The sequence below is a fragment of the Thrips palmi genome, unplaced genomic scaffold (assembly GCF_012932325.1).
Source record: "Thrips palmi isolate BJ-2018 unplaced genomic scaffold, TpBJ-2018v1 HiC_scaffold_18, whole genome shotgun sequence".
NCBI classification, from domain to species: domain Eukaryota; kingdom Metazoa; phylum Arthropoda; class Insecta; order Thysanoptera; family Thripidae; genus Thrips; species Thrips palmi.
This window is the reverse complement of record NW_023144627.1, coordinates 9067201-9133422: the sequence shown is the minus strand read 5'-3', so window position 1 is coordinate 9133422 and position 66222 is coordinate 9067201. Positions and strand designations below refer to the sequence as shown.

Below are 66222 nucleotides of genomic sequence, written 5' to 3'. Positions count from 1 at the left end.
CCACCCGTTGACGATCTTTGGCGCGGTGGGGTGGCATGTCCTCCTTGCAAACTTTGTGAGTTTTAACGGTGTGCTCGTTCTGTGTCCCTGCAGTACAGCATGGCGCCGTTGGCGAATGCTCTGCCTGCTCTGCCGGTGCAGAGCGGGCCAGTGGTGCACGCCGGCCGCCCCTACCCCGGCCCCTACGTCCAGAGCGCCGTGCACAACGAGCAGTACAACACCCAGCTGCGGCTGCTGAACCTCATCATCGACTCGGGCTACGACATGATCCAGTGCAACGGGCAGCGCCGCACCGGGCCGCCCAAGAACTGGAAGGGGCCGCCGCCCGGCAAGGGCTGCGAAATCTTCATTGGCAAGATCCCCAGGGACCTGTACGAGGACGAGCTGTTCCCTCTGCTGACCCAGTTCGGTGAGTGCGCTGCACGCGGTCGTAAGCACAGTGGACCAGAAGACTGGTGGAGGCGGCCGAAATCCTGAACGCGTTTTGAGCTCCAGAGTCGCTGAAGGGGACTCGAACCGAACGTGTGACCCCACCAATGGATTCCTCGTTCGGAGAGCAATCCATTGGTGGGGTCACACGCTCGGTTCGAGTCCCATTTAGCGACTCTGGAGCTCAACGCGCCTAGAATTTCTGCCTGCGCGTTTTCGACTCCTGGAACGCCCCGCCGTGACCTCGCTGTGACCTTTGCAGGCAAGCTGTACGAACTCCGCCTCATGATGGACTTCTCGGGGACCAATCGGGGCTTCGGCTTCGCCCAGTTCTCCACCCGGGAGGAGGCCAGGAACGCCGCCAAGAAGCTGGACGGGCACCCCATCCGGCCCGGCAAGTACCTGGGCGTCATGAAATCCCTGGACAACAGGCGGCTCTTCGTCGGGGGCCTCCCCAAGGAGAAGAACCGGGACGAGATCATGGAGGAGCTCTCCAAACTGGTGAGGGCGGGCGCCTGCAGTCGGCGGCATAGGCCACCCATCGTGCGGCCGTGTCGGCGTCTGGCTTGCCGCGCGGACTCCGGGCGCGAAGGTGGATGACAGTGTCTCCTTGTTCCAGGTGTCCGGGATCGTCAACGTGATCCTGTACTCTTCCGTGGTGGACAAGACGAAGAACAGGGGCTTCGCGTTCGTGGAGTTCGAGAGCCACCGCGTGGCGGCTATCGCCCGCAGGAAGATGATTCCCGGAGGCGTTGTCCTGTGGGACCACGAGCTGGCCGTGGACTGGGCCGAGCCGGAGCCCGAAGTGGCGGAGGACATCATGTCTAAGTCAGTGCTCCAGTCTGCGGTTTTCTTGCATCTCTCGTTGTCTTTGAACTGTTCAAAATCGCAACTTTCTTGCTTCCAGGTGAAAGTGCTGTACATGAGGAACCTCATGCTGCATACCTCTGAGTCAATGATTAAGGAGGTGATTGAGACTGTAGGACAAATTCCTAAGGCTGCCATTGAGAAAGTTAAGAAGCTGAAGGACTTTGCGTTCTTGCACTTCACTGATCGCCATTATGCAGAGCAAGCACTGCCGCGTCTCAACAGTTAGTCACTTTTAATTTATTTTGCCATATCCAAAGCTCACAGGTAGTTGAAACGGTCTTAATAACTTTCTCCCCCTTTGCATAGACATAGTCATCGAAGGTGCCACAGTTACAGTGGTGTGGGCGAAACCACCGAGGGACCGTGTGCAGGTGAAAGGGCGATCCCTGAGCCACGATAGCCTGACACACTCTGACGATGATGCCTCCCTCAACCATCATCGAGGAAGACCCATTTTGCCATGCGATCAAAGTGTCTCTCCTATGCATGTATTCCCTTCTCCTCACCCTTATTATGATGTGAGTCAACGTTCGACATCTTACAAAGCATCTGTTCTTTAAATCCCTTCTGACTTTACTGATTTTTTGTGCTTTGTTTACAGACTCTAGTTTTGCTCTCTGGCCAGGCTGAACCTAAGGTTGACATTACGTCTTGGACTTCCCCTACTAATGGGGATAGTCTTATGTTCTTGGCTAGGGTGAGCGCTTAGTTAGATTGTTATTTTAGTTGCAATTGTTTATTTTCTTCTACAAGTATATTTGATTAGTTTTTCAGAACTATTTATAATTTTTTCAAGTCTAACTTTTTTTAAGTTTTTAATTTGCTTTTTTATTAATCATGTGCCACATTTATTGTATTTGATTGTACAATCAGTTTTGATTTTTTGACCATAGAGATTTTTCCCTGTTAAGATTTATTTTTCTCCCTTCACATTGTCTCATGTTTACTACCTTAGTATATACTGAAGAGCATGGCCAGAAGAGGAGTTCCTTCAAGAATAAAAGAGTCATCATCTACAGCTTCGAGATTTATTTTTGTTTCATTTTAAGTTTTATCTGTTCAAAGAATTTTCTCAATAGACTTATTAAACAATCAGTTTGTAACTTCAATCATAAATACATTTGATTAGCTATTCAGAGTCTAAGCTGTGCAACAATCAGTTAGTAACTTATCAATTAAAGTAGCTTCAAAGTTAAAGCTGTGCTACGAAGACACCATCTACTGGACAGAAGACAAATTTCATCAGCTTGGTGAGTGCCTTTCTAAAAGAGGTAACATCAGTTTTTATCATTCAGGGAGATTCCTTTTTTATCGTCAATTATGATCAACAGTCAAATCTAACTTCACTGCAACATCAAGATTGTAGTATTTCCTTTATCTTGAGCTTTGCCTTGTACTCAATGTAATATTGGTTTTACATATTTGAAATCGAATCAGTTTCACTTATTTTGAAGTTTCAATAGTAGTCTTCTGCACTCACCATCAAGATGCACCTTCAGCCAATTCAAGAGGACCTACACTGGAGTGGCCATCCTGTCAAATTTTATCGCTTTTGGCGTTGCTGAATTTATTTTAGCTGCCACATTCATACCAAATTCAAAACTAAATGCATTTGAAGTACTCATTCTTTCATTCAACAATAAAGATGAAAATTCAAAGATAGTTTTAAGTTCTTAGCAGCTTTATTTTTCAGTATATTGTCTTGTTTGAGTTATGCACCATTATTGAGGTATCACTGTTGTACAATTTATGTTCTGTTTTCATACAGCTCACAGTCCCCTTTGTGCAGCCGCCATACAACATGTTCACGGGGAATTATGCTCCTACTCCCCAAGGTGCCCTGAATTCTGCTGCGGAGTGTGTCATTGCTTGGCTGTCTAGGAATGGTAGGAACGTCTCGATGTCAAATTCCACTGACAGATTGTCCATATACAGAGAGTTAAATTTTTTTGTTGGTTGCAGGTGTACCTAGCACTCCTTGTGTGACTCAGGCTGTCAATTACTACTGCCCCCAGACACCAAGCCCCCTCCACTTCCAGGGGAATCACTAGACAACAGCTATGGCCGTAGTGTGAAGAGTTTTGACTGATGCTCACTCACTTGTTCCTTATTTTTCCAATTTGATAATTTTGTATTGAAACTATTGTATTTTATTATTTATTTCAGGCATGTGTTTCTCAGCACATGTCAGTGCCTTATTTGTAGGCTTTTGCATTTTATCTTGGTCAACAAGATGTTGGCAAAATAACTTAAGTTATTACATCTCAATTTACCTGTATTTTAGTACTTATTGTATTTTATGCTCCCTTTAATATTTGTATTCACAAATTTTTTACATTTTAAAGTTCTTCATGCATTTGTGGCTTTGACAATTCGCACATCACTATTTGTCAGGTTTCTCCTCGAAATTGTATGTCATTTTAATTTGTTGGGCATGTTAGGATTTTATAGCTTCAAAATTACAGCTCTTAATGTTTTCAAATGTGTTTTGGATCCAATAAGAACCAAGGATTTCCATTTGTTTGCTTTACTTTACCCATCCTTACTCAATCAATAGTCTTATAAGTTAAATTTATTAATTTGGTTGAAGCATTTACACTAATAGACACACAGTGAACAATAAAACCTCTTCTCAAACAGTCACAATCTACAGCTAAGTCAATACTTAAAACAAAATGACAATGATGAGAAATAATGTACAGGGTTTGTATAGGCGATGAAGTCGATCAGATGATGCTATGTACAACGCACGGTCTGGTTCACACTGCCGCCGGCGACGGGAACACGATGTGGGTGTAGCTCTTGTTGAGGGTGGCGCGGAGCTCGTTGGCGTGCTCCTTGTCCCTCGTCTCGCAGGTGACCGTCACGGACACGCTGAAACGTCGGACGCGATCCACGCCCGCTCGTGCTCGATGTCCTTGATGGAGACGCCCAGCCTGGCCAGCTGCGCGCACAGCTCGGCGATGCCGCCCGGCCGGTCGCTCACCGTCACGGAGAACTTGATGAGGCGCCCGTCGACGGCCAGCCCGCGCTCCAGACACCGGCCCAGCACTGTCGTGTCGATGTTGCCGCCGCACAGCAGCAGCACCAGCCTGGAGGCGAAGAACACCACTTAAGAGCCATCGTTCAAGAGGCGCACAGTGGGTGTCAGAAAACCGGTGGGGGCGGACAAAATTCAAGACGAGTTTTGAGCTCCAGGGTCTCTGAGCAGGACTCGAACCGAACGTGTGACCCCACCAATGAATTCCTCGTTCGGAGAGCAATCCATTGGTGGGGTCACACGTTCGGTCCGAGCCCCATAAGGCGACTCTGGAGCTCAAAACTCGTCTGGAGTTTTGGCCGCCTCCGGCAGGGGCGGGGCCAGGCGACTTACTTCTTCCCCTTGTAGTCGTCGAGCTGCCCCTCGAGGATGGCGGCCAGCCCGCACGCCGCGGCGCCCTCCACCACGCACTTCTCGAGCTCCACCAGGCGCAGAATGGACACGGCCACCACCTCCTCCTTCACCACGACCTGCGCAACCAACAGTCTGTGGATAAGTTTTGTCCTGGAAACTGATTCCGAGAGCCGTTGCTCTGTCTGTCTCGCACTCACGAGGAGGCCAGCATAGGTGCGAGAGAGACTGAGGCCCGGACTCACCATCCTGTCGACGAGGGGCGCCGCGGTGACGAAGGCGTTGTAGCCCACCGTGGGCACGGCCAGGCCGTCCGCGATGGTGGGGCCGTTGGCCACGGGCACCGGCTTGCCCGCCTTCAAGGCGGCCGAGAAGCTGGCGCAGCGCTCCGACTCGACGCCCTGGTGGCAGAGAGACCGTCAACGCCGAGCCCGCGCACAGTGGGCCAGACGACCGGCGGAGGCGGCCAAAACTCTAGACACGTTTTGAGCTCCAGAGTCGCTAAATGGGACTCGAACCGTGCGTGTGACCCCACCAATGGACTCCTCATGCGGAGAGCAATCCATTGGTGGGGTCACACGTTCGATTCGAGTCGCGGCTCAAAACGCGTCCGGGATTTTGACCGCCTCGCACGTCCGCCACTTGATGCTTACGATAATCTCCACGTTGGGCCGCATGGACTTGACGGCGGTGGCGATGCCCGCGATGAGGCCGCCGCCGCCCACGGGCACCACGATGGCGTCCACGTCGGGGACCTGCTCCAGGATCTCGAGGCCCAGCGTGCCCTGGCCCGCCATGATGTGCGGGTGGTCGTAGCCGTTGATGTAGGCGAGCTGCTCCTCGCGCGCCATGCGCATGGCGATGGCCTTGGCCTCGGCCATGTCCTGGCCCTGCACCACCACGGTGGCGCCGTGCTGGCGGCAGCACTGGATCTTCATCATGGGCGCCACCAGCGGCATCACCACGGTCACGGAGATGCCCAGCAGCTTGCCGTGGTACGACAGCGCCAGCGCGTGGTTGCCCAGCGACGCCGAGATGACGCCGCGCGCCTTCTGCGACGCCGGCAGTTCCATCAGCGCGTACCGCGCGCCCCGCTCCTTAAAGCTGCGGCAGAGCAACGGGCAAGGGTTCAACTACCACCGCCCCCACACACTTCTCCGGCCTTTCACGCTTGCCAGACCGCTGCACAGTGACGCTGCGAGCGACGGTGTACCTACCTCCCGGTGAACTGCAGGAAGTCTTGCTTGAGGTAGATGTCCATCCCCGTGAGGCCGGACAGGTGCGACAACTGCAGAGGAACATGACAGTTGTCAGACAATCAGGAGGCGCGGCGCCGTACCCAAGACCGCGCCGCGGAACCACGCGAGGTCCCATCGGCCCAGAAGGGGGGTGTCAACGCAAAGCTGCCGGTCAGCCCACGCCCCACTGTCCGTGCACCGCATCTCGGTATATCACCGGCGTGCAGCGCGTTTTACATGATGTAACATCACGCCCCGTTCGCGCAGTGCACACGCGGCGCAGGGAGGGAAGTCCGAGCCGCCAACTGCCGCGGCGTGCCGCCCACCGTTTGGCCATTCGGCAGCCAAAGGCAGCCAGAGCGACGCGACATTATCAAAGCATCGCGCCAGCCGCGCGATCCCGATCCGTCGCTCTGCCTCTCTCGCACGCTCTCGCACCGCACGGTCCGCACGGGGCTCTCCACGAGTGCGAGAGAGACAGCGCAGACAGCCTGGGGCTTATCGTGGTCACCGCTCCCTTAATGAGTGTCGTCTCGGACCGTCCGCCCCGCCGGCCAGTGAGAGCGAGAGAGACAGAGGACCAGACGAATTAATTGGGTCATGGCACGCTGCCTCTTTCTCGTGTGCTCTATTTCGGTGTCTTTCTTTTCGGCACGGCCGTCAGGAAAAAAGGCACAGGCTCCAAATTCGCAAAAAGAAAAACTCTGCAACTCACCATGCAGGGCGTGCTGAGGACGCCGCCCTTGATCTTGAAGGCCGCCGACGTCACGTCCTCGAACTGGAGGCGCGTGGGGTTGTCCGCGTCGCACATGGGGTCCTTGCCGTCCATCGTGATCTCTCCTTTGTAGGCTTCTGGAAAGAGAGAGACAGGACAGAGTGAGCATCGACGCCCGAGTCAATTTCCGCGCTGTTGTGGCTTTCTTTCTTGGTCGTTGTTAGGGTTACCGTTTTTCAGTCCGTTGGTGCCGTTTTTCAACGTTTTGATGGGAGCTGGGGCGCGGCCGTTTGTGCTGCCGTTGGCGTGTCTGTTAGTGTTTCCGTTAGTGCTGCCGTTAGTGATGCCGTTGGCCTGGCCGTTAGTGCTGCCGTTGGCCTGTCCGCTAGTGCTGCCGTTAGTGATGCCGTTGGCCTGGCCGTTAGTGCTGCCGTTGGCCTGTGCACTAGTGCTGCCGTTAGTGATACCGTTGGCCTGGCCGTTAGTACTGCCGTTAGCCTGTGCACTAGTGCTGCCGTTGGCCTGTCCACTAGTGCTGCCGTTAGTGATGCCGTTGGCCTGTCCACTAGTGCTGCCGTTAGTGATGCCGTTGGCCTGTCCACTAGTGCTGCCGTTAGTGATGCCGTTGGCCTGTCCACTAGTGCTGCCGTTAGTGATGCCGTTGGCCTGTCCACTAGTGCTGCCGTTAGTGATGCCGTTGGCCTTGGCGACTCCGTTAGTGTTGGCGTGTCCGTTAGTGGCGCCCGCTTCCGCGACGGTCGCTCCCTTGTCCTTCATGGCTCTCTTTAGAACGGCGGCGCTCTCGGCTGAGCGCGCGAGGGCGGGTTTCTAGAGACAGAAGAAAACAGACAAGGAGACGTAAGAATTGGGAAGATTCTTAGTCAGACGGACTGCCCTAAAACGTGTGAAATGACCGTGTTGATAAGACGCGGCTAGACTTGGCGCTTATCACAAAAGGGCTTTATCAGCGTCACACGATCGAGTGGTGGACACAAGGGGTGCAAATATTGGAGCAGCGCCACTGTTTTTTCCCTGATGCGTGAGGGGAGGGGGTAAATACGGGATTGCTCAGTGTCTGCGGCCTGCTAGTACTCGTTGAGGTCACTGACTCGTTCAACGAGATAAATTTCCCCTTTCAGACTTACTTGCAACAAAATAACGAATTTTTTTCCACAACACTTTGCAAATGAGCCACTTTAAACCAACTTGCTAGTTGTTTCCTACAGCCTCTCCAACCATTTCTATCACAGGATATTTTCGTGGTTTCCCCAACTCACGTCGCAACGGTCAAACTCGTTCAAAATAATCGTCCTGTTTTTGCCTGAACACGCCGATGTCATTGTTTAGGCCAAGATGCGCGCATCTTGCGGTGTGCACTCCGACGACGCCACCCTCGCAGGAAAACCCGCAGTGTTTACAAGCTCGCACAGAGGGCCAGAAGACCGGTGGAGGCGGCCAAAACTGTAAGCAAGCTTTGAGCTCCAGAGTCGCCAAGCAGGCCTTGAACTGCGTGCATGACCCCACCAATGGATTCCTCGTTCGGAGAGCAATCCATTGGTGGGGTCACACGTTCGGTCCGAGTCCCATTCAGCGACTCTGGAGCTCAAAACGCGTCTGGAGTTGTGGCCGCCTCCACCGGCCTTCTGGCCCACTGTGCGACGCCCGTCGTAGCTCACCTGTGTGTCGGGGACGTTCTCGGGGACGTTGGCGTCGGTGGCTGCTCCGGCGTAGACCATTCGCGTCGCTCGAGTCCGTCGGGGTCCGTCTCTGGCGGTCACTGGTCCGTCTCCGTCACTGACCGGTGGGCTGCTGTCGCTTGCTGCCGCTCGCTGTCGCTGCAGTGGACTGGCCTGGGGTGCTGTCGGTGCCGCCGTGCCGCCGCCTGGACCCGGCGTGCTGTGCGGACGGCACGGTCGGCACACGCTGCAGCCCTTGCCACGCCGTCTCTCTCGCACTCACGGGCCGGCCCGCAGAGGAGCGAGAGAGACTGAGCGAGTCTGCAGTGGTTGGCAGTGGTCTCGCTGCGCGGGCTGCGCGCTGAACTCCGACCCGCCCGCCGCTATCGCCGCCACGGCGTGGTCGTCTGTCCTGCGGACCCGCTGGGGACCCTGGGGACCCGCCCTAAACCACCGCCAACCACCGCCAACCGGCCAGCCGACGAGCGTGGCGTGACGAACGTGTGACGAACGTGACGAGCATGGCGTGACGAGCGTGACAACCGCACCATGACTTCGCGTGACGTGTTCAGGGCGCCCCGCCCCTAGGTGCTGTCGGCAAGCACGTGGTGCGCGGCCTCGCCTGTCTACGCCTATCTCCCTCCCTCACCGGATTGGCCAGCCAGTGCTGCCACACTGCCACACCCCCGGAGCAGATAACGACTCGCTGGCCGCCTGATCAGTGCTGATCAGGGCGCCGGCCAGATCCGAGACATCCGACAGCAGCCGAGCCGGCCTGAGTCATCCCTGGCGACGCTGGCGACCACGAGTGGCAAGTCACCAAGTCACATGTGGTGCAGTCCAGCCCCTCAAGGGCTGCCCGTCACTACACTGGTGCATCGAGGGGAAATTTTGCCCACTTGTTTTGCAGCTCTGCCCCTCCTAGCGGTCGGACATACACCAAGGGAGGATCCAGACAAGGGTTCAGAAAGGGGGAGGGGGGAAATCCTCAGCTGACGTAAGTGGTTAGTTTTGTACCAGTTATTTTCGTCGAAAGAGAGGTACGAACTATTCAGTTTTAAACATTTTTCGACAAGAAAGAAAAGTGAAATGGCAAGGAGATCGCTGCTCTAATCGCCAGCTGCGCTAATCAGTAGCAGACACGCCGTTTAGCTATCTATCCATCTGCTTCAATGTCGCGCCTCTACATTATGACATCGGAAATGGGAAAAAAAGAGTCGCAGAAGAAAAGCAGCCTGGCCGAGTTGCTTCTTCTTCTTATTATTATTCATTTGGACTACTGCACTGTCATGGATTGCCAGTATGGTTAAATCATCGGAAAATGCAGGCGGCCTCTCTCTCCTCTCTTTTGTAGGGCAAAAATAGCATCGAAATTGACCCACCTACATGCCGCACGCGCCATGCCGAAGCGGCGCCGCTGTGACGTGACGACGTGACGGAATGGCCCGAGTCTGCTTCCGATCGTTCCGATCCGTGACCGCGGTGCGCGATCTCTGCTCCGTCAATGTTTACCACTTAACGCGACGCGTCGCGATAGTCTGTGTAATAATAATAATGTACATTGTGCCGATCGCGCATGGCGGCAAGGCGCGGCATGGCGGCCGTGAACCACAGTTGTTTGCCGCACCCTTTGGACCGCGGTCCACGGGGCGGCACGACGGGGACGGGAGGTACAGCTAGGGCGCACCCCCGCGACTTGCCGCCCACGCAGCGGGAAAAACCAGACGACGACAAAAACAAAAAAAACAACCAGAGCAACAACGACGACGAAAAGGTCGGCTGGGCGCGTTTTGAGCTGCAGAGTCGCTAAATGGGACTCGAACCGAACGTGTGACCCCACCAATGGATTGCTCTCCGAACGAGGAATCCATTGGTGGGGTCACACGATCGCTTCGAGTCTCATTTAGCGACTCTGGAGCTCAAAACGCGTCTAGAGTTTTGGCCGCCTCCACCGGTCTTCTGGCCCACTGTGCGGGGCGTGTAGCTTCGCGGTAGCTTCCCCAGCCGCCCCTTGCTCGCCCAGCTGCAGTGCATGCAGTGCACTGTGCAGCCTCACAAACACGGGTCGCTTCCTCCAGCCCCGCCGTGCCGTGCCGCGCCGTGCCGCGCTGCCCCCGGGGAAGTCCCGTTGTCGCCATGAGGAAGCCGAGCGGCAGAATTAGGGCGTCTCTCATTTTATTTATTTGTCCGCTTCGCCTCGCCTGTTTGTCTGGAAGTCTTCGGGGCGCGACTGGTGAAGCGGCACGGGACTCGGCACGGCTCGACTCCGAGTCGGCGCGCGAAATAGCAGTGGCCAGTGGAAGTGGAAGATTTGCCACCCGATTGCCGGTCCACTGGAAAATCAGTTGGGCTCGGCCAGGCTCGGCGCGCGCCGGCCAACAAGATAAGGAGACGGGGCGGCCGCCCGGCTCGCCGCCCAGCCGGACGGGTGCACCTTGCAGGTAAACACGGTCGGGAGCGCGGCAGCCAAACAACGACAGGGGGAGGTCTTTCGGCCCGGCTGCACACTGATTCCGAGAGTCGCTCTGTCTCTCTCGCACCCATGAGACGACTCTCTGCTGGCCGGCTTGCCTTTCGGGCCGCGTGCCGCATCAGTATTCGCGCGCATCACGCGTCAAGGCCACGGCACGGGCGTGCCGCGTGCCGCCACGCGTGCTCACACTGTAGCTAATGCTATCGGCCACCGTCGGAGGGAGATCTTTGATCGCTCTGTCTGTCTTTCATTCATCTTCAGGGTGGCCGGGGGCGGGCCCGAAAGCCAGACGATCATTTGTGGTCCAGGCATTAATTAATTAATTAATCGCAATCGCAATCGCCTGCGGCTTAGGCAAGCCCGTCGCGCCGCCGTGCGCCTCACTGCAGCTGGTTGCCTACCTCACCATTGCCATTACCATTACGGGCTAGGCCGCAACAGAGGGGGAGACGAGTCCTGGCTAGCGTCTTGGCTGGCGTCTGTCTTCTCGTGGGTTTGAGCCGACAAAATTCGGCCCGTTTAAATTTGGAAAGCAGGCGAGCCGTTCAAAATGCTGCGTTCAATTGACGATTTTTTGTTTTTGTTTTCCAACGTTGGCCCTAATTGTGGAAGGCCTTGCCGACAGGTTGGCGGGTCGCTGCGTTATCTGGAGGCGATAGCGCAGCGACGCCGTCGCCTTTCCGGGCCTCGCAGTCCAGAGAGGCACCTAAAGACGGGGACCGTAGCGACCGCCAGCCGCCACGCGGTGACACTGCAGGACGAGCGCCGCCACCTGCGAGGCCCCGAGGCCCCAGAGGCCCGCGACGCACGTGCGCGTCGCCCAGTCGCCCGACGCCACCAGGACGTCAATGGCAGGCGGCTGGGCACGCGATAAGGACAACTCTTCCATTAATTTTACTGTTGGCTCTTCGATGGAACTCTTTTGAAAATTTTTAATCAGTTTATTTTTTGAAAGTTTTGGCTTTTAAATGCTCTTTGCAACGGCGCGCTCCGGCTATCGCCCGTGATCTGGAGCTGGTCACGGACGGACAGAGCGCACAGTGGGTCAGAAGACCGGCGCAGGCGGCCAAAACTCCAGACGCGCTTTGAGCTCCAGAGTCGCTAAATGGGAGTCGAACCGAACGTGTGACCCCACCAATGGACTCCTCGTTCAGAGAGCAATCCATGGGTGGGGTCACACGTTCGGTTCGAGTCCGCTTTAGCGACTCTGAGCTCAAAACGCGTCTAGAGTTTTGTCCGCCTCCACCGGTCGTCTGGCCCACTGTGCGCGGCGCGGCGGTGGACGTCGTGGGGGGCGTCGCGTGGCGGCGCGGCGGCAAGGTTCCGCGCTCCGCGGTGGATGGCGGGCGGCGGGTTCAGTCGCGGCCAGTGCCGCCAGCGTGTTGCCGTGCTGGTTGCTTTGCGCCGCTTTGCGCGCTTCCAAAACAATCCGTACCAGTGGCGTGGCGTCGGACCGGTCCCGCTCCAACCAACCCAGCGCGGGCCCCTCGGGTGAGTAGCACAGCAATCCATCTCTCTGGCCTGGCAACGGATCAAAACTTGTGGGCATTTAATTTATGAGTGTTCGATTTGGTGTCGGAGTAACGCCCGCCGCTTCGGCGGTTAGGGTCGTGGAGTCTAGTGACCCAGATTTACCAGTGGCGTGCCTTTAACTCACTTGAGAGCACTAGGGGGAAGTCCAGAGCCCACTTGCACGCGCCCCGCCCGGCCCCGTCGCACAGTGCATTAGCATTAAACAGCTCCATTTTTTCTGAGCATCGCTCTGAGCGTGAGTGGTCTTCTGGATGACGGCAGCGGACGTCACTGCGACCACCAAATGAACGGCAGCCACTGTCAAAATACGAAATCAACGGTGAAAGGCTGTTATAGCGTGCGTGCTCTCTTCGCTGTCTCTGTCGCACCGGCACGGGCCGCCCCGCGAGTGCGAGAGAGACAGCGCGGTGCGGTCCAGCCAGGATGTCGCGTGCACCCCGGCCGCTATCTGCAGGCCGGCTCCGAGCATGCTCGTCGCTCTGTCTCTCTCGCACCCTGACGTACCGCCCCGCGAGCGCGAGAGAGAGCAACGAAAGCACACTCGGGATCGGGCTGCTGGCCTGCTCTCTCTGCCCTCGCGTTCGGAAAGGACGCTTGAATGCCGTTGAATGCAAGGATCGGCGAAAACGAAAAGTAGAGCGGCTGCCTTTGTCGCGTTGGCGTTGGTGCTTTCCTTTGTTTTCCCACTGCACAGTGTGCCAGAAGGCCGGTGGAGGCGGCCAAAGCTCCAGGCGCGTTTTGAGCTCCGGAGTCGCTAAACAGGACTCGAACCGAACGTGTGACCCCACCAATGGTTTGCTCTCCGTACGAGGAATCAATCGGTGGGGTCACACGTTCGGTTCGTCGAGTCCCATTCAGCGACTCTGGAGCTCAAAACGCGTCTAGAGTTTTGGCCGCCTCCACCGGTCGTCTGGCCCACAGTGCACTGTTTCGCACTCCGCCGCGATTTTCCTGTGCTTTTCCGACGGACCGGACACGCGTGTTCGCCGCGGTGAAGGCGTCCCTTGTCTTCCCTCATCGCCTTGCCTTGTCTTTCCTTGTCTTTCGACGACAATGGTGCCCGTTCTCGTCACGTGCACGTGTATGGCCGCGAAGTGGTGGGCACACGAGACTGCGACAACGGTCGATCGTCTGAAAATACTGCAGGTGTGCAGGTGACCCTTGAAACTGAATCGCGCATCTCAGAACGCTTATCGGTGAAACAGCACCATCCGTCGTGTGCACGCTCGAGCGCCTGCAAGGTAGGCCACAGGCCCGGCCCGTCAGACACCGGTGAAGAGACGGTGGCCTACCTTGCCCCTGATGCCTCCACGGCGCAAGGTAGGCCACCGTCTCTTCACCGGTGTCCTCCAGAACGGGCCCGTGGCCTACCCCACAGGCGCTAAAAGTCAAAATTTCTCTTTATTTTCTTTCTCTCAGTAGATTTGTTGTCATCCAAGGACAGTCGCTTGGAGTCCGTCGAAACTCAGCCGGCACTCAGTGAGGCCGTCGAAACCAAACCGGGGCAAAGAAACAAAACTGCAGAAAACAAGAACCCGGGCCACGGCCGCCACGGCCACGACGCGGAAATGATACGAAATAAAATCTAAAACAAACGGGAGGAGGGGAGGGGAGGGGGCGAACAGCTGTGAAAGGGGCGGGGCGGTGAGGGGAGGGGATAGGCCAGCAGTCTGGTGGTGGAGGGGGTAGCACGCAGCAGCAGAAGCACCAAAACAGCTGTGTTGCGATGTAAATAGAGTAAAAGAGTCACTCTGGCGCACTTCTCAAGCCGAACGAGCTGATATCATGAAAGACAAAGTGTCTTACTGGATGGAAGGGACTACCAGGAGACTCAAGGGGTTTCTCTAAAGGTGAGAATCGGTTTGCTATCGCGCTGACTGCTCAGTGAGGCCCCCTCTAACCTCGGGGCTGCCACTGTCAGAACAAAGGAAGCAACTCGTCTGGGGTGAATCACCCACCAGCACGAGTCCAGTACCGTTTGTCAGCTGGGCGATGCGGTCCAGGTGTTTTCAAGAGCGGTATTATGAGACAGTACTTTAGAACTTAGTTCACTCTGTTAGGGGCTTTCTCGTCCTGTGACAAGTTTAAGCTGTTGTGTAGAAACCTTTATCTCAGGATTCTATATTCTATTTGTTCTCTTTGTTTCCAAATTTATTCAGTGGTATGTGTGTGTAGTCCTGACAATTTCATTTTACCGTTACAGGGAGGTGACGCATAAAGTCTGCTGAGTGTCGTGGCAAAAAATTGACTGACAATGTGGAAACATTTGGAGGCAGGCAGCTCGCCTGTGGATTGGTGTGAGGGAAATTACCTCATATCACCCCTCATTGCTGAATTTGTGAACACGGTAAGTACACGTTATTACATTTCCACGCATTTCCATGAGCATCTTATGCTCAATTTGCTAATTTTTTGAAAAACCATTTACAGTTCAGCAATGTGTTATTCTTCCTGATGCCACCGGTGCTGATGCACTTGTTCCGAGATTATGGCCGCTTTGTGAACCCAGCAATTCATGGGATCTGGGCCATGCTGATGGTTGTCGGAGCCAGTTCTGCATACTTCCATGCCACACTGTCCCTCATTGGTCAACTGCTCGATGAGTGTGCCATTCTGTGGGTCATCCTTGCAGGGTTTACATTGTTTCTACCCAGGCGCCATTTTCCTCTGGTGGTGCAAAATGACAGGTATTGATACGTTTTTGTGTGTTCATTACGGTTTCTATGCTCATCATAAAATTATTCACTAATTCTTTATTGTCTGTGGATTTAGGAAGAAACTCAGTTTAGTTTTCCTGATTTTTGGTGTCTTTGCCACTGGCTTGGCCCTGGTGCATCCAGCCATTAATGCTTTTGTGCTGATGGTTCTGGGTATACCAGCTCTTTTCTTCATGGTTTTGGAGCTACGAAGGTGGGTGTGAATTTTTTCGAAAGTGCAGCTTGTGTGTTGTGTCTGTCAGTTTAGCTTATAGTATCGTTTTATTTCAGGGTGAAAGATGGGCGAGTCTATCGTCTTGGAGTTCGCTGCTGTGCTGTATGGTTGCTGTCAGTTAGCTGCTGGATAAATGACCGTCTGTTTTGTGAAGCTTGGTCCTCCATCAACTTCCCATATTTACACGGACTGTGGCATATTCTGATATTTATTGCTTCATACACTGTATGTGTATTATTTGCATACTTTTCTGTCAGTGATGAGAAACCATTGCGGAAACCTCTCTTGAGGTACTGGCCAAGCAACAATTTTGAACTTGGTATCCCTTACGTTGCCATTCAAGATAGGGATAGTGGCAATGAGTACTGGAAAGAGAAAGATGTCTATGCTTGATTTTCTGTCAGAAAGTTAATGCATATGCCTCAAAGAAACAAGCAAAAATTCAGTTAACATATGCTTGAGTTGTAAGCGGCCATGTTACCAGTGCCTTTCCATCAATGGAGTATTATATGAAGTATTACAAGATGCTATACCAAATCTTGAGTTAAACGCACACTTGCTAAAAATTGTGATAAGTTGTAAAAACAAGTATTGCAGGTGCATATCTTCTGCTATCTGTTTTCCATCCCCTATATTACTTTTTCCAGTTTCCACTCTAGAATACCAAATCTTAAGTTAGATCTGATTAGTTCCACCACCACTTCCTTTAGATGGAACAAGGTATTGTACTGTGTTATTTTATCCAAATGTTTAGTGATATAGTATAGTCTCTACATTCTTTCAGTGATAAAAATGTTTGTTAAAAAAAAAACATAGGCCATTTTAATTTTAGAATGAACATACCTATTCTATATTATTCATGACATTGTAACTGTCTATATTTTTTATGTTACTATATTGTTAATTTGTTTGCTTGTGATTTTTATACAATTGTGAAATTAGAAGAGTCATTAGTTGCTGTGTATTTATGTTTGTGCATTTTGTGTTATTATCTACCTATTATTTTTTTATCTCATTGATTTGTAATTTTGTTTCCCTTTTTATCTGTATGAACAATTTTTTTCAGTTTGAAGAATCCCACCACTGACTTGAATTTTAACGGTATCTGTCACTTTTGTGTACAGGAGATCATGTTGGTTTATGCACAGTGGAGCAGGTTTCATAAGTTCTGGTCCTTTTCTTTGTTTGCTGCACTAAGGAGTTTCTGCCACATCCATAGATGTGTACTGGCTTCTGCAATGGTTCTGGCAAAGGAGACATTTTAATGAAAAAATGAGGTGGAAGTAATTTGTGAAATGTTTAAAGCGGGCTCCACTCTAATTTTATTTACATAACTGTGTGTGCCAATCAATGATGAAACTGGTGCAGGGACAAATAAAAATTGAAAATATTTTTGTCTCTCTGGAATTTTTTTATTCATCCTTAGCCTTTTAATTAACACAAGCAGGGTATACTTTTTAAAATGATGAACTTTACATTCCTTTAATCGTAGTTCTTTAGTTCGTGAACTCTCCACGGAAGCGAACTATGTTCCTCTCAGTTTCAAGGACCTTGACTTCATATAAAATTTCAGGTTGAGCGAGTTGAGCCTTTATTCCATCCCAAATAAACACTGCTACATTCTCTGCAGTGCTGACAACATCCCTAGGGAAAAAATATGTGGGAAATGTCAGAGATCTTCTGTAAACTTGTACGATGGTTTAAATGTTTACACTGCTACTTACTTAAAGTATGGCACATCCTTATCTATATTCTTGTGGTCAATCGTGTCCATTATAGCCTTCTTCATGTAAATTTTCAGATCATTGATGTTCATTACCATTCCTGTGGCTCTGTCAATGGGTCCTCGGAGAGTCACCTCAACTGGGACACAGCAGGAGGAGGGAAAAGACTTTTACGCTTCAGATTTCACTAGAGGCAGACTCCTCACACTTCATCATCAGATAACTTACTAACGTAGTTGTGCCCTTGGCCATGAAAATTGTTGCCTGCCCCATACGTTTTCTTGTTCTGCTCATCACTAAGCAGAGGACTAGAATGTGAGGAAACATAACGGTTAAACTGGCCAGTTAAAATCTGCAAAAATGAAGTATTGATAAGGGCAATGTTTTGGTTTACCTGTGTAAGCGATGACAAGCACTGATAATTTCTTTTCTAGTCAAGTAACCAATAGGCAAGGAAGACATTTTCCATAGGCCTGTGTTGGAAGCTGTGCTGAGACAAACTGGAGTGGCTGGAGTCAGTGAGGCACCTTATATAACTTGTCCTTCACCACAGAAAAAAAAAGAATAGAAAAAAAAAGACATGAAGAAGTATCCCACAAGAGGGCAGACAACTTCCTTGGCTCTTTTTAAAATTTATTCTATTGTCTCTTGCTTGCTTGAGACACTTCAAATTATACAATTTGAACAGGCATTAGTTACTGTGTGAATGTTTGTTCATTTTTTGTCATTACCTACCCATATAATTGTTATCTCTTTGATTCTTAATTTGGTTCACTTTTTCTCCCACTGAATAATTTTTCTGTTTGTTTGAAGAGTCCTGCCAATGACATGAATTTTATTCATATCTGCTACTTTTGTGTACAGGAAACTATTTTGGTTTATGTAATTTTAATGACATAACAGTGCGTGCCAGTGATGGAACTGGTGAAGGGAAAAATTGAAATTGAGTATATTTTTGCCTCTCTGTAATTTATATTTATTCTTAGCCTTAATGAACACAAGCAGAGTATATTTTGTAAATGGTATATATTATATATCTTTTGTCATATTTCTCTAGTTTGTGTACTCTCCACGGAAGCGAATAATGTTCTTCTCAGTTTCAAAGATCTTGACTTCATACAAAATTTCTGGTTGAGGAAGTTGAGCCTTCAGTCCATCCCACACAAACACAGCAACGTGCTCTGTGGTGCTGACAACATCCCTAGAAAAAACGGGTACAGGAAATGTTAGAGGTCATCCGAGACTTGTATGGTGGTATAAATGTTTACACTGCTACTCACTTAAAGTATGGCACATCCTTATCAATATTCTTGTGGTCCATTGTGTCCATTATAGCTTTCTTCATGTAAATTTTCAGATCATTGATGTTCATTACCATTCCTGTAGCCCTGTCAATGGGGCCTCGGAGAGTCACCTCAACTAGAACGCAGCGGAAAGAGAGAGGAGAATTTTACACTTCAGATAATTTTGAGCTATACTCCTCAAATTTTATTGTAAGATTACTTACTAACGTAGTTGTGCCCATGGCCATGAAAATTGTTGCACTTCCCATAAGTTTCCTTGTTCTGCTCATCACTAAGCTGAGGACTAAAACATAGCAAGAGGAAAAATAATAATGTAAATGTAAATTAAATAAAGTATTGATAAGCGCATGGCATCTTTCGTCTTACCTGTGTAAGCGATGACAAGCACTGATAATTTCTTTTCTAGTCAAATAACCAATAGGCAAGGAAGACATTTTCGATTGAACTGTGTTGGAAGCTGTGCTGAGGCAAACTGGAGAGCCTGGAGTAGGTGAGGCACCTTATATAACTTGTCCTTCACCACAGAAAAAAAAAAGAAACATGAAGAAGAATTCCAATGAGGTATAGATCCTGTTACTGAGCAGGTTATATAAGAGGGCGGACAACTTCCTCACTGAAACTTACCACAAATCACAGAGAAAATGAATTTCGAGAGTTTTCCAAGCGACGCTCGATAATTCTACCACTTTCTTTTAATCTAAAACTGCACCAAACATTGTGAAAACCACCTAGCAGAAGACACGGAGCAGAAACAAGTGGTTTGGCTGCTGTCCCTGACTGCATGGTGTATCGCCAGGGAAGCGCCGGGGTGCGAGAGAGATAGCATTCGGCAGATGCGAGGGAAAGAGAGAGATGGAGACAACTAAAACGTCGATAAAGCAGAGGGCGCGCTAGTCGCTATCTGTTTGTAAACTTTCTCATACTTATAAACGAATGGCCAACCGAAGAATGTAACAGGTTGCCCTGCCGCCTTTCTTCGCTTTTCACCGGGCTTTTCTCGCTGCGATTTGTGAAAGAGGCCTCACAAACGTTTGACCGGACCGAGCTTGTCTGTGAGGCCATCCTAGAACTGCATCACCACATCAATCTCCACTGCTCCACAAGTTCGTCCCCGTGCCTGACCTACTACACGGTGGGTGGTGGGGGTCAACGTCCTTCGTGTGCCGTCAAGTACTGTCAGTTCTGGGCCTGTTTGTTGTCTGCATCTCGCAAGCCGGTCAACGCTTCGCGCTTCGCTTCGCCACTTCTCTGATTAGGCCGGCCCGTTTTTGGGTCACACCGCCGCAACGGCAGCGACGGCAGCAAGCGACGCGCCGGCAGGCACTCCAAGCGCCCCCGCCGAGAAGGTAGGTCTGCCTGGTCTGCCCTGCCCACTGCGTCGTCTGCACTGTGAGCCTATTTCCAAGACTCGCACTAAAAGCAAGTCCGTGTTGACTTAGATCCCCGCTTTCGTCTTGGTCGTACTGCTCATTGAAACCTTAGGCAGTTTTCACATCTGCTGGCCCGTTGAAACCATGCCATAATTTTGTTTCATGTTTGAGGAATGTAACGAGCAAAAAAACCCAATGTTCTAGCTTCCCTGTCCCGTGTTGCCTCTGCCCTTCCCCCCCAGTCACCATGAGGCTGGTTATTTTGGACTCCGCTGACTTTGTGGCGGATTGGTCTGCTAAGTATGTTCTCAAGAAGATAAAGCAATTCAAGCCTGGTCCCGATAAGTACTTTGTCTTGGGACTGCCTACTGGTACGTATATCAGGTTCCTCGATGCTCAGTAGATAGTTAAATAATTTTATGATGTTACAAGATGTAGTCACCTTGGTAGTTGGTAATGTGCACTATAAGCTTCCTTGCCTTGCTCAGGTGGTACTCCTCTTGGGATGTACAAGAAGCTTATAGAGTTCCATAAGGCGGGTCGATTATCCTTTAAGTATGTGAAAACTTTCAACATGGACGAGTATGTTGGTAAGTGCCCCAGTCCCTTATGTGAGTTGCTGTTTGAAAACCTTTTCCATTTAATTGGAGCTGTTGTGAATTTCCTAGTTGACATTCAGTACTTCAGTTTTGTGCACAGAAAATTGGACTGCTTGATTCAGAAGTGAAACCTTGACATTTCCTTTTTGTTTCAAGGCTTGCCGAGAGACCACCATGAAAGTTATCACTACTACATGTGGAACAACTTCTTCAAGCACATCGACATCGATCCAGCAAATGCCCATTTGTTGGATGGCAATGCTGCTGACTTGGAAGCAGAGTGTAACAAGTTTGAAAGATTAATCAAAGAAGCTGGTGGAATTCACTTATTTATTGGAGGTGTGTAGGTTGTGTCATTTGGAATTCTACTTATCAGTGTATTTTTTGTCAGTAATTTTTTTTTTTTACTATTTCAGGCATTGGACCTGATGGTCACATTGCATTCAATGAACCTGGATCATCCCTGGCTTCTCGCACACGTGTCAAAACTCTTGCCCAAGACACACTGGAGGCCAATGCCCGTTTCTTTGACAACGATATAAACAAAGTGCCTAAACAGGCACTTACAGTGGGGGTTGCCACTGTTATGGATGCTGATGAGGTTTGCTATTAGTGCAAAATTTATTAATTTTATTTTTAGTTAAAAAAATGAATAATAAATTTTTTGTTATGAATGTTGCAGGTCATGATTTTGATCACAGGAGCACACAAGTCATTTGCTCTATACAAGGCAGTTGAAGAGGGAGTTAACCATATGTGGACTGTGTCTGCATTCCAACAACATCCCCACACCTTGATAATTTGCGATGAAGATGCCACTTTGGAACTGAGGGTTAAAACAGTGAAATATTTCAAGGTAATGCCGTAATGCCTAGCACTCTTAACTTAATATTTTTATTAATATGAAATTGCTTTTTAATAACTGTGGTCGTTTTCAGTTTTGCTTTTGCTTCACATGGGTTGCAGGTTCTGTTGTGTCATTCTCAATTGGTTGGTTTTTGTTTCAGAATTTGTCTCTGGTCCACAGTCGACTCATCGACGAAGATGCCCCTTGATGCACCCACCACAGACCAAGAGACTTTCTTCTTTTCTGTCGATCTTTGTCAATCTTACCTGTCATTTGCAATTTTTTAAAAAAGGGAAAAAAACTGGATTGGTGAGGGTATTTTAAATTTTAAGAATGTTATGTTCTTATCATTTTCTGAGAACATTTGTGATACAATTTTCATGCAGTTGCACTGATTGACTGTGCTCATATTTTATACATACCAATTTTGTTATTTGCCAAGCAAGAACTGAATTTTATGTCACTTATTCAGAAGTAACTGGTGCCATTGTTTTTCATTGTTACCTTCTGATAAAACAACTGAACCTTTCACATTTATACTACTGTTTATCTTGTGATAAAAAAAATAGCATTTAAAAAATAGAACCATATTTTTGCCCAATAAATTTGTGTTTTGCCTATTGTTTTGAACACCTTTACAAGTCCTACATTTTACATCAGTATCCCATAATCTAAAAAACACTTTAAGCAAAGCCCCTCAAAAAGTGCAACTAAACTTGGGGTTGCCCTGCAAGGGTGGGAAGGCGTTTTTGTGTTTTTAGTTTGAATAGCTCTGAAGGAATTGACTTCTGGGAAGCTTTCGGAAAAATTCGAGGGCAATGAAGAGTCAGGTGGTTAACAAGGTCGCGAAATTAGTGTGGTGATAATTTATTGAAGACCCCTCCCCGCCAGCTTCCTCTGGTGCTGCGTGGTCCGGGTGGTCCGGTTGGGGTGGCGGTGGGACCGCGCGCCGCCGCTCCGCGCTCTTCCATCATAATGGATTTTAATTCCTTTTCTTAACAGCCTCTCCTTTTAATAAAGCTTATATCGCTGCGCACATTTTTAATTTAATCTGGCAGCCGTCTCTTGTTTTCTTGCTGCCTCCCCTGTGGCTACTCGGCTCCAGACCCGCCACCGCCACCGCCCTCAGCGCGCTCAGCGGTCATGTTCTAAATCCCGCCCCGCCGCGCCCCGCCCTGGCCACGGTCCGCGCGGGGAGATTACTGGCCGGGTCAAGAGGCCGTTCATTCATTAAAAAAAAAAGAGATGAGCATTCCGGCCATTCAGATGGATAGAGATAATTTTTGCCGGCGAGGGGAGGAATTTGGGGCCTCCAAAACTCGCCTTGGACTTTTATCAGCGCGGAAAATAAACTCTTGGCCGCTTTTCCGGGCAGCCAGCGTGCCAGGGCGTTGTGCAGCATGCTCCAGTCGTGTTTCCCATTTCACGGAGCTGGTTGTCGGTTCATGACGAGACACGGTGCACCTGGCTGTCGCCAACTGCTGAAAGTTTCAGAGGTACTAAGAATCGCAGCAGGGCCTGCTCTGCTGGCGCCTCGGCCCGGCCCCCGGCCCCACAGTCTGTGAACATCGACAGTTAGCGACCCCTCGTGTGGAGGAGAGACAGAGGGGCTGAAGAGCAGGGCAGCCAAGGTAGTTGGCCTGGCATAGGCTGGGCGGGGGCGGTGGCGGCGTGGGGGCGTTGTGGGGGCGGTGTGGGGAGCATGTGGAACAGGGGTGTCGAGCAGCAGCTCACCATTTCCCAATTCACCCTCCATTGTCACCAAACGTAACACAATTTGTACTTCCCGACCCCTCGCCGCCTCGCCCTCGCCGCTACAACCGCGCAGCTAGCGCGCTGCAGACTGATTCCGAGGGTCGTTTTCGTCGCTCTGTCTCTCTCGCACTCATGGGGCGTTCCGTGTTGACGCGAGAGAGACAGAGCGACGAAAACGACCCTCGGAATCGGTCTGCAGCGTCGTCTCACCCTATCCTCCCGGCCTTTGCCGGGCCAGGCGGGGCCGGGCGGGGCCAGGCCTACCACCCTTTTCGCCCTAACTTTTCGCGCCAACTTTTCCTTGGCACTTGCTTAATTACGGCCGATCGGCCCACGCATTACACATTACACTCTATTCCTGGCAGGGGGGACGCGCTCAGGACTGCATACCGACTCACAGTGGGCCAGAAGACCGGTGGAGGCGGTCAAAACCCTAGACGCGTTTTGAGCTCCAGAGTCGCTAAACAGGACTCGAACCGATCGTGTGACCCCACCAATGGATTGCTCTGGTTCGAGTCCTGTTTAGCGACTTTGGAGCACAAAATGCGTGTAGAGAGTTTTGTCCGCCTCCACCGGTCTTCTCTCTGGCCCACTGTGCGGCCAGAACGGAACCCCTTGACACGCAGGCAACCCACCGCATGGCTGCGACGCGGGCTGCCTGCCGTCTGCACGTTGAGTTGCCTACCTTCCCGGCGCCCGCCTCGACGCGGGCTCGCCACTTTTCCTGTTATTCAATCTCGCGCCTGTGGACGTCCTGTCTCAAATCACTCCGCCCCGCGCCCCTGTGCGTGCATGTGTGTGTGTGTGTGTGAGGGGGAGGGGGAGGGTCAACTCGATCGCCACGCAGGTCACATCAGAGGTTTATATTCGCCGGCCGTTCTCCTCGTGCCCGGCTTGCCCGGCCTGACGGCCTCCGTGTCGTCCCGTCCGCGCGTTACGACACTTTTTTCGTTTTTCCCTTCTTCTCTTTCTTTTCGTTTTTCTGCGCGTCCCTTCCCTTTTTTCCCTCCTTTGATTGGGTGGCGGGCCGGCCGGTCGCTGCAGTCATAGCTGGACCGGCTGGACACACACGGGGACGCGCACCGGGGACTGCGGGGACACTGGAAGGAGGGCGGTGGTACAAAGGGCCCGGCCACCTGCAGACTGATTCCAAGAGTCGTTTTCGTCGCTGTCTCTCTCGCGCCCATGGGGCGTCCCGGATCGGTGCGAGAGAGACAGAGCGACGAAAACGACTCTCGGAATCAGTCTGCTGGGCGCTACCGGCCGACCCTCCACCGCACAGTGGGCCAGAAGGCCGGTGGAGGCGGCCAAAACTCTACACGCGTTTCGAGCTCCAGAGTCGCTAAGCAGGACTCGAACCGAACGTGTGACCCCACCAATGGATTCCTCGTTCGGAGAGCAATCCATTGGTGGGGTCACACGTTCGGTTCGAGTCCCATTTAGCGACTCTGGAGCTCAAAACGCGTCTGGAGTTTTGGCCGCCCCCACCGGTCTTCTGGCCCACTGTGCACCGCGCTGCCCTCGCCAGGGCACGGCCGAGGCGGCCGAGGCCCTCACCGATTAGGACCGATGCATTCCGGGGCGGGCCGCGTCACCGCGTCCCACAGGACGTCCTGCAGGACCCCGTCGTGTCCTCTCATCGTTATTAGCCCCATAAAAATCGCCGTTCGGCCGGCGGGTAAAGAACGGCCGACGCGGTCCTCGGAGTCCTTGGCCTTGTTTATGGTCTGCGACGGTCTGCGACGAGGGGCGGCCTCGGCTAGTCGCCCTGTCTCTCTCGCACCCCCGGGTCCGCCCCGTGAGTGCGACGGAGACGGGCTGCTGAGTGGGGCCGTGTCATTCCGAGGAAGTGGTGCTCCGCGACGCGACGCTTGGGGCTTGGTTAGGTCACTTGTCCGGCGGCCACCCCGCGTCCGGACCGCCGCGCGCCGCCCTCCCCCGGGAGTCTCTCTCGCACCCCTACGGCGTGCCCCGTGGCACAGTGGGCTAGAAGACCGGTGGAGGCGGCCAAAGTCCCGGACGCGTTTTGAGCTCCAGAGTCGCTAAATGGGACTCGAACCGAACGTGTGACCCCACCAATGGATTCCTCGTTCGGAGAGCAATCCATTGGTGGGGTCACACGTTCGGTGCGAGTCCTGTTTAGCGACTCTGGAGCTCAAAACGCGTCTAGAGTTTTGTCCGCCTCCACCGGCCTTCTGGCCCACTGTGTGCGACTGCGACAGACAGACGCCCCGGCGGCCATCGGCAAGGCCGCCAAGGCCATCGGCCATCACGATGTGTGCAGCCCAATTGAATAGTCGCGGGTCCGGCCTTGCCGGCTGCATGGGGACCAGGAAGGCCAATTTATAGGAGGGGTGGCCGAGGCCCTCACCGAGAGACTCACCCGGAAGGAGGCGCTCTGTCTCTCTCGCACTCACGGGGCGTCGCGCTGGGGTGCGAGAGAGACAGAGCGACCAAACGACCCTTCGGAATCAGTCCGCCGGCCGTCCATGGCGCTCAAGGGGCGGAAGTAACGACTTATTTGGGGACCCCGATCACCTCGGGTCGGGTCATTCGCGATCAGTGTTTTTTTTCTTTTTTTTTTCGCGGCCTCGCGGAAGCTTCCGCTCGGACGAAACCGAAAGCCTTGAGGTTGGCTATGCAGTGTGTCGGCTCGTCACCTCGGATGCATGGCGGCTGGTGTCTGGCGGGGAGGGGCGGGGCGGGGCACACCGCGTCGGACTGTCTACACTGCACCCTCCGCCCTCGGCCCCGCCCGCCCAGGCACTGGAAGCTTTATTAATATTTCAGCACCATTACATGTCTGTCGTTTGTTGGGAGCTGTGCCCAACACATGCACGGCCCGGCGGGGCGTGCGGGGCGTGCCGGGGCGTGCCGGGGCGTGCTGTTTAAACATGCATCTGGGCTTCTCGGCCCGCCTTGGCCACCCCGGCGGCGCGGCGGCGCCCTCACCGAGGCCTCTAGTTAGACGGTCGGCGGTAAGGCGGCGGGCCGCCCCGCTCCGCCCCGCCCCGCCACGCCCCGCCACGCCCTCATTACGAGGCGCGGCGCACTTGGCGCACAAAGAAGGTCCGCTTATTTGTTTTGGAGGACCAGAGAGCACCATCGATAGATACAGAACCACCGCGGGAACGCCGCGCCACCGCGCCCCGGCCCACCCCCTGCTCGCCCCCACCCCCACCCCCATCGCCCATTATCAGCAACGCCACCAGCTTGCTGCCGATGACCCGCCCCGCCGCGCCCGGCCCCGCTCTTTTCGCGGCAAATTGCGTGCAAAAGTTGGCTTTGTTTCCCTTGCCGCGCTGCCGTGCTGCCGCGCTGCCGCCAGGGCACTGCTGCTGTTGCCGGCGGCTTGCCGCTCTCTCTGGATGCGGTTTTCGAATGCCGCGGCCGAACTCGTCGTCCCCCGGCGGCCCACAGTGGGCCGGAAGACCGGCGGCCAAAACTCAGGACGCGTTTTGAGCTCCAGAGTCGCTAAATGGGACTCGAACCGAACGTGTGACCCCACCAATGGATTGCTCTCCGAACGAGGAATCCATTGGTTTGGTCACACGTTCGGTTCGAGTCCTGTTTGGCGACTCTGGAGCTCAAAACGCGTCTGGAGTTTTTGCCGCCTGCGCCGGTCTTCTGGCCCACTGTGCGGTGGCGGCCCCCGCCCGCTCGGCCCGAGGGCAGGCCAAGGCGAAGCCAGTGCCGTTCATCAGGCCTGTTTAATATACCCCGCGTCCCTCGGCCCTGCAGTGTCTGCAGTCCCTGCAGTCCTTGCAAGGTGCTTGGCGTGCCGCGCGCCGCCAGAGGAGAGGCGAGGCCGAATTCCTGCGCCGAGCCACCCTGCCACAGTGTGCCAGAAGACCGGTGGAGGCGGCCCAAGTCCCGGACGCGTTTTGAGCTCCAGAGTCGCTAAACGGGGCTCGAACCGAACGTGTGACCCCACCAATGGATTGCTCTCCGAGCGAGGAACGCCTTAAGTGTACATCACACCCACAGACCATACCTAGCCGGACTACACTCTAAATACTGAATGCAAGCCAGGACCCACACCTCAGAGGGTACACTGCAATTGCCTACACTGTTGCGCCCACCTCAACCACCTACACTGTAATAACGACACTAGTGTGTCCAACCCCCCGTGCTGGTTGCGCCTCTGTCGTGGTGGCGGCACTCGTTACACGGTAACACCGCTGATGCACTGGCAGCGCTTTCGTCGCTATGTCTCTCTCGCACTCGCGGGGCGCCCCGTGGAGGTGCGAGAGAGACAGAGCGAGGACACGTCCCGCTGCCGGGCGGCGCGCGTGTCCGGGCGTGATACGCCGTGCTGGGGTGCGGGAAGAGCGGGCCGCCCCGACGACAAAGCCAAAGCACGGCCTTGCAGTGTGGCGGGGCGGGGCGGGGCGGGGCGGCTCCACGCACACGTCCATTTGTATAAACTGGCGCGGCGGAAAGGAGCAGAAAGGATCCGGCCAACAACATGATCATCACGCAGCAGCAACAACAAGTCCCGGTTAACCTCGTCGACGGCCCTGCCGTGGCCCTGCCGACCCGGCCGCCCCGCATTGCTCCAATAATGGTGCTGCTCTAAATTCAAATGAACGCGCGTCGCCGACAAGACCCTCACGGCTTCACGGCCTCACGACGGCGGCGTCCTGGGCACGGCCCTGGGCATGGCCCTGGCGACCCTCCCCTCTCTTCTTTCACCTTTTCATTACTGCTCTACACCTATAACACGGTCTCGAATGACTCCGCGCGCGAGGCGGCGCGCCAGCCGGCTGCGTCCGAGTGCGCGCCCTCTCTCTCGCACTCGCGGGGCGTCCCGTGTGGGTGCGAGAGAGACAGAGCGACTACTCTCGGAGTCGGCCTGCAGCCCGGGCTGGTAAGGCTCCCCTCCTTGCCGCTTCACTGCCCTGCAGGCAGCCGGGGCTCATTGCGAGGCGCGCACCCGCACAGTGGGCCAGAAGACCGGTGGAGGCGGCCAAAACTCTAGACGCGTTTTGAGCTCCAGAGTCGCTGAACAGGCCTCGAACCGAGCGTGTGACCCCACCAATGGATTGCTCTTCCAACAAGGAATCCATTGGTGGGGTCACACGTTCGGTTCGAGTCCTGTTCAGCGACTCTGGAGCTCAAAGCGCGTCCAGAGTTTTGGCCGCCTCCACCGGTCTTCTGGCCCACTGTGACCCGTCGCTGTCTCTCTCGCACCCTGCGGAACGCCCCGCGAGTGCGAGAGAGAGGGAGAGCCCCGGAAGCAGCCTGCAGCCCACGGCCGCCGCCACCTTGCCCGCCGCTCGGCTCACCGCCTTGCTGCCGCGCCCTCTGCTCCCCGCTCGGCTTGCCACCGCCTTCTAATAAGCGCCGTGTCGGCGAGGCTGCTTCATCGCCGTGCCGTCTCTCTCGCACCGCTCCGGGACTCCGGGACGCCCTGCGGGTGCGAGCGAGACGGAGCGACGGCGGCACTGTCGGCGAGGGCCTTGTTGTCGAGCAGGGCGAGGCGGGGCGAGGCGGGCGGCACGGCCTCCTCCCGATACACACGTCAAGGCGCTGTCAGTCGGCGCCCTGCGTTGTCCGCGCGCTGCTACACTGCAGACTCATTCCGAGAGTCGTTTTCGTCGCAAAGAGACTCCTGCGACCGGGCGCGTTGGAAGCGCCCGCGGCGCCAGTGTAGGCAACCCACGCCACTCGCCTGCTCGACGGGACTGCATCGCCCGGTCATCGGGCGCCTGCGTCTGGCGTCCAGTTGTTGCAGTTTCGAAAGCAGTGGCGTGCCAGTCAGCCCCCGTGCGGTCTCTCTGGCGTGGAGTATCTCCACGGCCGGGCCTTGGGGTGGGCGCGCAGTGGGCCAGAAGACCGGTGGAGGCGGCTGAAGTACCGAACGCGTTTTGAGCTCCAGAGTCGCTAAATGGGACTCGAACCGAACGTGTGACCCCAGCAATGGATTGCTCTCCGAACGAGGAATCCATTGGTGGGGTCACACGCTCTGTTCGAGTCCCATTTAGCGACTCGGAGCTCAAAGCGCGTCCGGAGTTTTGGCCGCCTCCACCGGTCTTCGGCCCACTGTGGGGCGGCTGGACGACCCACATCCTCAGTCCATTCCACTCATCGTCTCTCTCTCTCTCTCTCTCTCTCTCTCTCTCTCTCTCTCTCTCTCTCTCACTGTCGAGGCGGCAGGCCGTCTCGGTCGGCGCGCTCGGCCGCGAAACCTTCCGCTCTCCGGGCTCCGCATCGAACAATCCTTTCCGGAGTCGGCATCTGTTGCAGATTCCTTTTGTCGAGCCTTTTGCCCCGGCCTCCCCTCCGGCCTCCGGGCGCTTTATTCGTTTTGCAGCCTAGCCCGGGCAGGGGGAGGGGGACTTTTTAATTTGGGGAAAGCGCAGACCCTGAAAATGATCCGGCGCGCCATCTTTGAATCGGCCTAACCAAGAGGCAGGCCATCCAGGCCTCGCCGAGGCATTGATTGGATTGGGAAGGGGTGCTTGAAGGCCTTCGCCGCCGCCACCGCGGCCATGTTCTTGGCGGTTCCTCGCGCATTCCTTGCCCCTGCCTCCGCACAGTGGGCCAGAAGACCGGCGCAGGCGGCCGAAACAGTAGACGCGTTTTGAGCTCAGCGTCGCTTAACAGGACTCGAACCGAACGTGTGACCCCACCAATGGATTCCTCGTTCGGAGAGCAGTCCATTGATGGGGTCACACGTTCGGTTCGAGTCCCATTTAGCGACTCTGGAGCTCAAAACGCGTCCGGGGTTTTGACCGCCTCCACCGGTCTTCTGGCCCACTGTGCGGAATTTCGGCATTAGCCTGTGGGGAAGGCATCGAGGTAACTCACACTTACCCTTACCACGCGTACAAGCCAAACGACACGTGGGCGATACAACTCCATATACTCGCCCGTCGCAGTATCTTTACCGGAAAGAACGGCATCGTCTTGAACTCAGTACTGTTATGCTCAGAAAATGTAAATATTTTGCGCGCTTGGCTTGCTGCACCCGAAGCACCCCGCCACCGCTGAGATATCTCGGAGCGTTCCGCTTGGCTCCGCTCCTCTCGGATCAATTTGAGTCCGCAAGCAATGGCGTTGGCGTTGCGACTTGGGGACGGTGGCATAACCCCTTCCGCCTCGGGACGCCTTCGGGACGCCTTCGGGACGCCTTCGGGGCGCCTTCGGGCTGCCGCACGACTTCACCAGAGCAGCCACGATTCTTTTTTATTATCGCAGGCAAATGTCGCGGACCGAGTCGTGCGGACGTGCCTTGCCGTGTCGTGCCACGCCGAGCCGTGCCGTGCCACGCCCTGCCCGGCCGCTTTGCCGCTTCCCTCCTTCGGCTCCATTTGCCCCATTCCAGGGCCGCTCCATAAATTACGTCACGTCGGCAGTGTAGGCAGCAGCCAGCGGCAGCGCCCTCTGCCGGCCACGGTCGCGGCGGAATGTTATCATCGCAGCGTCACCGCCTTGCTCCCTGCTTCCTCGCCGGCGCACAGTGGATTCGCCAGAAGACCGGTGGAGGCGGCCGAAACTCTAGACGCGTTTTGAGCTCCAGAGTCGCTAAATGGGACTCGAACCGAACGTGTGACCCCACCAACGGATTGCTCGTTCGGAGCGCAATCCATTCGACACTGGATTATCAGCTTCTTGCGTTGCAACGTCAAAAATTTGGCCCAATTTTTGAGGATCATGTCGTCCTTGGCGGGACGCTCGGGCGCGGGTCAGGCCAGGGGACCTCTTTTTTTGTGGGTTCGCTGTGTTGCAGAAAGGCCTTCTTTCCCAGGAGACTGATTCCGAGAGTCGTTTCCGTCGCTCCGTCTCCCTCGCACCCACAGAGGGCGCCCCATGAGTGCGAGAGAGACAGAGCGACGAAAGCGGCTCTCGGAATCAGTCTCCTAGGATGAGGAAGCCCCGCTTATTGCCTTGAGCCCCGGCTCGGCCGACCTGGCTCGGCTGCCCCGCGCGGTGAGAGAGAGAAAGAGTGGCAGCCTATGGCAGCCCATGGGGGCACCTTCACATGACCTGAAGCTGTACGAGTTCTGTGTGCCCCGGCACTGCCCTGCATGTAATGGGATGGCCCGATGAGAGTCAGCCGTCAGCGCCTGGCGGGTAGGCAGCAGTGTGGCAGCAGGGTAGGCAGCCCGTCCGGCGTGCCGGCTCGACGGGCCAGCATCGGCCGCGTGGCAGGGGCTCGGCGGCGTTTCACTGCACAGTGGGCCAGAAGGCCTGTGCAGGCGGCCAAAACTCTAGACGCGTTTTGAGCTCCAGAGTCACTAAATGGGACTCGAACAGAGCGTGTGACCCCACCAATGGATTCCTCGTTCGGAGAGCAATCCATTGGTGGGGTCACACGTCCGGTTCGAGTCCCATTTAGCGACTCTGGAGCTCAAAACGCGCCCCGGATTTTGGCCGCCTCCAGCGGTCTTCTGGCCCACTGTGCGCCAACGTCGTGCAGCCCGGACTGCAACATTGATGCCTCCGCGACGCTGCAGAGCCTGCAGCGGGTAGTCGTAGCGCCCTGCGCGCCCGGTGTAGTGTGCAGCACACTGGAGGACTCGCAAGTCTCAACTCATTAAAAGCACTCCACTTGACTTGTCCCGCCAGTTTTCACGTGTCCCTTCCCTTTCCTCCGCCTTGCTATCTTCCTTGTCGTCCTCACACACACGACTCCTCGGGAGAACCACGAAGACACACACACAACACACACACACACACACACACACACACACACACACACACACACACACACACACACACGAGAGATCCATTTTTTCCTGGTCACACCCTCCTCGTAAACCGAAACCCATAGGCCTCCTCCTCCGCCTCAATCCAAAAAAGGAGACAAAGTGTCGATAAATAAATTGAGGGCGAGAATTGTTTTCATTCTTACAGCCAGCAAGAGCTGTGCCGTCCCGTCCAGCGTCTCCAATTGCGCGCGCGTTTTGATTTATAGTTTATGCCCCTTTCGGCTTCTTCCTGAGGGACATGTGTGTGCTCGAGGGCGTTCCGCCCCGCCCCGCCCCGCCCCGCCCCGCCCCGCCCCGCCACGCGCGGTGGGAGTTGGTGACAGCTTGTCGTCCGCCCCAACTTTCCCTCCTAAATCCAGAGGCACGACCCGCCTCGCTCCGCCCCGCCCCGCCTCCACGCGTTCGTTACAGGCGCGGTAGCGCGGCGCGAGCGGTAGCGCGGTAGCAGAGGCGCCAAGTCTTCCGCTACACTGAGAAAAAAAAACGGAAAACACCAACCCGGTGTCGCCACAATGGTAGGAAAAAATTCCCACGATGCACCAGTGTCGGAAGGGTTGCCAACCTCAGCATGCGTAATTGGCAGGCTCGGCATCGTGGGAATTTTTTTTCGCACCGAGGTGGCTGCACTGCTTGCGATTTGAAGGAGCAGCCGCGCAGTGGGTCAGAAGACCGGTGGAGGCGGCCATTTTTCTAAACGCGTTTTGAGCTCCACAGTCGCTAAATGGGACTCGAACCGAACGAGTGACCCCACCAACGGATTGCTCTCCGAACGAGGAATCCATTGGCGGGGTCACACGTTCGGTTCGAGTCCCATTCAGCGACTCTGGAGCTCAAAACGCGTCTGGAGGGCCTCCACCGTGGGCCCTTGCCGCGTTGCTGACTGCCCTGGCCACTGTGTTGCAGATGGAGGACGCGGGGCTGACCCTGGACGACCTCCCCGACGAGCTGCTGATGCGCATCCTGGCCCAGGTGAAGGACCCCTTCGAGCTGCTCACGGTGGTGCCGCTGGTGTGCAAGCGCTGGCACGCCGTGCACCGCGAGCCCGAGACGTGGGCGCAGGTGCGCCTCGAGGAGTACGCCGCCGAGGACGACGAGGACGCCAAGTGGGAGCTGGTGAACATCCTGCAGCGCGCGCCCTACGTGCAGTACCTGTCCGGCGACTTGCTGCGCAGCCCCGAGATGTTCGCGGCGGTGGCCAGCAGCGGCGTCGTGGTGGAGGAGTACCGCCAGCCGTACCACCACAAGTACGAGTTCGTCCGGCCGGAGCGCCTGCCCATCCTGCTGGACATGCTGTACCGCAGTCGCCACGTGATCCGCGTGGCCGAGGTGGAGCTGGACAACTACGGGCACGAGCGCGTAGTCGACAGCGGGGGCAGGTACGCCAACCTAGAGGGCCGAGTCCGCGGCGCACAGTGGATCAGAAGACCGGCATCATGCCGCCGGCCGAAAGACGCGTTTTGAGCTCCAGAGTCGCGAAATGGGACTCGAACCGAACGTGTGACCCCACCAATGGATTCTCCGAACGAGGAATCCATTGGTAGCGTCACACGTTCGGTTCGAGTCCCATTTAGCGACTCTGGAGCTCAAAACGCGTCTAGAATTTTGGCCGCTCCGCCGGTCTTCTGGCCCACTGTGCCTCGGCGTGGTGGCAGCACTGACTAATCGCTGTGCCCCTCTGCCTCCAGGAATGCGCTGGAGGTGCTGCTGAGCCTCAAGAAGCTGGAGGAGCTGGTGGTGCGTGGCAGATCGGAGCTCCCCTACCACGGCGAGCTGGCCCAGGGCCTGCCGTGCCTCAAGAAGCTCAAGGTGTCCGAGTGCGGGTTGGGAGGCATCCTGGACCAGGTCATGTCGACGGACCTGATTCGCGGCAGCAAGAAGCTGCGCTGCATCAAGCTGGTGCCCGTCGGGTGCACGGGGGAGAGGACGGGCATCATGCGCCTGCAGCAGGAGTGCCTGAAGGAGGCCAAGAACTGCCCGCGCCTGGAGGCGGTGGAGCTGAGCGTGGGCACCACGGACTGGCACAACAGCCGGCGGCTCGCCAAGTACATCCGGGAGCTGCTCCAGACCTTCGAGGGCTTCTCGCCCACCCTGCGCCGCATCGACATCAGCGTGCAGCTGGTGTGGTACGGCATGCGCGAGGCAGACGACGCCACCTACGACCGCACGCTGGCCGCCTGCGAGGAGGAGGCCACCAAGCTGAAGCGCGTCAACCGCGCCCTGGAGATCACGTTCGCCTGCACCCAGGGCCACCCCGAGCAGGTCATGCACGGAGGCGACCCCGACAACGACGGCTGGCGGCAGCTCGTCGGCCCCAACGACCGCGTCGTGTACCACTGGTGAACGCCTGGTGAACACGGTGAATGCCTGGAACACCGGTGAATACCTGCTGAGCCAATGACCCACTTTTCAACGTCAATGCTCGCCAAATTGATCCTGTCCCGAGGGGGAAATCACTCTTAAAACCTGCGACCCGACTATTACGTCTATGACGCTCTATTACGCCTCAAAATCAGGTTGAGCTGAAACAGACCCAAAAACCCCTAAAATGGATCAATTTGGAGAATCGGCTATACGCTACTATTACGCGTGCTATTACGGACCAGAGTGACCCGACTTTTAACGCGAGTGCTTTCCCCATCGTCCTGTCCTCTGTGTCCCCTCTATGTGGTGTGCACGTATGACTTTGGGCGGGGGCGGGGGTGGGTAGGGGGAGGGGGTGGGGTCTCTCTTCCCAGTCTTTTGCATGTCTATGTGATTAATTATACGTATTTTTTGTTGCGTACCTGAAAGCATAACCATTTCCTTGTCGTCCCTGTGTATCCAATATTATTGTCTGCTTAAGTTCTGGAGTGCGCGTGGTGAACGTCTGGTGAACGCGGCGGTCACCTGCTGACCTCACTTTTAAATGTTTCATAGTTAATGCTCGCCAAGTTGATCTTTCCTCTCTCTTGTTAGTGTGAACCTAGGTCCCAGGACTTTGGGCGAGGGTGGGGTGGGGAGGGTAAAAAAGGGGCGGGGGGTCTTCCCAGTCATTTGCATGTCTGTGTGATTAGTTTTTATGTACTTTTTGGTTGCGTACCTGAAAGCATACGTATCTAGTCATTTCAACATCTTCCCTGTGTGTCCAGTATTATTGTCTGATTAAGTACTTTTACTTCTTGCTGTGTCTAGTCATTCTATTGCCATCCCTGTTTGACCAGTATTATTATCTGTATACTTTTACTTCTTGCTGTGTCTAGTGATTCTATTGTTGTCCCTGTGTGTCCAGTTTTATTGTCTGATTAAGTACTTTTACTTCTTGCTGTGTCTAGTCATTCTATTGTTGTCCCTATGTGTCCAGTATTATTGTCTACTCATTCCATTGTCGTACCTGTGTGTCCAGTATTAATGTCTGATTAAGTATTTCAACTTCTCGTTGTGTATGTGATAGTGCTGCAGTATTGCCAGTATTATTATCTAATTTAGTAGTTCAACTTCTCGCAGGTGGGTCTCAACGCTAACCCTTTTGATTCATTACCTAAAACGCCCCCGGCGTCGTGGCTCTTAAGACGAGCGTGACTGGGGGCACTAACCTGCAAAAAAAGATAAAAAAACTAAACAAAAAAAAACTTCTCGCTGTGTATGTGATATAACCAACTGTGTGTATACGTGTTATCGTGGTATGTACCAATGTTTAATCTGTAGCAGTAGAAGTAGCCGTAGTTTCAACCCCTTTCATCATGACCAATAAAGTAGTGAATAAAAACAGCTCTCTCGTTTTATTCTCCTCCTGGAAACATTTGGAACAGTAAAATCAAGACACACGAAACCACTTAAGTCAAAAATACTGCGCCATTTGAGGTTGCGTTTGGAGGACATATGTGCTCGGAATGGCTTGCTGGCTCAGATGGTTGAGTTGTCCACCTCCCCGACAAGAAACGGGGTTCGAATCCGACTCGGTTGGTCGCTCGGACAGCCAAACAGCCAGATAGACGGACGGACAGACAGACTGCAGAGCGCGGGACGGCGGGGCTTTGCGGCGTGTTTACTGGCGTGGGTCGCTGCAGATCACCGTAATCCAGAAGGGCTTTGCCGGCCGAATATCAGTCCCGATTCAGTGCAGAAAAAAAGGGAGGGGCAACAGTCGGTGTGGTGTGGGGCCACTCGCTTGCAGCCGCCTGCAGTCCAAAGGGAGCAATTCGGCAATCCCACTGCATGTCATGCCGCTGCATTCTCTGCTCGCTTTTCACCGTTTTTTTGGTTTGTTTTGTTTTGCATTGCCGGTCCGCTCCCGCCGTTTTCCTATTTACATATTTGGCGGATGTTCCGGTCGCGTTGCGGTCGGATTCTACTATGCCTTTGTCGCGTCGCTTTGACTGCATGCCGTTTGCCATTGCGCAACACACACACTCGCAAACGAGTTTGCGTTTCTTGCCCGCCGAAACGCGTTCGCAATTCTCAGTATTGCCACAAAAGAGGCCCGCCAGGGTTGCCAACCTCAGCCTGCCTGCTGGGCAATGTCCGAAAATTGTCCGAGAGAAGCGCCCTGCCGACTCAGGTTGGCCACTGTTGCACCGCTGAAACTCCCGCCGAGTGTGACTACACTGACAACGCCGGGTTGCCGGCCTTCCCCCGACTCGGCGCTCTGTCTCTCTCGCACCCGTGGCGATTGCCGGGCCCCGCGGGGATGCGAGAGAGACAGAGCGATGCCGCGGTAATTCCCTGGCCGATTGATTTCTCAATACAGCCCCGCTGCCTCCGCTCCGATGCCTGTTCACTTTCGGCGCCACCGCGGCTTGGGGGAGGGGAGGGGAGGGGGAGAGGCAGCGAGTCGCGAAAGCGGAGAGGATGGGGGAGAACTTGAAGGAGGAGGAGGCGCAGGGAGACAAAACGGCTTGGCGAATCGTCACAGGCTTTGTTTTATTGTTTGCCGACTTGTTTTCGGGATTGTTTCTTTGACGAGTTGTGAGCGTGGGTCGCGAGCGCGGCGGGCGTGGCGTGGCGTGGCGGGCGGGGCGGGGCGTGCTCGGTGGAAAGGGGGAAAGGGTTGCGCTAAAAACGCGTGCCCGGGGAAGTCAAAGCAACGGAACGTGCGTTCGCGGAGGGAAGCAGGCAAGGGCAAGGCCGGCAAGGCGTTTGTCGGAATCAGTGGAAGTTTTCTCCTCGCATTGCTGCCGGGTGCCGAAGTTCGAACATCGTGCTCAGTGCTGCTGGCCGACATCCGGGCGTAGAAGTTGTCTCGTGGGCACGCTGAGGTTGACAACCCTTTCGACACGAACGCGTCGGGGTGACGATGCAGCGGTGCGACGACCAGCATCGGTGAACGCTAGAGGAAGACAGCAGTGGGAGCATGACCATGCCATCCTATCCTCAGAGGAATTGATCCGATTATTAGGGGAGAGCCTCTCATAGCTCTCCCCCGCTACAAAAATTGAAAACTTCTTGCCGCACACGGCACACTCGACGGGACGAGCGTCGGGGCCCGAGGTCATGAATCCACGCCGTATCCTCTGGGCGCGAGCGGCCGGCGCGGCGGGGCTCGCAGCGCCACCTAGCGGCGGAAGCAGCAGCAAGCAGCAGCCGGCCACGCGAGGAGCGGCAGACTGATTCCGAGAGTCGTTTTCGTCGCTCTGTCTCTCTCGCACTCATGGGGCGTCCCGTATAGGTGCGAGAGAGACAGAGCGACGAAAACTATTCTCGGAATCAGTGCGCGGCTCGCTGTGCCTACGCTGCACACTGCGAGCGGTGCTGCAATCGGACCCGCGCTGTCGCGGTAAAGTACAGTTCCCCGCACAAGTCCGATGTGGGCGTTCTCGTCGCTCTGTCTCTCTCGCACTCATGGGGAGCGTCCCGCACAGCTGCGAGAGACAGAGCGACGAAAACGACTCTCGGAATCAGTCTATACAGGCCCCTCTGACGACAGGGGACAAAAGTGGAACAAATACGTAAGTGGAACAGAGTGCGGGCAGTGCCGACAATAATGATGTGTTGTAACGGACGACACTAAGTGGTGTAGGTGGCCCGCCGGCTTCTTTGACTGTGTGTGTGTGTGTGTGAGCGCACCCATTGTCTTTATGGTTATGGGGTGCCGGCGGACACACACGGGGCCAGGGCAGGGCCGGTGCCGGTCGCTATGGGCCGTGTGTGCTTGGCCGGCTGGCCGGGGCGGTGGGTGTCCGAAATGGAAATCAGGGTGCTATACTCTACACTCTAAAACGCCTTTGGGGTGGCCTGCCACGCCACGCCCGTCCTAATGCCGCCATAGGTAAGCCATGTGCATTTTACGGCAGTGTAGGGCCACAGTGCTCCGCACAGTGGGCCAGAAGACCGGTGTAGGCGATCAAAATCCCGGACGTTTTGTCCGAACGTGTGACCCCACCAATGGATTCCTCATTCGGAGAGCAATCCATCGGTGGGGTCACACGTACGGTTCGAGTCTCATTTAGCGGCTCTGGAGCTCAAACGCATCCAAAATTTTGACCTCCTCCACCAGTCATCTGGCCCACTGCAGTCCGCCACACTGATTTCCAAATTTCCAGTGCGTGGAATGGCGGAGTGGAAACACGGGGATGGCGGGGCCAGGCGGGGCGGACACAAGACCCAGGGCAAGGAAGTGGAAGGGAAGGCCCCGAACCGAACCACCGCCTTATCAAAGTTTCCCTTTGGTTTCATTTCGTCTTGAGGCCGCCCTTGGGGCCCTAGCCGCCCTGCCCTGCCCGCGGCTCGTCCTTCGCCCTTCCTTGACCTTTAAAGGGCCACAGTGTGGGCCACAGCCCCGCAACCCTTTTCGCCCGTCGCGGCTCCGCCACCAAACCCACTACTCTGACAAGGAAACGCGCACCGAGCGAAGATCGCGGGTTCAAACACAACCGAAATTAGTTTTCCCTCGGCCTTTTTACTTTCGTTCGTGCTGAAGAAAGAAACCGATGATATATGACCCTTGGTTTTCATTTTGAGGCGTTAAGGGCTTGAACACGTATGGGCTGTCCCGCCTTTCTTCTCTCTCTCTTTCTCTCTCGCACGCAAGCTGTTACCACCTCCCCTAACCCTTCCCTGGCTTTCTTCGTCTTCTTCTCCCCTTCGCGCAGCTCTACTTGATATCCTCTTTATCGCCCCCCCCTCCCCTATTACTCGCTGTAACAGCGTGGCAGCACAAGGTGGTGCTGAACACACCCCCGTCATCTGGCCAGAAAGCGGTCAGAAAACGCCACGCGCCTCTGCCGTGCACGTGCAGGCTGGACCATTGTTGCCCCTAGTGCCCTTCAGTGTCGAAAGGGTTGCCAACCTCAGCCTGCCTACTAGACAACCCAGTGGCCAAAGGCCAGTCGCTAAACAGGACTCGAACCGAACGAGTGACCCCAGCAATGGATTGCTCTCCGAACGAGGAATCCATTGGTGGGGTCACACGTTCGGTCCGAGTCCCATTTAGCGACTCAGGAGCTCAAAACGCGTCTCGAATTTTGGCCACCTCCACCGGTCTTCTGGCCCACTGTGCGCTGCCGTGCCCTCCATTTCTGTGCCACGACGCGGCCGCCCTCGGGGGGCTTGCAGGGGCTTCAGCGTCCTGCTTGGGGCCCCGCCACGCCCCGCCGCGCCCCGCCACGCCCCGCCGCGCCCCGCCACCCCGCCACGCCCCGCTGTGGGCCTACGAGGCCACCCCCACCTTGGGCCGCGGCCACGCGGCCACGCCCACAAAAACCGTCCAAGAAAGACGCCTCCTTCGCCGCGCGGCCGCGCCTTGGCCGCGCCCCGCGGAGACCCGCAACCCGCCGCGCAGCCGCGCACCTCGAACCGACCGCCACTCCGTTCTGCTTCTCTCTCTCTCTCTCTCTCTCTCTCTCTCTCTCTCTCTCTCTCTCTCTCTCTCTCTCTCTCTCTCTCGCACTCAGGTGGCGTTCCGGGTGCGAGATAGACGAGCGACAGCAGCTCAACCGGATTCTTGTGTGAAGATTTTTTTTTCGTGAACGGCAAGGGTTAGAAAGGACATGCGTAAAGTAAGTAGATTTCAAGACGACGTGACTGAATTTTGTAACCATATGCGTAACGCGACAACAAAACTTAAACGTTGCATCTTCCCTGGGGGAATGAGTTCTCAAAATTCCACTTGTGTGTCGAACACATTGACCTAAACTTGGAAGCCCTGCTCATGGTCTTCTCGTTGCAGGGCAGGGCCAGGCAGGGCCAGGCCGGGCCCTGGGGGACCTCGACGCCCGAGCACGGCAGTGGCGGAGCAAGCGAAGCGAAGGGCTTCCCTCGACGCGGCCCCCATCATCATCACGTTCGACGTCTGCGCAGCCGGCCGCCGAAAATAAACGAAAACTTGTGCGCGGAGGCCTGCCCTAGTTCTGGGCCTGCTTGACCGCGGACTGCGAGCTGAGGCAGCGGGAGCAGCGCCGCCGTGGCGCTTCGGCGGCCCGCTTGGCGGTGGCGGTGTCTTGAGGACGCCGCCGTCGCCGCGTCGCCGCCGCCAGCCCGCGTGCCGCCCCGCCGCCCCCACCGCTGTCTTTCCCCTCGTTTCCTCGTCATTTCTTTCGCCTTCTCCCCTCCTTGGGCCGCGCCCCGCCCCGCCCCGCCCCGCCCCGCCGGTCGGGTCTTGGCTGTTTTCTTGGCGTCGCGGGGCGGGCCGGCGCCGCGGCGGCCGCGGGTGGGAGGAGGCCGTCGCCGTCTATCCTCGTCGCACCCCGGCCTCGCTCCGTCGCCCTCTCTCTCTCTCCCTGGCAGGGCCAGGCAGGGCCGGGCAGGGCCACCCCGATGCTAGGGGATGGCTAGGGCGTCCCGCGCCGCGCCGCGTCCCAAGGAGCTAGGCAAAGAATCGCTTTTTCAGTGTTGTTGTGGAGCTGGAGGAGGACGACGGCGCAGCCCGCGCAGCGCAGCGCCGCCAGTTTCTCATCCGCGCGTCGGCCACGTGACACCCACGTGACACCCACGTGACACCCACGTGACGGCCACGTGACACAGGGATACGCGAAGCCGCAGGTGAGTGTGTGGCCGCGGCGGTGTCCGCCCGCTGTCATCCGCGCCGAGTGTCAAGTGTCACGTCACACAGTGGGCCAGAAGACCGGTGGAGACGGACAAAATTCTAGACGCGTTTTGAGCTCCAGAGTCGCTAAATGGGACTCGAACCGAACGTATGACCCCACCAACGGATTGCTCTCCGAACGAGGAATGGCGAGGTGTGGGTGTCCCGCTGGCTGCAGGCCGGTGGGCGCGCAACGGGCCGAGCCGACACCCGAGCAGCCGCCACCTGTCACTCGCCGCGTCGCGCCGCGTAGCCACTACACCGTTCACCACATTGTCGCTGAGAACATTCCTCTGCTTTTATCGAAATACAGTGCAGTGGCATTGCTGTCGGACTGGAAATCGGGTGTTCTCTTTGTCGCCTGGAAAGTTGGGACTTCCCTGCCCCGCGATTCATTCCCTCGCTGTCTCTGTCGCGCTGATGGAGGCTCTCCGTGTGGGTGCGAGAGAGACAGAACGACGAACGACCGTTGCTCTAGATCACACGGCTGCTGAGTCAAGTCGACGATGACACCAATGTGACATGTGCCGGTCACCGCGAACAAGACTGAGTCCCTCCAGACACCAGCATAGACTGATTCCGAGAGTCGTCGCTCTGTCTCTCTCGCACCCACACGGCATGCCGGCACGCCCCACGAGTGCGAGAGAGACAGAGCGCGCCGGGCCGCCGACCGCATGCGATGCACGTCGCCGTGGCGGCCCTTAATCGCCCTCATCATCGCGGTGCTGGCGGCGCTGCAAAGGTTGGGTGGTTTATGGTGGCGGAGCGGAGCGGCGCGCGAATCGCCGACTAGAAAATGGGGCTCGTAAAGTTTGGCGAGAGTGTGTGTGTGTGTGTGCGCCGCGGACTAATCGCGCGGCGGCCCGCACGGCCCGCTCATCCGCCGGGTTAGTGTTTCCGACTTCCGCTTGCTTCCGCTTCCGTTCCGAGGCGCCCACCACGCCCAGGCGGCGCCACCGTCGTCGCCTTCTTACGACCGACCGCCGTCGCCACGCCGTCGCCGTCCACCGAGGTGTGAGGGTTCACGACGTCGTTGCCGAGTGTTTTTGTTGTTGCTTCGTCGCTGTTTTGTTGTTCTTTTTGGGGAGCGCCGTGTCGCAGCTCTCTCTCTCTCTCTCTCTCTCTCTCTCTCTCTCTCTCTCTCTCTCTCCTAGCGCGGCGCGATCTTAAATCGCTTAACGGCGAGCAACTTTCAGTTCCTCCAGGCGTCCTTCTGTAAAACACGTTGTTTACATTACTTCAGCGAGGCGAAAAAAAAAATCAGGCTTTACTGTGGAACCGGACCGGAGGCCGTGATGTCCTCCATGATGTCTGAAAATAGGTTTTTCACAGACAAAAATTGAAATGAGATTTTTTTGCCGTTTTTTTTTTGTGGGCATATTTGAGGCGTTGGTGGTGGTGGTGGTGGCGTGGCGGTGGTGGGGCGCAGGCGGGGGGCGACGCGACACGACGCGAAGGCCCGAAGGGTGGCCGGGCGTCGGGTCGGCGTGTCCGAAGAACGTCTCAAGAAAAGCAGACGGAAGGAAGGCGCCCCCTCCACGCCTTCTTTTATTCCCAGGCCGGCCTGGGATTGGTCGCCAGCGTCGCAGGGCCCAGCCAATCGCAGCGCGGGGCGGCAGGGCACGGCGCGGCACGGCGCGGCACGGCGGGGCACGGCGCCCCTCGCGGGGTCCTTGGCAGTGCCCCCGGGACCCGCGGCCCCCGCCGCCCCGCGCCCCGCACCCCGCCCGGCCACCGAGAAAACCTACAAGTGCATCTCCCACCAAGATGAAGAAAACAATGCCCGGCTCGCGGCCTGCCTCGGCCGTGTCGCCCCCGCCGCCCCCGCCGCCCCCGACGCGCCCCACCGCGGGGCTGTGGGCCCTGGGCCCCCGCAGACCCCACCGGCCCCCACTCGTTTGGGGCGACTGCGGGCAACCTTTGAGGCTCGCCAGGCTCGCCGGCCCCGCCACCCCAGTACTTCGGCGGCCCGCAAAACGCCAGGCAGCGCGAGGCGCCGCGACGCACCGCCAGTGAGTCTCCAGGATATATCGCCGCCCCTCCCCGCTGCCCAGGCCACTGCAAAACGCCGAGGTCCTGGAGGACGACAAGTAAGTCTCCGTGGACGGCAGTCGCGCGCGCCGCCGCTCCAGCACCTCGACGTCCTCGTCGGCGTCCACCTCGGCGACCCCCGGCCGCCCGCGGCCTGGTCCAGCACGTCGCCGTCGGCGGCTGGCTTCCAGACTCCCGTCTCCACACTGTGAAAGTGACGTACTGGTTCTGCTTCACCTTCCTTCGCACGTCCGTCGCGGACTCTGGAGCGCCTCCTGGACACTGGTAGTAAAAAAAGTAGAGAAAAAGAATCTGGACAGTCTTTCACCCGGACCGTCCGTCGTGAAACTCATGGAGACCGCGGTGAACCAGTGAGGAAGGTCCACACTTTTTTCCGTGCCAAACTCCGCATTTTGTTCCCAGTTGAGAGTCGTGAACGGTGTCGTCGCTTCTTTCCAACAAACCCGCGTTCGCGCCGTGCCACCCTCGCGGGGCGTCGCAAGGCCTAGGTCTAGGCTTGACTGGCTTGGGCAGCGAAAGCCGTGACGTCTGCATCGCCAACTTCCAACAACCCCCGGCCCGGCCAGTGTGGTTTGCCGCAGCGCGGAACGCACTTGATATAGTTTTTGCGGCTCGCGGCGTGTTTCTGTTTCCCGAAGTTGCACAGTGAGTGCCTCTTCCTTTTCGTCGCGGTTTGGCTCCGCGCAAGTATCACGGAAACTCAAACTTGCTCGTTTTTTTCCCGCTGGCAGCTTTGCCTCGCGGTTTCTTCCAACCGCACGGCTAGGCCCTTTAGCGTCTTAGCGAATTCCGGCGCGTCTTGCGTCCGACCAGCACAACTTTGCTCCGGGACCGCGGTCTGCGGCGGGGAGGCGGCGCACAGTGGGCCAGAAGACCGGTGGAGGCGGCCAAAACTCTAGACGCGTTTTGAGCTCCAGAGTCGCTAAATGGGACTCGAACCGAACGTGTGACCCCACCAATGGATTCCTCGTTGGGAGAGCAATCCATTGGTGGGCTCACACATTCGGTTCGAGCCCCATTTAGCGACTCTGGCGCTCAAAACGCGTCCGGGATTTTGGCCGCCTCCACCGGTCTTCTGGCCCACTGTGCGCCGCCGCCTGTCCAGTCTCGCCTAGTCTTGTCGGCTGAGCCTGCAAACCACCAATTTTCCCCGATGAACGCGGTTTTCATTTCGCGGTTTTGATAATATGAAAACAGGAAAGAGCTTTACTTTCAGGTGCTCTCGCTGCAGTTCTTTTCCAGCTTCGTGAGTTTTCGACGTGGTGCCGTTATGTCGGGGCTAGTCTTAAAATTTATTTTATTTTGTGAAATGAAAACAATCTCGAATTCTTCCCGAGCTCGTCGCCCTGCGCGTCGACGGCCACTTCCTCTGCAGTCCGATTCCGAGAGTCGTCGCTCTGTCTCTCTCGCACCTGTGCGGGACGCTTCGTGAGTGCGAGAGAGACAGAGCGAGGTCAATCACAGCGCCCCGACGTCAGCGGCCCCGGTCGCCACGCTGGCGACCTGAACGGTGGAGTCCTGTTGGTCCCGGGCGGGTTTCATAAAGTCAATGAGGACTCGCTTCACGCTTCGCCTCGCCGAGGTGCTGCACTGTAAGGCAATGTCGCCTGATATTGCCACATTCTTCTAATTTCAAAGGGTCCGTTGTTTCACCCTTGCCGCCCCTCCTCCCCTCTTCTCGGACTCGGGACGGCCCCGCTGCTGCCTCGACGCGCCCCTCGCTCTGTCTCTCTCGCACCCCTGCGGCACACTCCACGAGTGCGAGAGAGACAGAGCGAGAAGTGCGAGCTGCCTTTTTCTCGGAAGTCTCAAAATAACTGTCTGACGTGGTTCCCGGTTTCGGCAGCTAGGTCGGAATTCGTGCGTCCAGCCGACCGTGAGCAATTTTGAGCAAGTTCCGTGCACTTTTACGAGTCGTACATGGTGTAGCAGTCACTGCTGTTGCTGTGAGAACGGCGTGCTGATGACTGGCGTCTCCCGTTTGTTGCAGGCAGTCGGCACCGCGCCCTGGAATCCTGGAGAAAACTGGAGGGACCTCCTGGAACGGCAGGCACCTCCGCCGAGCCCCGCGTCGAGACGCAGGCGCGATGCGGCGCCAGTTCCAGGGCGGCCCGTGCTGGACCGGCTGGACCGGGACATGACTGTCCCTCCGGGCGGCAATGCGTCGTCTGCTAGTGCGCCGTCCAGCAGAGTGACTCCGAGCAGTGCTTCCGTCGGCCTGTCTCTGTCGCGCCCTCACGGAGCGCCCCATGAGTGCGAGAGGGACCTCCCACTCCGTGTGCAGTGCGTCGTCTGCTAGTGCGTAGCATGGCGTCGGCGCCCCGCCAGTGAGCCGCGCCTGGACTCGAGGGTCGCGGGTTCGACGCCCGCCTCGCGGATCCCGTTTTGGCGGATGACGCGCAAGGGCATGCACTTGTCGTCGTCCGACGCGCAGGCCGTGCAGGCCTCGGCCGCGTCCGTGGGGGCCGCGGCGAGCGCGCCGCACCCGCCGCGCGATGCGGCCGCGGCCACGGCGACGTACGGCCCCATCACCGCCGACATGCTGGCCGAGCGCACCCTGGACGGCCTCCTCGCCGAGCACCCCGGCGAGCTGGTGCGCACGGGCAGCCCCCACGTCGTGTGCACCGTGCTGCCCACGCACTGGCGCTCCAACAAGACCCTGCCCAACGCCTTCAAGGTGGTCGCGCTCGGCGACGTCGTCGACGGAACCCCGGTCACGGTGCGCGCCGGCAACGACGAGAACTTCTGCGCCGAGCTGCGCAACAACTGCGCGCCCATGAAGAACCAGGTGGCCAAGTTCAACGATCTTCGGTTCGTCGGCCGCAGCGGCAGGGGTGAGTACACACTGTTTCTTTTGCGTGACTGTGCACTGTACGGGCTGTGCGCCTGCGAGCTCGAGTTGGGCTGGCCCGGCCAGCACGGCTGCGGCCGGGTGGACTACCTCCACGGCGCTCCGCTCCGCGCGCCGCACGGGAGTCGGCCCAAACTCTAGACGCGGTTTGAGCTCCAAGGTCGCTAAACAGGACTCGAACCGAACGTGTGACCCCACCAATGGATTCCTCGTTCGGAGAGCAGTCCATTGGTGGGGTCACACGTTCGGTTCGAGTCACATTTAGCTCAAAACGCGTAGAGGTGCGAGAGAGACGGAGACAGTGGTCGGTCTGCAATCGATGCACCCCTGTCCGAGTGCTTGGAGCTGGTCAGGGGTCGCTGGCAGCGCCTTACCACCTTGCAGTGCAGTGGCTGGCGTGCGGCCAGGGCGGCCAGGTATTTGGCCAATGTCTGGCCCCCGTCACGGCCCGGGTCTAGCCACGCTAGCAACATGCGAACGGTCGGGGCCCGATTCCTTGTCTCTCTCTTTCTTTCGCACGCTCTGCGGGACGCTCCGCGAGTGCGAGAGAGACAGAGCAAAGCCGGTCTTCGGGCACCCCCGCGAATCACGAACACGTCGAGTCACATCAACGTCCGCAGAATGCAAAAATTATTGATTTTTTTTCCGAAACTAAAATGATTAAAAATGGAAGGAAGTTTCAAAGCTAAGTAAAATGTTCAAGACATTACTTTCCAATACAAACAAACGTTGATTTGAGGGGCGAAAGGAAAGCCGTTCCGTTTCGGGGGGTGAATGTTGGCGGTCGCGGCCCGGTCGCGGTGGCAGCGGTGCCAACTTAAGAACTGACCCCGCCAATTGGAGGCTCTGGCACCGCCGCACAGTGGGCCAGACGGCCGGTGGAGGCGGCCAAAACTCTACACGCGTTTTGAGCTCCAGAGTCGCGAAGCAGGACTCCGAACCGAACGTGTGACCCCATCAATGGATTCCTCGTTCGGAGAGCAACCCATTGGTGGGGTCACACGTTCGCTTCGAGTCCTGTTCAGCGACTCTGGAGCTCAAAACGCGTCTGGAGTTTTGGCCGCCTCCACCGGTCTTCTGGCCCACTGTGCGGCGACGCCGCGACGCCCCCCGCCACAAGACAGCCTCCCAGCCTCCCCACAGGACTGCGGCTCCACTGCGGCTCCGGGAACCGCGGCAACCGCGTTTAGGTGTATGCTGAGGTCGGCCCTGGTTTCGGATGCGGCGGCGGCGGCGGCGGCGTGCGCGGAGTGCCGGGCGAGGGGGAGGGGGACGGGTTTGGTGGCGGGGTGGGGCGGGGCGCGGCGGGCCCTGAGGTTTGTCTCTGTAACCAGGAGGGCGGTTGTTGCGGCCGGCCGGGGCGCGCCGGGGCGCGGCGGGGCGGGGCGGGGCGGGGCGGCGGCTGGCCTGACCACCACTTGCCCGCCACGCATCCGATACCCAGTCAGACAAAGACAGCACGACGATCAATTAGAACTCGGCGACTGTGTTCGGAGACAACGCGCGAAAGCGAGATAGAGTTCGGTCGGTTAACCTCCACTTCCTGGCGCACCATGTTGTTGTTGTTGTTGTTGTTGGCGCGCTCCCACGCTGACTGTTGGCGAACCGCCGGCAACGCATTAAATATTACCGCACTTTTAACAAGCGCCTCTGTTTGCGCGGCCGTTCTGAATGGGCCTCTCTCTCTCTCTCTCTCTCTCTCTCTCTCTCTCTCTCTCTCTCTCTCTCTCCACCCCCTCGTGTCAATCCGAGAGAGAGGGCTGCGAGTCCCTTTGCATAGCGGGGCGTTGTTGGCGGGCCAGGGCGCCACCCGAAGGCTCCCCGACCCGGATTCCGAATCCGACTTCTGTTTGCTCTCTTTCCCGTGCGGCTGGAGTGGCCAAGGGTTGAGTGTCGGCACTGGGATGACGAGGACGAAAAAAAACAACAACAAAAAACAAACAACAGCAACAACGACTGACATGTTGTCGGCTTGATCCAGCCGCGCCTACAGTGTGCCGACGTAGTCGTTTCACGATTAGCGAAATTTTATTTCAAAGTCTGTCATAGTCATAATAGGCTTCACTGAAGCCCCGGGCGATGTGTTCGATTGCTTTCCCAGTCATTATTAAAGTATAAAAACAAAAAAAAAGTCTAAAAAAGAAGATAATAATGGGGGCCTTCGCAAGTGGTTTCTTTGTTGGCAAAAAAAGAAAACAATATGTAAACTATATTAAACGGGCTGCTGAACAGTGGGGAATAATTCACATCCGGGAAACTGTTCTTTTGTTCGCTTAAAGTTAGAGTCCCCTCACCTTGTTCCTCAAAGTTAGCAACCTTTTTTTTCTAACGCCCCTCCGAATGTTTTTTTGGTCTCTCCTGGTGGCGGGGCGTGCTTACCCCACGTTTTTAATTCCTTTTCCCCTTAGTCTCGGGCTGAGGGTGCCCATCCGAAACCACCCGGGCCACCACGCGCCGCCACGCCGCGCCACGCCGCGCCGCGCCACGCCGCGACCCCGGCGTTCCAATCGAAGGATTTTCAACAACAAGCCAGAAAATTAGGCAGGGGAAAGAATCCGGGGACCGTCTGTCGATCCGTGTCCCGTCTTAACGAGACCCGAGGCAGCCGGGGCCTGGAGGAGGCTGGGGGAGGGGGTGCAAGGGGAAGGGGCAGAAATAGATTATTTCTGGAGGGCGGTCGGATGGTCAGCCATTCACGCAGATAAGGCCGAGCTTGGCCGGATTTGCACTCCGCCGACTGTGGCTTCATTCAATCATCAACCAATCAAAAAAAGAAAAAATAGTCAAAAACACACAAAAAAGCTTTTTTTTCTTTAAAAAAAGTAGAAATATTTTTAAAAATATTCAATACCAAGACTCAGGCTCGTAGCAGAGTAAAAACCAATCAAAAACAGAAAAAAATGGTAAAAATGCGAAACTTTTAAAAATTTAGAATTAAAAAAAAAAAAAATATTTAATACAACGACTCAGGCTCGTAGCAGAGTGAAAATCTCATGAATCGAGTTAAGTCCGTGCAGAAACGGAGAAAATTGCAAACTCACTTTTTCGCGACTGAAACAATTTCTCGCGTTTTGAGCCAAGTGGAGTGAGTCTTGCTCGCGCCGCCGCCGCCGCCTCTTCGTCGGCCGGGCCGTTTAGGTGAAAGTTTGATGCTGCGGAGGCGGTCCGGCCGAGGGCTGGCCGGGCAGACCGAGCTGGCGGCCTGATCAGCCGCAGCCCAGACCGAGGCTCAGACCGCCCGGCAACCGCAGGGCAACTCGCCAGGGAAATAGGCGGGCCAGGAGATTATGCTACATAACTTTGGCGGGCTTTTCAATTCTTGAAACGGGCTCCGGATTTATTGCCTCGTTTTGCTTCGTGCTCCGCGGACTTCGTGGCCTTCGCGGTCGGGACTCGACAGAAGGGGGCGGTTTATCAAAACAGCAGTGCTGCCGCGCGAGCAGCCGAAAAAAATAAAATTCCCACGACGCAACAGGGCTGAAAGTGTTGCCAACCTCAGTCTACCTGGGCTTTGATCTCGAGGAGTTGCCTAGGTTGGCAACCCTTTCAACACTGGTCATCGTAGGAAGTTTAGACTGCTTGCATGGCAACACCGCTGCTTCTTTCCTGGATTGGGTTGCTCGTTTCACGGCACAGCCCCTAACCTAACCTATGTTACTGACCTTCTGACTGTGGCAGGCAAGAGCTTCACGCTGACCATCATCGTGGGGTCGGTGCCGCCGCAGGTCGCCACCTACAACAAGGCCATCAAGGTGACGGTGGACGGGCCGCGCGAGCCGCGCTCCAAGACAAGTAAGTACCACAGGCGTTTCATTCGTTTTTCACTTTCCAACGTCGCGGGGGAAAATTGTCTCACAGTGGATTTGCCAGAAGACCGGTGGAGGCGGTCAAAACTCTAGACGCTCCAGAGTCGCTGAATGGGACTCGAATGGAACGTGTGACCCCACCAATGGATTGCTCTCCGAACGAGGAATCCATTGGTGGGGTCACACGTTCGGTGCGAGTCCCATTTAGCGACTCTGGAGCTCAAAACGCGTCCGGGATTTCGACCGCCTCCACCGGTCTTCTGGCAAATCCACTGTGCGGCCTTGTGGAGAACAATGGGCTGAAAACGGTGATCTGTAATGACGGCACTAGAGAGAGACAGCGACACAGCCCGGGGCATTCCTCGGCAGCGAGGGTGAGAAGGAGAGAGGGCGAGAGGTCCTCCACCCTTGTCATAATTTCCGATATTAAGATTAATGCACCGTGCGCGGCAGCGCGGCGTGGCGGCATTCCAGTGTCGGAGTCAAGGGACGCTGAGGCGGAAGGGGAGGGGAGGGAAGGCCTCGGAGTCTATTAATTAACACGTTCTGGAGGTGCCTGCCTGCCCTGCTCTGCTCGCCTGCCCGGTTTTGCACTACTTTCCGGCCAAACTCCGCGCCGTGGGGTTGTTGGGGTGGAGGGGCGTGGACCTGGGATGATGAGCATGGCGTTGAAGGCTTTGGCATTCGCCTCACAGCCAACAATTAATTTTTTTACCAATTAACTTACCCTAAATATTTGCAAAAGAAAAATTGACTTGAGGTTTTTCAGTGAGTTGTGCGGGTGGGAGCCACACAGTGGTTCTGCCACTCTGGCCGATTCTGAAATTGGGTGGCTTCCACTTCTCTGTGGAGTGTTCGGCTATGTTCCAGGAAACCAGGCGTTCCACCCGTTCCCCTTCGCGCCGCGGCCCTTCCCGTTCGGGGGGCCCCTGGACCCGCAGCGCGTCGGCGACCCCCTGGCCTCCTTCAAGCTGTCCGGTAAGTAGCCCTGTCGTCGACCATCAGAGTGGGGGAGACGGCAAAAACTCCAGACGCGTTTTGAGCTCCAGAGTCGCTAAGCAGGACTCGAACCGGACGTGTGACCCCACCAATCGATTCCTCGTTCGGAGAGCAATCCATTGGTGGGGTCACACGTTCGGTTCGAGTCCCATTTAGCGACCTGCCTCGAGAAGTTGCCTGAGGAGGCATGCTGAGGTTGGCAGCCCTTACGACACTGGTGTCCATCGTGGGGATTTGCCGCCTCGGCGGCGACATTTCCACACGCTGGTTCCCCCGGGTTCCCCGCGCACACGTGTCCGGGCAACGATCGCCGAGACGCCGCCTGAATTTCTCATCGCCGAAGTACTTCCCTTCTTCCCCTACTGCCCCGGCCAAGGCCCCGGCGGCCCCAGCCGCCACAGAGTTCCTGCGGCGGCCGCTAGAGGTCGCCTGCTACCCTCTCCGAGTCCCTCGCGGAGCCCCTCGCGGGGTCGGCCCTTCCTTGAGGGGCGTGAGGGGCTTGCGGGGCCCCAGTGGGGGACGGGGCGGCTCACAGTGGGGCCAGAAGACCGGAGGAGGCGGCCGAAACTCTAGACGGGTTTTGAGCTCCAGAGTCGCTAAATGGGACTCGAACCGAACGTGTGACCCCACCAATGGATTCCTCGTTCGGAGAGCAATCCATTGGTGGGGTCACACGTTCGGTTCGAGTCCCATTTAGCGACTCTGGAGCTCAAAACGCGTCTATAGTTTTGGCCGCCTCCACCAGTCTTCTGGCCGAAAAACCTTCATGATTATAGCATGTTGTGAAGCCTTTCACCAGAACGCATTAAGAGTTCACCTAAAAAGACTCGCTGAAACGATCTACCAAAAAATATCACTGCCACAAAAAAATAAAAGAATGATAAAAGTTTCCGAATAAGTCGGTGACCGTGCGCGTTTGTTGCTTTTCGGCAGAGTCCATACAATCTGAGCGGGGAAAAGTCGCTAATTGACACATGTGCCACACACACACACACACACACACATCGCGAGACGAGCCCGTTCCCCTTTTTTGGGTCCGAGTTTGGAAGTCCAGTGGCGTGCCTCGAGGCTATGCTCGTGTGTCCACGGCGGGGCCACGGCGGGGCCCTCGGTGCGTGCGGGGGCGTGTGGGGTAGGACCCCTCATTTCGTCTGCCGATCGGCCTGCAGACCGATTCCGATTCGCTCTGTCTCTCTCGCACTCATGGGGCGTGCCGTAGGGGTGCGAGAGAGACAGAGCGACGAAAGCGACTCTCGGAATCGGTCTATGCCGGCCATCGGCAGCCAGCAGGCCGGACAAAAACTTTTCCAACTTGCAAGCAAGTTTGCGCATCGGCCGCGCAAACCTCAGCCGGCCGCGCAACTTTCAATTAGAGAAACGAGAGAGAGAGAGAGAGAGAGAGAGAGAGAGAGGAGAGAGAGAGAGAGAGAGAGAGAGAGAGAGAGAGAGAGAGAGAGAGAGATAGAGAGAGGCGAAAAAAAAGAGGAGGATGAAGAATGAGCAGCAGACTGGCCGGCCGGCCGGCGGGAAATTAGACGTTTCTTCTCTCTCTTTTTTCCGGTGTAGAAAGACGTGCGCTTTGAGTGCCAGGCCGGCGGGGCATGGCGGGGCATGGCGAGGAGGGCCGTCGGGGCCGGGCGCTACCTTCCAATCTGCATAAGTATGAAATATCCATCGAGGAGCCGCCCCGCCCCGCCCCGCCCCGCCCCGCCCCGCCACTTGCTCCCTTTGGGGGCGCCTCGATGGACGGCGAGGACGGCGCGCGGGGTGTCCTTCCTTTGTCGGCACACCTAATGTGATAACCCGAGTCGTACCACCTACAGCGCCCTGAATTATTGACGTGTGTGCGCGCGTGTGTGTGTGAGCGCCTAGTGTGTGTGTGGTGCATACGTGACTGCACGTACGTGACGTGGTGTGTGTGCGTGCGTCCGTATGAGTGACGACGGTCTTTATCCGGCCCGTATCTGTGCTTCCCAGCGCCGTGCGCTCCGTAAATGGCGCCTGTAACGACACTGCCGCCACCTCCTCTTCGGCGCCGTGCCGTGCCGACAGTGGGCCAGAAGACCGGCGGAGGCGGCCGAAACCCCGAACGCGTTTAGAGCTCCAGAGTCGCTAAACAGGACTCGAACCAACGTGTGACCCCACCAATGGATTCCTCGTTCGGAGAGCAATCCATTGGTGGGGTCACACGCTCAGTTCGAATCCTATGTAGCGACTCTGGAGCTCAAAACGCGTGTAGAGTTTTGGCCGCCTCCACCGGTCTTCTGGCCCACTGCGCGCTGTGTCCGAGGCCGAGACCCTCTCCGCTATCGATCTTGCGATCGCACCTTGGCGGCGTCCGACCCGCCTCTCATCGAATATGTTCCCGATGCGGCCCGTCGCGCGCCGCCCGCCCTCCTGGGACCCCGCCACGCCCCGCCCCGCCACGCCCCGCCCCGCCACGCCCCGCCCCACTTTACACCCTCTGTCGCCTAACCTCATTTCACGTCCCAATCCTCCGGGCCCGTCCCCGTCTTTTGAGCCACGACACCTCGGTAACACGGTTTCGCGCACCCGCGCCGCAGACACCCTCCTGGCCCTCCTGGTGCCCGTCGCTCCCCCTCCACCACGCGGGCACACCGTTCCACGACGTCGTCGAGGTGCCCGTCGTCACCTGCCCGACGGACCGCCAAAAAGTCTGTCGCAAGATGAAAATTTTGTACTCCACGGCAAAAACAGTGTGCGGGTTTCCCAGGCCCATCCTGGAAAATGGACCTCTTTCTCCTGGGTGGGCCTGGGAAACCCGGTCATTCATTCATTCATTCATTCATTCATTCATTCATTCATTCATTCATTCATTCATTCATTCATTCATTCATTCATTCATTCATCGACCCTTTTCCCCCAACATTCCCTCCACAGCCCAAAACGCGGCTCCCTGATTGGCTGCTCTGCCAACCTGTGGCACTTTGATTCGAATTTGACGCCCTTGGTGCTCGCCGCGTCTTGCCTGCCGCCTTTGGCGCCGCGGCGTCGCCGCCAACCCCTTCCCCCTCCCCCCACTCCCCGGAGCGCCGCTCCCCCGCAAAGAGGCCGCCGCCTTTCTTGTTTGTTATTATAATTGGTGTGTCGACAAGTTGACGTCTCTTTTCGCAGCTCCGCAGCCACCTCCGAGGCCGCCTCCGAGGCCGCCGCCCTAAGCACCTGCCTCTGGATCAATCTGGAGGGCTGGAGCGGGCCGGAGGGGTGACTCGGGGCCGCGAGGAGTCACCTCCCGAACTCACTTCCAAAAAACAAAAACAAAAACAAATATTAACACTGTCTGGGCTAAAATCATCTTGGAAATTCCAGATGAACTAAACGGGTAAACGGCGAGGCGGCCGCGTTTTGAGCTCCAGAGTCGCTGAATGGCACTCGAACCGAACGTGTGACCCCACCAATGGATTGCTCTCCGAACGAGGAATCCATTGGTGGGGTCACACGCTCGGTTCGAGTCCCATTTAGCGACTCTGGAGCTCAAAACGCGTCTAGAGTTTCGGCCCCACCGGTCTTCTGGCACATCCACTGTCCGCGTCCACTCATAACCGAGACGCTCATTCCAGAAGCCGTCGAGGCTCGCACTCTTCCCTCCCCGAAGGACTAAAGGACGCCATGTCGCTGACGGTGTAGGCGCGCGAGGAGTTGGGAGTAGTTAAAGAAAGGGAGCAGGTGAGGCGCACACACTCCTTCTCTCTCTCTCTCTCTCTCACTGGAGGGAGCGAGAGTAAATACGGCGAGGGAGTGTGCTTGACGTGTAATGACACCATGACACCGTACTACATACTTGGGGACGCGGGGTGCTGGGGCGTGGCGGGGCGTGGCGGGGCGTGGCGGGGCGGGGCGGGGCGTGGCGGGGCGGGGCGCGGCGGGGCGGGGACTGACTCCCCTATGGCCTCTGAGGTGAACGAGCGACAGGGACGGATGCCGAGGGGTGAAAATCATTTTCCGTATCAAGTTTTGCCCCCGAGCGCTCCACCGTGGCCCCGCCCCGCGACGCCCGGCGACGCCACGCTCGCGTCGAGCGGTGGCGGAATTCCTTCCCGGCGACGTCAACAAGTCCCTCCGGGAAGTTTTGCGGTGTGTTCGCTTTTTGCCGCGTTTGCCGCGCGGGGCAGCGGAAAGCGACGAATTTGGGTCACGACTGATGACGAAAGCGGCAAAAAGGGTCTCTGCACACTGTGGACTCAAAACGCACAAGTAACCCCTCCCCTCCCCCAAAATAACCTTGTCTTTTGAAAATAATAAATCAAATTCTTTAAAATATTTCCTTTTGCGTTCCATCAACCTTTTTCGAAGAGAAACTTTTTGCTTTTGGCTCTCGCGGTTCAAATTTGAACATTTTTTTTGTAAAAGTAACTCCATTAAATTGAAAAAAAAAGTTTTTGCAAAAAAATAAAAAAAAATGTATATTTTTTTTACAAAATTTAAATTTTCCCGGCATGGCTGCTTGGTGCCCGCGTGAGGTGCCGTGCTTGCACCCTTGCACCCCAAAGACGGGGTGGAATCTCGCCCAGTTTACGAGCGCCTGCTAAACGCGTGGTTAACTGTCGCAGTGTCGCAGCCTGATCACAATTAGAGGCAAAACGGTGGCCTGCTGCCAGTGCTGGGCGTGGCGGGGCGTGCGGGTGGGGGGGGGTGGGGCGGGGTGGGGCGGGGTGGGGCGGGGTGGGGCGTAGGCCGCCTTCGCAACGCTTCGCAACAAGGGGTCCAGAACGAGGCGAGACACCCCTCGGCCCAGGGCCGCCTCCGCAGCGGGCACGCTCTGTCTCTCTCGCACTCATGGGGCGCCCCTCGGGCCCCGCAGGGGGTGCGAGAGAGACAGAGCGCCGCTCCGGACCGGCCGGGCTGCTGCTCCTGAAGTGGGCTGATTTTTAAAATAAGGCGGTGGGGCGGGGCGGGCGGCACACTGGCAGGGGATCGACTTGATTCCGGCTGATTTTTACCAGTGAGGGGAGCAGGTCAACCAGTTCAAGGAGGAGGGCGATCCGCGGAGGGGAGGGGGGGGGGGCAATTTGTCGGCACCGGACTTGTCATTAGTTTCCTGTCCGCCACACTTGGGGTGCGCCTGCCTTGCCACACACCAAGGAGGGCGCGGCGGGGCGCGGCGGGGCGCGGCGAGGCGAAGCAGAGCGTTGTAAAGGTCGTTGCGCTGGAGGTGTTGCCGGTCGATGTAGGCACCCCAAGTACCTCGTGAACTTGGCGTCGTTGTCGCGAAAACCCGGCTGTCGCCACGTCCGCCTGCCTGGACCATTTTCAATCCCCTCCACTCCACCTCCGGCGCAGTGCTCTTTCACATTTTTAATTTTTTTTAAACTCATCGGTTTTGGAATTTTCATGGTTTTTCACGAAAAGAGTGCGGAAGTAAAGCATTTTTACTTCGATTTCCGCGGGTGTGTTGGCTTCGGCCTGCAGCCGCCGCGGCGGACTGACTCTGTCTCTCTCGCACTCGTGGGGCGTGCCCGGCGTGGCGCCGGGGAGCGAGAGAGACAGAGCGACGGCCGCCGCATCACCTCCTCGTCCGCGTCATCCGTCTTGGCCTCGGCCGCGGCGGGCCGGGGGCGGACTGGCGGACCGAGGGCGCGGCCAGCAGACCCATTCCGAGAGTCGTCGCTCCGTCTCTCTCGCACTCACGGGGCGTCCCGTTTAGGTTGCGGGGGAGGCAGAGCGACGACAACGACTCTCGGAATCAGTCTGCAGGGCTCTGCCGGGGCACTGCCAGGCCAGGGCCGTGATTACAAAGGGGTGGACGACGCCTCGCGCGGCGGCCAGGCCTTCGTTTCGCATTCACCGAGCGGAGCCGAGCCGAGCACAGCCAGTCCATTCTGGCGGTCACGATTCAGATCATTCCGAATCGATTTCAGTGGGCCAGAAGACCGGTGGAGGCGGCCAAAACTCTAGACGCGTTTTGAGCTCCCGAGTCGCTGAATGGGACTCAAACCGAACATGTGACCCCCACCAATGGATTGCTCTCCGAACGAGGAATCCATTGGTGGGGTCACACGTTCGGTTCGAGTCCCACTTAGCGACTCTGGAGCTCAAAACGCGTCTATGAGTTTTGGCCGCCTCCACCGGTCTTCTGGCCCACTGTGCGGTCCCGCCCAGGCACTACAAGTTGCCTAGGAGGCAGGCTGAGGTTGGCAACCCTTACGACACTGTCGCATCGACGGTGTTTTCGCCTACTGGTGTGTCTACACGGGTTTTGTGAACGCATATTTCTGCGCGTGGGGTTGGCATCGCTGCTGCGGTTCCCACCAAGGGTTCCCACACCCCTCTCTCGTCATTCTTGGCGCTAAAGCAACGCACTAACTAGCACACTCATCTTTGGACGATCCCCCGCTCCCCCCATGATAAATGCGTGTACACTGTACGGTAGCAGCGGCGGCTTAGGTCCAAGTCCTCCTAAGACTCGTGATTAAGCCGGCTAGTGTAGCAGAGTGTTGGCGCTGCCATTAACAAATGAGAGAGAGAGAGAGAGAGAGAGAGAGAGAGAGAGAGAGAGAGAGAGAGAGAGAGAGAGAGAGAGAGAGGGAGAGAGAGATGCAATTTCACAGGGCAAGATGCATAATTGATGTCCAGGGCGAGAAAAAGCGCATGGCGCATCGCGGCGGACAGGCGTTGATAGACAACGCTGCTCCGAAATTGAATCAAACTTAACAGCGTCCATGAAGACTGATGACTGGGACGGGAATCTTCGAGAGCTCGAGCGCGGGGAGATGTGATAGTCGAAATGCGGAAAGACATGTGTCCACTTCACAGTGGACACACGGCCGCCGGCGCCGGTCTTCTGGTCCACTGCGCACTGGTTTGCCATGACGACTTGAAATACCCGTCGTGGCAAGCCGACAAAGCCCTGTGCAACACGAGAAACTTTTCACGAGGAAAGGAGCCTCGCACAAAAAAGGAGAACAACAAAAAAAACAGCATCCCGGGACGGAGCTAAGTGATCAGAGAGATACTAATTAGAGGGTGGCAGTTTTCCCCTTTCTTTTAAGTCCGGGGGTAAGATTGGCACTGCCACTGGATCAGCCCCACGCCACGCCGGGCAGCCCGAGCTGGCAGGCAGCACGCCGCGGTGCCGCGACCGACCCAGCTCGGCTGCCAGCTCGGGCTGCCTGCTCGGAGGAAATGTCATTAAGGGCCTTTGTGATCCCCTTTCCTTCCCTTGTCCTTCGCCGCGCGGCCTCCATGGCTGCCTCCGCACAGTGGGCCAGAAGACCGGTGGAGGCGGACAAAACTCTAGGCCCGTTTTGAGCTCCAGAGTCGCTAAATGGGACTCGAACTGAACGTGTGACCCTACCAACGGATTCCTCGTTCGGAGAGCAATCCATTGGTGGGGTCACACGCTCGGTTCGAGTCCCGTTTAGCGACTCTGGAGCTCAAAACGCGTCTAGAGTTTTGTCCGCCTCTATCGGTCTTCTGGCCCACTGTGCTCCGCCCCGCTCGCCCCGCTCGCCGCCCTTCCCCGCCGAAAAACACAACAAGGACCGGGCGTGAAAGGGACGGCCCGGAAAGCAGACCGAGAGTCGTTTTCGTCGCTCTGTCTCCCTTGCACCTACACGGGACGCCCCAGAAGTCCGAGAGAGACGGAGCGATGAAAACGACTCTCGGAAGCCGTCTGCGGACCGGAACACCGCGGCAGATTTCTGGGGTCGCCGAGCGATACCCCAAGTCAGTGGCCTGCCACCCAAGGAGGCCAAAGTTCCCACGATAGGGTTGCCAACCTCAGCCTGCAGCCTAGCTGGAGTTGGCAACCCTTTCGACACTGGTGCATCGTGGGATTTCGCCTACTTGAACTGAGTGCAAGAAGCGCGCGTCTTTTAGCCAGGCGAGTCGTCTGTCTGTCTGTCTGTCTGTCTGTCTGTTTGTCCGCCTGTCTGAGCGCAAAGGTTTGTCTTATTCCGAGCCGGGGCCGGGGGCTCTAGTTCAGTGGTTCGACTCGCACCAGTGCCTCCCTAATTTGCACGCCCTCGGCGCCCTCGCCCTCCGAGACTCCGAGACTCGCCCAGAGCGTCCCGTCCCCACCTGCAGAGCAGAGCGCCGGCAGAGAAGCATTCGTCGCTCTGTCTCTCTCGCACCTGCGGGGACCCCCTGTGAGTGCGAGAGAGACAGAGCGCCCGCCTGCAGGGCGGAGAGGTGGAGCCGGCACTACCTACCCTCGGCAACCTCCCGCCCCGGAGTCCTTTCTCCTACCAGTCTGATTCTGCATCGCTCTGTCTCTCTCGCACTCGCGGGGCGCTCCCTGTAGGTGCAAGAGAGACAGAGCGACGACTCTCGGAGTCAGTCTCCAGGTCCACCGCTTTGAGCTACAGGCAGCAGCACACTGTGCACCCGCACCCCTATCGTCTCGGGCCGTCTGCAATTGGTGCAATCAGCTGATTGAAAATTATAATTTGGCTAAATGTTTCACTGATCCGGGCAGCTTGGCCCGGCTTGGCTGGAAGGGTTAATGTGAGAAGGGCTGGCGAGGCACCTCACCCCACTTCCTCAGCGTCTCTCTCTCTCTCTCTCTCTCTCTCTCTCTCTCTCTCTCTCTCTCTCTCTCTCTCTCTCTCTCTCCGCCTTACCCCTTCCGCAGGTCGCAAACACCGTAAGAGGATTTCAGGCCTGACATCAGCCTCTGGCCTGGCCCTCCCTCGCCGTCACGGCAGATGAGCCCATTTATATCGTCCGCTTGCACTACAAGTAGGTCGTCGTTCTGATCCGCGTTTTTTTCGCCAAATCCAACACGGATACACAGAGTCGTTTTTTCCTCGTCTCGGCTGTCTATCTTCATGTCTCCCTCATCCGTCCCTTCTCCCCTCAGTGAGTGTCTCGCTCAAGATGGCGGCCAAGTGCCAAAATTGTGGGGGCCTGCGGAGAGTCGTCTTCGTCGCTCTGTCTCTCTCGCACCCAAAGGAGACGGCCCATGAGTGCGAGAGGGACAGAGCGATGAAAACGACTCTCGGAATGAGTCTCCGGTGGAGAATCGGTGGGCGATTCATTGTTGCCTTCAGCTTAGGTCCTGTGGTCCAGCGCGGTGCGACGGAGTGCCTTGTCCGTCACTCGTGACGTCACTGACGACGCCCAAAACACGTCGGCTGGACGAGGTGGACCGACGGACACGCCAAGGCAGCTGTTTTGTCAATAGTGATAGAAACCCGCGTCTTGGCTCTGCTGCTCCTCCTCGGCTCCTCCGCTCGCTGCTTGGAGAGCAAGGCGAGCAAGGCGAGCAAAGCCCCCTCCCCTCCCCTCCCCCGACTCTCCCTGCCCCTCCTCCTCCTCCTTCCCCCTCCACCGGGAGTTAGGCCCGCCGCGTCGCCCGGTCTCAGCCAATGGGAGCGCGGCAGCGCGGCCGTCCCCCACCATTAAGACATTCCGCCTTTCCCTCGTTCCCCGGCCCTCTCTCTCTCTCTCTCTCTCTCTCTCTCTCTCTCTCTCTCTCCTCTCTCTCTCTCTCTCCTCTCTCTCTCTCTCTCTCTCTCTCTCTCTCTCTCTCTCTCCTTTCGCCGTCCGCGGGGAGGGGGGCGTCGCGGCGCCGCTCTCCAAGGCGCTCCTCCGCCGCGCGACACGGCCCGGGTGAGGCGGGGCGGGGCGGGGGGGGGGGGGGGGGGGGGGCGGTCCTGGTCTCGTGGTGTGCCAAGCCTCAGACACCAGGTTTGCAGGCTGAAAGGCGTCCCTCTGGAACAAAAGAAGACGCCCGCTCAAAGGTCCTCAGACACGATACCCACCTCCTGCCACCTCCCACGACTTCGGCCCAACCCCTTGCACCGGCTCTTTACACTCAGAATCAGGAAATGTTTTTCGCATGGGCCACAGTAATTTGATGCCTTGAAAGCAGCGTTATGTAGTCATCCACACCAGACTGGCCAGCTGAACTACACCGCAAGAAAAAGCATCAAAACTCGGGAAGCCGGACGCGGCTCTGCGTGGAGTCGAACCCCTGACCGTGACTTGGTTTGTTGCAGGTCTCGCCCACCAGCTGGCCCTGGGGGGCGAGTGGGGGGCCTTCCGGGGCGGGCTGCCGCCGCCCTACCTGCCCGGCGTGGGCCCCAACGGCGGCCCCGGCCTGCACCACTTCCAGCACGTGCTGGCGCTGCCCCCGCACGACGGCCAGGGTAAGGAAACACTTTCATTCTCGTCCGTTTCCGTGAGATTCTCGCGGAGTGGAGTTGGAGGCGCTAAAGGCTTCGCCAAGCGCGCTAAGGAGTCCCGTCTCGCTGTTTAGGTTCGGAGAGCGGGGACCGGCCGCCGACGGAGAGCCTGACCCCGGTGCCCATCCCACTGGCGCCGCACGGCGTGCACCCGCTGCACCCGCTGCAGCAGCACATCCACGCCAACAACAACAACAACAACAACAACAACAACAACCCCAGCCTGAGCAACAACAACAATAACAACAACAACGACGTCAAGGACGGCAAGGACTCCCCGGTGCGCGGCAGGTCGCCGACGCCGTCGCCGCCGCCGAGCAGCGGGTCGCCGTCGCTGCCGCCGCTGGCGCTGCGCCGCCCCCTGCACGCCGCCCACCCCCGGTTCCGCGCGGCCGGCGGGGCCACGCCGCCGCCGAGGGACGGGTCGCCGTCGGCCGCCGCCCCCGCCAGCCCGCCGGACCACGCGGCCGGCGCGCCCTTCTCGCCGCAGCCCTTCTCGGGGCTGCACTCGGGGCTGCACCCCGCGCTGCTGCAGCAGCACAACTCGGCCTTCCTGTCGCTCTTCATGAACAGCCCGCTGCCCGGCGCGCCCTGGCTGTACTCGCAGCTGTACTCGCAGCCACCGCACTTCCAGGGCGCGGACCTCCACTCCATGGCCCTCCAGCTGCAGCAGCGCCACGCCGCCGCCGTCGGCTCGCTCGGCTCCCTCACCGACTCCAAGATGTCGTCGGCCGGCTCGGACGAGGACGGCGAGGTCAACGTCCACGACGACGACAAGGACGACGACGAGGACAGGCGGGTGCGGCGCCGCGTGGAGGACGACGAGGACGACGACGACGTGGACGTGGCGGCGCCGTGCAGCCCCCAGGGCTCCCCGCTGCGGCCGCGCTCCGTGTCGCCGGCGGGGTCGTCCCCCGGGGCCTCCAGGTCGCCGGCGTCCAGGTCACCGAGGTCGCCGGCGTCCAGGTCGCCGCCCTCCCCGGCGTCCGGGCCGCGCCACCGCCTCAAGGCGGCCTCTCCCGTCACGGCGCTGCGCGCGCGGACCAGTCCCAGCAAGGTGGTCTGGCGGCCGTACTGAGCCCCACGATCCAGTGCCGGGCGGGAAAAATTTTCCTCATGGAAAGACAGTACCTGTAGCTTGCGCGCGCGGACACCGCAGAGGGTGATTTGGTGCAAACCTCAAAATTTGCATATTTTAATAAAATGTAGCTGCTACTCGGTCGCTCCCACTGCCTTGAAGTGAACTACGGACAAAAGCTCACCTATAACTCAGAAAAAAATCCTCAACTAGGAAATTCCATAGTCCCCACATATTCCCGGAGCTTTTGCGGCAAGGTCCCTTGTGATATCAATGTTAGACCAGCGGAAAACTGCAGCAGAGTCCTCGCCGGGAAAGCATGTTAGCGTGGAAACACTTTGCAGTGCAGGCGACTCGTTTGCAAGCCTTGATGTGCACGAGCGGACTCGTAGCGCGACGAAAGAGGTGCGAGTGTTTTATGTAAGCATCTGAATTGCCGTTGACATGAACATTCCAACAGCTGTTTCTCAAGGCGTTCCGACGTCCTCGCGTTGGTGTTTTTACACTCTTTTCTATTTTGTTCACCATGTAAAGCCCCTTGAATTTCGACCACGGGGACACGATGAAACTCATCGTTGTTGGAACTTTGAGGTCAACATTGATTCAGACAAACGTAAACTTTAAGCAAATAATTGTGATCCTAATGTAAGTTTCAATCTTTGAATATTATTCTAGTTATCTGTCATCTTAAATTTTGGAGACAGGGTCGGCCTGTCAACCTGCTTCTGTTGTTGACGTTGGTCTGTTATCTTTTAAGTCGTTTAACCATTGGCGGAATCTGTTATTCTTTAAAATTCCCTGTGTAATCAATACTACCAGATAAGATCATCCATCGATTTTTATTTCTTTTGTTACTTTTTAAATTTCAAGGAGGACTGTTGAATCTGTTGTTCAGTTGCAGTTAAACGTGATATATCTCCTTTCCTACCAGTGTATGAAACAAGTAGCATGTGATATGGACACCCTTTTCAGTCACATAAGAGTCCCTGCCTAGCAGCCTCCCCTTAGGAGACCCTCTGTATCGTGGCAAATAGAGTGACTGTCGTTGAATCCACACCGACAGTTCAGGACTTGATATTTTCCCTTTATCACTGGAGTTTTGTGTTTTGAACAGTAACCGTGATGTACTACAGATTTTTACATTAAAGAAACGAAACACGGAACTTGGAAAAAACATTGTTGATTTGTTTCAACAGTAGAGCAAAACACATTCACCCATGTTTGTTATGCTGTACGATTCCCGTTCATAGTTCATGTTAATAAACATTCCCGATTTCAAAGAATTCTCTGTCTCTCTAATTTTTTTTTCAAAGTCCCTTTTCCTGGAGTTAAGACACAAGGGGAGGAAGCCTTAAAGCGCAAAAATGAGTCAAAGTCAATATCCTCCTTCCAAGTGCTTCGAATATCGAAAAATAAAGAGGAGAATCAACATGACTCTGAAAAAATAACGCTAACGTGAAAGCAGATGATACTTAAGACAATGTTTATTGAAATGTATGAATGTGACATTTTGTCAATTTCTTTCAAAGAGTAAACATTTGGAACTCTTTTTTTGACAAATTTCTTACAAATGGTAATTCATGAAAATGCCAATTTTAGTATAACTTTTGAATATCCTAACGTGCAATTGTTTTGTGTTAAACATGTTCGCAATGACGGTGGGACACTCATGTCCGATACCACTTGTGTTGGGTATCATTTCGTTGTTTCAACGCGAGGATGCACAATTTGGTGGCTAATCACATAAATACTCAATACCCGTAAAAGTTGTGTTCGGTACTAGGCCAAGGCGCCTTGCGGCACGCGGCGTGTCAGCCACATCTCCAAGCGGGGCCGGCCGGCCGGCGCGCCACCCGAACCCGACCTCAAGATAGATAAGCAAGAGTGGTGCACACAGCCGACTGCCGGCGCGCCGCTTCTCGAGAGGGGCAGGGGTTCGAGGGGGCACTGCACTATGCGTTCTACGCACTCAAGGTTCAAGTGGGTGTGTGTGTGGACAGTTGCGGGGTGTGGCGGGGCGCGGCGGGACGTGGCGTCTCGGCAGAGGAAGAGGCGCGGGGGGCAGCTGCGCGATGCGTAGCAGCGTCTCGTGACGAGAGGAAGGGGAGCGGCACCGCGCAACGTGAGGGAGGCACTTCATGAGTACTAGATAGCTGGGTTTATACGCCCGAGGTTATACGCCGCGCGCGCAACCTGAGCCCCCGCAGGCGCCCCGATTCATGGTGCGGCGCGCGGTGCGGCGCGGCGCGGTGCGGCAGACTGCGGGCCCTCCGCTCATAATCTTCTAGGCAGGCCAGCCAGCCGCTGCCTTGCCAGCGAGGCGCTCGGCCTCTTCTAGGCTTGCTAGTCAGGCAACGAGGCAACTGCTGCCTGGCTAGCCGGAAACTCGGTACTCTCTGCACGAGAGTACAAGCACGCTGATACGTGAACGTATCATCTGCTAAAAAACCTACACCGGCTTACGAGACTCTGGCCGTTCTCGGCGGGATTTGTGGCTGCCGTTATGGCAAAGGCGGCGGAGCGCGGATAAAAGGACACGAGTGCGAGAGAGACGCACCGAGGCGGCGCTGCGAGTGCGAGAGAGACGGATGACAGTGCCGCCACCCGGGGCGATGAAACGCACCGCGTCGGCGACGACGGCCCTCGGCAAAGACGCCATCCTCCAGGCCCTCGACGCACAACGCGCCGTTTAGGTTAGGTGGTGTCCGAGGCCGCCGCGCCGCAGACCGATTCCGAGAGTCGTCGCTCTGTCTCTCTCGCACTCATGGGGCGTGCCGCACAGGTGCGAGGGAGACAGAGCGACGACTCTGGGAATCGGTGTGCCGCCGGGCCGTTGGCCGTAACGACCTCAACGACGTGCTCTGGCGCATAAACATGTCGATCCGCGTGAATTAAGCGATGACTGCACCGATTATCACCTGATCCTTGAGGAGGCCGGCTCCACCTGTGGGCCCGCGAGTTAGGGGCGGGGCGGGGCGGGGCGGGGCGGTCGGATTGTGGGTTCGTTGAATGCGCTGCCCATTCGGAACGGCCATCGGGATGGCTTTGTTGCGAAACCACTACACCTGCAGAGACGAGCGTGTGGCGGAGGGAGGGACTGCAGTCGCACTGTGAGGTCCCCGAGGCCTCGAAAAAAGAGTTGCACTGAAAAAAAAGCGAGGAAAAGTTTAGACAACCGGGTTTTGAACCGCGGTCCTCAGGACTAGGAATCGATGACCATACGCGCTCGGCTGCAGGGAGCAGGGAGGTGCGATAGGATAGGAGCGCTGCTGTCGTCGATTGGCAGCAAGCAAGACGAACTCCGTCGCTCTGTCTCTCTCGCGCTCACAGGGCGTCCCGGAGGGGTGCGAGAGAGACAGCGCACCGCTCGGAGTGAGGCTCGGAGTGAGGCCCCGAGGCACAGTGGGCCAGAAGACCGGTGGAGGCAGCCAAAACTCTGACGCGTTTCGAGCTCCAGAGTCGCTAAACGGGACTCGAATCAAACGTGTGACCCCACCAATGGATTCCTCGTTCGGAGAGCAATCCATTGGTGGGGTCACACGTTCGGTTCGAGTCCTGCTTAGCGACTCTGGAGCTCGAAACGCGTCTAGAGTTTCGGCCGCCTCCACCGGTCTTCTGGCCCACTGTGCGAGGGCGCGGCGCTCGCGGCGCTCAAAGCAGAAAGCCAGGCTCAATATTTGCCTTGCCGGAGTCAGTGATGGTTCATTGGGCCTGGATGCACGTCGCGGTGCGGCCCTCTGTCTCTCTCGCACTTATGGGGCGTGCCGCGGGGGTGCGAGAGAGACAGAGCGAGGCAAGGCACGCCCTTGCCACCTCGCTGCCGTGCCGGCGGGGCCGCCACCGCCACCCTCCAAGCTGGCGCCGAGGACCACCACCCTGCGCCCTGCCGCCGCGCCGCCCTACGCGCGCTCCTCCTCTTTCCTCTTTAGCGTCTTCCGACAAACAAACGACTCAGATTTAATTTAATGAAACCCAACCTCGTCAGTGCCGTACCACCGCCCTGGCGTTCCCACCCACGCCCCGCCACGCCCCGCCACGCCCGCTGTTGCGTCGTTCCTCCTGCTTATCTGACGTCGCCGCCCCGCCCCGCCCCGCCCCGCCCCGCCCCCGCCCCGCCCGGTATCACACCGCGGCTCGCGAAATCACTTACGGCTCGGGGCGCTACAGCACCTTCGTTTAGTTCGACGTGCCAGAGCAACCAGAACAACACCGGCCGGGACTTTGCACGCCCTCCGCTAACCGGGAAAACAACAAAAACAAGGAAAGACTTGACTGTCGGTAGAGTGGAACCTGATAGAACAGGTTGCCTCTCGAACCGAACGTGTGACCCCACCAATGGATTGCTCTCCGAACGAGGAATCCATTGGTGAGGTCACACGTTCGGTTCGAGTCCTGTTTAGCGACTCTGGAGCTCAAAACGCGTCAAGTGTTTTGACCGCCTCCACCGGTCTTCTGGCCCACTCGGGCACTTTCCCGGAATCGAACCCACACGCAACCCAGGACCACTGCGGGGCACCCGCAGCTCGTCCAAATAATCACGTGACACAACTTCCAGGATGCGGGGCGTTTTAATTAGGTTAGTGGGGCCCTTAGGCGAGGTGGCCGTCGACGGAGGCGTCGTTGACAGTGTCGTCGTTGGCGAGGTCCCCGACGAGGGCTCCGCGCTGCTCCGCGTTGCCCCACGTCCTTGGCGGCGGTACACGGCAAAAAGGGGGAGG

General features: G+C 56.9%; 8 protein-coding genes across 10 annotated transcripts in view; 5 read left to right on the top strand and 3 right to left on the bottom strand.

Annotated features, from left to right (window-relative positions):
- LOC117644618 (probable RNA-binding protein 46) overlaps positions 1-3402 on the top strand; it is a 7220-nt gene extending 3818 nt beyond the window's left edge. The window contains exons 2-9 of the mRNA XM_034384226.1: positions 94-409; positions 692-930; positions 1049-1261; positions 1337-1520; positions 1606-1817; positions 1901-1996; positions 3068-3185; positions 3262-3402. Of these exons, the coding sequence (XP_034240117.1) occupies positions 94-409; positions 692-930; positions 1049-1261; positions 1337-1520; positions 1606-1817; positions 1901-1996; positions 3068-3185; positions 3262-3350 (1467 nt within the window). The 3' untranslated portion in view covers positions 3351-3402. The remainder of the gene's footprint in view (positions 1-93; positions 410-691; positions 931-1048; positions 1262-1336; positions 1521-1605; positions 1818-1900; positions 1997-3067; positions 3186-3261) is intronic.
- A 408-nt stretch (positions 3403-3810) lies between these two features.
- LOC117644617 (L-threonine ammonia-lyase-like) lies at positions 3811-8538 on the bottom strand. Its single transcript, XM_034384225.1, is given in 9 exon segments — positions 3811-4181; positions 4184-4391; positions 4673-4809; positions 4936-5091; positions 5344-5794; positions 5908-5978; positions 6644-6780; positions 6874-7471; positions 8320-8538. Coding segments are annotated over 9 exon segments (1941 nt in total). The 5' UTR covers positions 8380-8538; the 3' UTR covers positions 3811-4058.
- Positions 8539-12147: 3609 nt separating this feature from the next.
- LOC117644576 (alkaline ceramidase) lies at positions 12148-16654 on the top strand. 3 transcript variants are annotated; one of them, XM_034384148.1, is made up of 5 exons: positions 12148-12283; positions 14529-14672; positions 14756-15012; positions 15098-15235; positions 15313-16654. In XM_034384148.1, exons 2-5 carry the CDS (start codon positions 14580-14582, stop codon positions 15647-15649), a joined length of 825 nt encoding a protein of 274 aa, XP_034240039.1. In that variant the 5' UTR covers positions 12148-12283; positions 14529-14579; the 3' UTR covers positions 15650-16654. The 3 variants fall into 3 exon arrangements, with proteins under 3 accessions (XP_034240039.1, XP_034240038.1, XP_034240040.1); XM_034384147.1 differs by lacking the exon at positions 12148-12283 and adding an exon at positions 13993-14175; XM_034384149.1 differs by lacking the exon at positions 12148-12283 and adding an exon at positions 14191-14343.
- On the bottom strand, positions 16647-17803 carry LOC117644580 (6-pyruvoyl tetrahydrobiopterin synthase-like). The gene is made up of 4 exons (XM_034384152.1): positions 17375-17803; positions 17209-17288; positions 16981-17119; positions 16647-16900 (listed from the first exon to the last, which is right to left on the bottom strand). Exons 1-4 carry the CDS (start codon positions 17440-17442, stop codon positions 16753-16755), a joined length of 435 nt encoding a protein of 144 aa, XP_034240043.1. The 5' UTR covers positions 17443-17803; the 3' UTR covers positions 16647-16752.
- Positions 17804-17928: 125 nt separating this feature from the next.
- On the bottom strand, positions 17929-19121 carry LOC117644579 (6-pyruvoyl tetrahydrobiopterin synthase). Its single transcript, XM_034384151.1, has 5 exons — positions 18909-19121; positions 18651-18798; positions 18488-18567; positions 18261-18399; positions 17929-18181 (listed from the first exon to the last, which is right to left on the bottom strand). The coding sequence occupies exons 2-5, from the start codon at positions 18716-18718 to the stop codon at positions 18034-18036; spliced, it is 435 nt and encodes a 144-aa protein (XP_034240042.1). The 5' UTR covers positions 18719-18798; positions 18909-19121; the 3' UTR covers positions 17929-18033.
- Positions 19122-19221: 100 nt separating this feature from the next.
- LOC117644577 (glucosamine-6-phosphate isomerase) lies at positions 19222-21705 on the top strand. Its single transcript, XM_034384150.1, has 7 exons — positions 19222-19630; positions 19859-20025; positions 20143-20244; positions 20410-20592; positions 20670-20854; positions 20936-21109; positions 21261-21705. Exons 2-7 carry the CDS (start codon positions 19902-19904, stop codon positions 21306-21308), a joined length of 816 nt encoding a protein of 271 aa, XP_034240041.1. The 5' UTR covers positions 19222-19630; positions 19859-19901; the 3' UTR covers positions 21309-21705.
- A 10770-nt stretch (positions 21706-32475) lies between these two features.
- On the top strand, positions 32476-34058 carry LOC117644682. The gene is made up of 2 exons (XM_034384294.1): positions 32476-32948; positions 33258-34058. The coding sequence occupies exons 1-2, from the start codon at positions 32476-32478 to the stop codon at positions 33910-33912; spliced, it is 1128 nt and encodes a 375-aa protein (XP_034240185.1). The 3' UTR covers positions 33913-34058.
- An 11061-nt stretch (positions 34059-45119) lies between these two features.
- LOC117644681 (runt-related transcription factor 1-like) lies at positions 45120-50266 on the top strand (the record flags this gene model as incomplete). The annotated part of the gene is made up of 3 exons (XM_034384293.1): positions 45120-45456; positions 49152-49265; positions 50150-50266. Coding segments are annotated over 3 exons (567 nt in total), but the record flags the coding sequence as incomplete, so codon positions are not given.
- Between the last annotated feature and the right edge of the window lie 15956 nt (positions 50267-66222).

What these genes read in the sequence shown, in the direction of transcription:
- LOC117644576 (XM_034384148.1), top strand. Translation starts at nt 14,580, where the DNA reads ATGTGGAAACATTTGGAGGCAGGCAGCTCGCCTGTGGATTGGTGTGAG. An exon ending in TTGCTGAATTTGTGAACACG is followed by an intron (nt 14,673 to 14,755) that starts GTAAGTACACGT and finishes AACCATTTACAG; the next exon opens with TTCAGCAATGTGTTATTCTT. An exon ending in CTGGTGGTGCAAAATGACAG is followed by an intron (nt 15,013 to 15,097) that starts GTATTGATACGT and finishes CTGTGGATTTAG; the next exon opens with GAAGAAACTCAGTTTAGTTT.
- LOC117644580 (XM_034384152.1), bottom strand. Translation starts at nt 17,442, where the DNA reads ATGTCTTCCTTGCCTATTGGTTACTTGACTAGAAAAGAAATTATCAGT. An exon ending in GCTTGTCATCGCTTACACAG is followed by an intron (nt 17,289 to 17,374) that starts GTAAACCAAAAC and finishes CTCACATTCTAG; the next exon opens with TCCTCTGCTTAGTGATGAGC. An exon ending in AAGGATGTGCCATACTTTAA is followed by an intron (nt 16,901 to 16,980) that starts GTAAGTAGCAGT and finishes TTTTTTCCCTAG; the next exon opens with GGATGTTGTCAGCACTGCAG.
- LOC117644579 (XM_034384151.1), bottom strand. Translation starts at nt 18,718, where the DNA reads ATGTCTTCCTTGCCTATTGGTTATTTGACTAGAAAAGAAATTATCAGT. An exon ending in CCATGGGCACAACTACGTTA is followed by an intron (nt 18,400 to 18,487) that starts GTAAGTAATCTT and finishes GCTGCGTTCTAG; the next exon opens with TTGAGGTGACTCTCCGAGGC. An exon ending in AAGGATGTGCCATACTTTAA is followed by an intron (nt 18,182 to 18,260) that starts GTGAGTAGCAGT and finishes CGTTTTTTCTAG; the next exon opens with GGATGTTGTCAGCACCACAG.
- LOC117644577 (XM_034384150.1), top strand. Translation starts at nt 19,902, where the DNA reads ATGAGGCTGGTTATTTTGGACTCCGCTGACTTTGTGGCGGATTGGTCT. An exon ending in TGTCTTGGGACTGCCTACTG is followed by an intron (nt 20,026 to 20,142) that starts GTACGTATATCA and finishes TGCCTTGCTCAG; the next exon opens with GTGGTACTCCTCTTGGGATG. An exon ending in CAACATGGACGAGTATGTTG is followed by an intron (nt 20,245 to 20,409) that starts GTAAGTGCCCCA and finishes TTTTGTTTCAAG; the next exon opens with GCTTGCCGAGAGACCACCAT.
- LOC117644682 (XM_034384294.1), top strand. Translation starts at nt 32,476, where the DNA reads ATGGAGGACGCGGGGCTGACCCTGGACGACCTCCCCGACGAGCTGCTG. An exon ending in GTAGTCGACAGCGGGGGCAG is followed by an intron (nt 32,949 to 33,257) that starts GTACGCCAACCT and finishes CTCTGCCTCCAG; the next exon opens with GAATGCGCTGGAGGTGCTGC.